The sequence below is a fragment of the Artibeus jamaicensis genome, unplaced genomic scaffold (genome assembly GCF_021234435.1).
Source record: "Artibeus jamaicensis isolate MK-2021 breed Jamaican fruit bat unplaced genomic scaffold, CSHL_Jam_final contig_391, whole genome shotgun sequence".
Taxonomy (NCBI): Eukaryota; Metazoa; Chordata; class Mammalia; order Chiroptera; family Phyllostomidae; genus Artibeus; species Artibeus jamaicensis.
Genome location: NW_026521814.1, coordinates 23,136,380 through 23,208,468, shown reverse-complemented (window position 1 = coordinate 23,208,468; position 72,089 = coordinate 23,136,380). Strand labels below are relative to the sequence as shown.

Sequence of the window (72,089 nt, the reverse complement as noted above, 5' to 3'; positions counted from 1 at the left end):
GGTTGTGGGTTTGGGACCCGGTGGGTCATATACAAGAAGCAACCAATTGATGTTTCTCTTTCACATCGATGTTTCTCTCCATCTCTTTCTCCTTCCCTTCCCCTCTCTCTAAAAATAAATTAAAAAAATTTTTGAGTGCGAGTGATAATGTTTACCTCATGCTCTTTTGTGAATATAATGTGCTTACTATAGTATCTAGTACATGGTAAGTTATAAATAAATATTAGATAACCTCTATAATAGTTATTTATATAATTAAATCACTTTATAAACTTTGTAGTATTATTTAAACAATGCATTTTTATAATTAAATGAATTCAATTAGTACTCAATCTGAGTCCAGTCTCTTCTATGTTTCTTTTACGAACCAGTATTTAGATTTGCAACCAATCTTGCCACTTCCTTTCTCAATATGAGTCTTTCGTCCTGGATCCCTTTCTGGCAAATCCAACTCTGAAATGTCCTTCTCCCCTCTGCTCCTGCTCTGTTCTCAGAACTCATGTTTATAATAAATGTGAGCATATTGCAAGTGTGAGTAGGATATACCAGAATGTACCATTATTTAATGAGCAGAAAAACCTTTAATTTAAATATACCCAACTGAAATGTAATTTGGTTAATATAACATTATATTAAAAACTCAGAAAGAAACACTGAAAATAAACCTCAAAGTAGAATATGACTAGGAAAGGGCTTGTAGAAAATTGTGATTATTTGTGGTAGTTGATAAAAAACTTGTAATTCATATTTCTTATAAGTGTATAACAGTGTGGTAATTGCTGGGGGGAGGTCATTATTTGGGAACTACATGGTAATGGGAAAAATACAATAAACACTAAATTAAAGATTTTATATAAATAGTTGTCATAATTCTTATCATAGTTAGCAATAAAAGCAATGAGTTATTTTGATACATGATTACATATCCAAGCCAATGCTCAAGTATATAACTTCTAAAAAATAATATTTTTTAAAGAGATGGTGAAGCAGATTTAAAAATACATAAACTTTCTTCAATGAGTATAATTTTTGGTTTCTTCGCCTGTCATTTGCAGTATTAAGGACAGAAGGTCTTACTTGTAAACATTTATAACAATTTTAAGATATTTTTATGAATGGAATAATATACTGATATATGAAACAATGAAGTAATTCTCTTCAAAATTGAGTTATCTGAAATCAACACACACATAGCTCTGTGAAACCCCTAAGTGCCGCATATAACACAAAGACTTGTTTTGTTTCTCTAGTTCGCTTATGGAGACCACCAGTCACCTAATGCAGCCATTACTCAAATGACCTTCTTGCGCCTTTTATCCAAAGAAGCCTCCCAGAATATTACTTACATCTGTAAAAACAGTGTTGGTTACATGGATGATCAAGCTAAGAACCTCAAGAAAGCTGTGGTTCTCAAAGGGTCAAATGACTTAGACATCAAAGCAGAAGGAAATGTTAGATTCAGATATATAGTTCTTGAAGATACTTGCTCTGTAAGTACTTTGTTCTGTACTGATCTGTTGAAAGAAAAAAATATTTTTGTTAGGAATACTGTTATGGCACTAGAGGTAGGGACAATTTTGCCCTGTATATAGAATAACATTTTGTCCATAGTTATTTGTCAAGTTGTTCTTTAGGGTAAACTTGAACATGTGTTACTACATGAGCCATGGTAGAGGTGTTTATAAAAGACGATAGAGAAAGTCTGGATCTTTGGGATCTGATCCAGCTCTTCTGCAAAGTCACTTTGGCTCTCCCACAAGTTTATTTATTTAATCTCAGTTTTGTGCTTGAAATTTCTTGATTCTAAAATGTATAAGCAATCTGAGATACTTGACATTTTTTACTCATTTGTATATCTGCTCACTTGCATATCTAGATGTAAAAAATGGAAAATGTTTAATGATGAATTATAGTTTCATTTGTGGAAAGCAAAAAGGCTTTCATAGTGTATTTATCAGTGCCCACTTGGGAAGTTGTGAAAAAACAAAGGGCATTTTCTCAATTTACCGCATGCAAGAAATGCCTTCCAGTCTTGCTAGGACCTCGCCCCATTAGTAGTGCTCTTTTAAGTGGTACTCTAAAAATCATTGCCTTCCCATGGTCAAAACTGGCTTGGAAGGTGATGTCTAATGTCTCTGGAATAATTTTTATATACTATTAACTTGTTACACAATTTAATTCTAGAAACGAAATGGAGATGTGGGCAAGACCATCTTTGAATATAGAACGCAGAATGTGGCACGCTTGCCCATCATAGATCTTGCCCCTGTGGATGTTGGCGGCACAGACCAAGAATTTGGCGTTGAAATTGGGCCAGTTTGTTTTGTGTAAAGCAAGCTGAGATACATCGACAATGAGCAACACCCTCACCATCAACGACCACCACCATTCACAAGAACTTTGACTGTTTAAAGCTGATCCTGAGACTCTTGAAGTAATGGCTGATTCTGCATCAGCATTGTATATATGGTCTTATGTGCCTGGCCTCCTTCTCCTTCAGAATATTTATTTTACTTACAGTCCTCAAGTTTCAATTGATTTAAAATATTTTTCAGTACAGCAGTTTAGGTTTAAGATGACAGTGACAATGACCACCTTTAAAAAAAGTAAACAGATTGAATAAATAAGTCTTCGTTTTCTTCAATTTATTTCAATGTAATGACAAAGTTGCTTAGTATTTATGAGAAAATTCTTCTTCCTGGCAGGTAGCTTAAAGAGTGGGGTATATAAAACAACAACATGTATTTGTTTCACATGTCTGCAATTTGAAAATAGAAAGTAGTGCCCTTTGTGACCTCTCAGACCCAGATTATTAATTAAATATGGGATCAAAATGTTCATCCTTGTGACTGAAGTCCTCATGCATGTCTTAGTATTGTATAACTGTCACAGAGACTTTTTAAAGATAATCTTGAAACAAATAGTTTCTCACTGTTTTAAATGGAATTTTTAAATAATATATATTCAATGGAATTTCTTGAAAACAAAATGATCTTGGATTTTATAAAGGGTGATAAATTTAGACTTTTTTCTTCATTCAAATTTAAAGGTATCTTTCCCTTTTGACTAAGTCTATTAACATAGATAGAAGTTACATGAGTATAACATTGAGTACATTTGCACTTTCTTGTTTAAGAAGACATTGAATGCAAAAAATTACACATAGAACTTTATAAACATGTATGTATGTCCAGGACCCAAAGTTGAAAGTCTTCCATAGGTACACTCTCATCATCTTGAAGCCTATAATGAAGAAAAAGATTTAGAAACTCAGAGTTGTGGAGCTGACTCTAATCAAATGTGATGATTGGAAATAGAACATTTGGCCATTGAACTCTCATAGGAAACATGACCCAACAATTCTTAGCATGAGCTACCTCATCTCTAGAAGCTGGGATGGACTTAACTATTCTTGTTTATATTTTCGATACTAAAAGGTGCTATGCTTCTGTTAATCATTCCAAGACTGGAGATAGGCAGGGCCAAATGTATGATTATTTTTCCTTTAATAATGGTGCTAAAGTTCCTTCTATAAAATTCTTCAAAAATAAAGATGGTTTCATCAACACCACCTGTGAAAGCATAACTGTCAGACTTGCCCGGTTCTGAAAAGGGGAGCACTGCTCCAGTGCCTTGCCCACTGTTCATCTGTCATACTGTATCTGGAGTGCTTTGTAACACATGCATGTTTCTTAGATCAGAACATGTAGGTCCCCTTGTGTCTCAAGGGTTTTTTTCCTTTATTGCATTTTGTTGGCTCCATTTTTATTTTTTCTTTTAAAAATAAACAGCTGGGACCATCCCAAAGGACAAGCCATGCACACAACTTTAGTCATGTATCTCTGCAAAGCATCGAATTAAATGCACGCTTTTGTCATGTCAATGGTTTTTGTTTTGTGGAATTCCTTTGAACATATTAGATCCAATTCATTTCCAGTAGTGAAATTAAGGTACTGTGGTATTCTTTGTTCACCATTTGTTTAAAAGGTAAAACAGCAAATATCTTCCACCGTGTATAGACTGGCTTATATTTAAAAATCAATTTGCAACATCACTCATGAAGAAAACATGACACTAATTATCACTGTCTATGACCTTAAAAATCTCAGGGTAGTGTTATTGATAAAAAGGGAAAAGCAACTGATTTTTTATGGTTGAATAAACTGTGATAATAAAACATGTGTCTCAAAGTGTCCCACATATGAATTTAGCCTATTGTTTTCAGAGTTTTATTTCAATATTTATTTAACATTGTTTTTTTTTCCAAATTGGTTTTGATTTGACCTCTACATCTTGAATTTTGTATTTATACACTTAAAAATGTTTGTGAGTTTTCTTCGCTTTAAAACTTCTTTCAGGTTCAGCCTATACAGGTTGTCAAAGTCAGATAGATGAGCCTAAAATGTGCAGTGAATCTAAGTCAAAAACACTTACAATCTCCAAATATCAAAATTCTAGTTCTTATTTGGAGCTCAGCAGTGTGACACATTAAAGGCTGCCCCAGACAGTTCTAGAGGCCCTGAGTTCTAGATTGGCAGGTCCCATTCTAAGCTAGTAGACTTCTTTACCTTTATATCCAGCAGACGCGTCAGGCTCTACTTGATCAAAAGCAAATTAATCTACATCTGGGAGGATGGCAACATTGATTTCTTACTAATTTATTAAAAAATACAAATGATGCTGGTGTAGCTCAGTGGATTGGATGTAGGCCTGTGAACCAAGGGGTTACCAGTTCAATTCCTAATGAGGGCACATGGCTGGGTTACGGGCCCAGGTCCCCAGTAGGGGGTGCATGATAGGCAACCACACATCGTTGATGTTTCTCTTCCTCTCTTTCGCCCTCCCTTCCCTTCTCTGTAAAAATAAATAAATGAATAAAACCTTTAAAAAATATATGAATGAAAACTCCCAAAAAATCAATGGAAAGGAAGAAAAAGGAGGAACAGAGTAAAGAAAACATAAACTATGCTGAAAAATCCCCAAATTTGTAACACAGAATTTGGGAAATTATGGCCAGGTTCAATATATTTTATTCCAAATTGAAAAGAGATTCAAAGAAATTATCGACAATATACTTTTTTAAGAGAATGGTGCTATATAGCAGAAAGCACGTGCAAAGAACATGGGGAAATTAAATAATTCTAACTACTGTGCTCTGTCCCTATGCCACCATGAATAAAGAACATCACACATCAATTTTTTTCTTTGATATTATGAAGATTTCAGGAGACGAAGAATAATCTGTTAAAAGCCACTTTGGGGTCTGTGGTCAACAGCAGCAAACCAAGGCAACAATGCTCCAATGAAAACCGAAAGCTTGTGGAGCACGGGTCATGCCGGTACGTTGATTTTTTTAAATCAATATGGCTGATTTACTCAAGAGCAGCTTTTTTTCTAAGGCTCCTTTATCAATCAATGCATCATTTCATAGAATATCTAAGTGTGATTCCCCAGGGATCAGTCTTTTTCTCTTTGTCTTCACATTCAATACTCTCTCATCACTGGTCCTTCTCCATGCCGATGGTTTTGATTACTACATATATGACAGTAGCTTGAAATGCATATATACAACCTGAATGTCTTCTTGGAGCTCAAGAAATGCATTGGCAGGGCAGCTTAGTTGGTTAGAGTGTTGTCCTGATAGGCTAGTGTTGCAGGTTCAATCCCTGGTCAGGGCATGTACAAGAATCAATCAATGAATGCATAAATGAGTGGAATGACAAATCAATATTTCTCTCCCTTCATGTCTTCCTCTGTTAAGCCCTGGCAGGACCTGACCCCTGCCTACTTATCATGCTTTATTTTGCAACTATTTGCCTTACAGTCTGTTCCACACACAGTGGATTCCTTTCCATTTCTTAAAAGCATCCTTTCAAAAGCCATCGGCATATGTTTTCTTTTTGTGCAGTTTACTTGAACTCATCTTTTAGTGCCTTGCTCAATGCTACATCCTCATGGAATCTTTCCTAGACTCCACACTCTTCACTACCACCCAGGTTAACATCCTCAGTTGTAAATTTTTTCAGCACCCTGTACTTTTCTTTACCTATGATGCTTTATATAGTTGTATGATTATTTGTCTATCTTCTCTATTAATTATGTATGTTATAAGGGCAGGGCTGTTTATACAAGGATTCAACATACTGGTTGGTATCTGTGTTTGTTCAAAAGACATTTAATGAGTGAATGATAATAAGTTACATACTGTGTAACTAGAAAAGCATGTTTAGAGATTATTTATGCTTGATTTATGTACTAATGTGAAACATCCATTATATTGTATTATTACATTTCTATCAGTGTTATGGATAAATAGTATCATAGATGAAATTATTCTATCCACAATGACAATAGCAACATACAATACTAAGGATGCACCTAACACGAAATTTTTAGAACTTCACTGAAAAATCCATAACAATGAGATAAGTAAAATAATTAAAAATGGGAAGAAATATGCATATTGTCACACAAAAAAGCTTAATATTTGAAAAATTCAATTCTTTTTTTCTACATTAATACATATTGCTTCCTATAGGATCTTAAACAAATGGAACATGACAAAACCACTCTAAAGCTCATTGGAATAAAAAATAGGCAAGAAAAGTGATAAAGGAATCTCCTTCAAAAACAAAACAAAAATGATAAATTAAAAATCTACCTACCATAGAGAAAGAAGAGTATTTAGAAATGAATCACTATATCTTATCTATATTAGAATTTAATATGTAATTAATTCTCATTTATTTAGTAAATGGTATAAAAACTTATAGATGTTTATCATTTTAAAGCTTGTTTCCTATCTTAACCTTTAAAACAAGACATTTCCCAAGTGAACTGAATATTTCAATTGAAAAAACAGTAAATATAATATCATAAAATATTTTGAATAGTTTTGTAATCTTGGAATGGGAATAAAAATATATAAAAATAATGTTAAATGTTGGAAGCCTAGCTTCTAAAATATATTTTAAGTACATATTATAAAACTCTTAATAAGCATCCTTACAATCATGCTCAAACTGGGAAAACTTTTGTAGTAAATACGACAGAAAAAGTTTAATATTCTTTACCTGCAAAAGGGCCTTAGGAACCAGTAAAAAGAAAGCAAAGAAAATGTGTAAACTTCTACATAGATAATTCACAAAAGTCACGATATAACTGCCAATTAACATGTGGAAGATATTTAATATTGTTAGACATAAATGGTGAAACTGAAATAATAAGATTATATCAGAATTTGACAAATACTAAAATATCTGACTGTATTAGGTGTTAAAGAAAATGCAGGAAAGCACTCACATGTAATTTTTGTCTGTTTCCCCACTGGATATGAAAAGCACAGTTAAAGTCACTTTCTCCAATTGGCTTATTCAGCATTCCTATCAATGTGAGATAGTAGTGAGGCCCAGTGTGTGGTGGGGGTAAGATAAATAGAATACGCTGGGCTATCCTCCAGGATCATCAGCTTTACTGGATGGCAATCCATATAATTTGTAAAAATTATAAATATTAAATAGAGTGAAACTTAAAACCCACATCACAATGGTGGCAGATTGATTTAAATTATAGCTTAAGAATCTGTTGTGGGTGTATGTTCTGTGTGTATGTTTTATGTAACGATGTTGATATTTTTTATTGGGAATAAAAAATGATTATCCAGTCAATTCTACAAGAAGTCACTCCATGGTTTAGATGCTGTCTTTAATATTTAGTGGGTAAAACACATCAACTGAATTGAATAAATACATGGTGATAAGTGATGTTAAAGAATTATGCACAGTGAAACCAAAAGATTCAGTCATCTAAACCAGGCTGGGATTTGGAGAGGAGGTAAAGAAAGGAAGACTGCCTGGGAAAGGTTTTTCATAATGAGTCTTAAGGAATAAAGACAGTGTTTTGAGCAATGGAGGCACACCAGACAAAAAGAATAACATTGGTCAAGGCTTGGAGTTCTTAAAAAGACAGGGCTTGTTTGGGCAATCTCAATTTGGCTGCCCATGGCAGTAGCTTACATGCTAGGGGTTGTTCAGAGTCAAATTAGAGATGTACTGGCTGGTGTGGCTCAGCAGATTGAGTGTCAACCTGCAAACCTAAAGGTCGCTGGTTCCATTCCCTGTCAGGTCATATGCCTGCGTTGTGGACAACTGATAAATGTTTCCTTCTCTTTCTCCCTTCCTTCCTGTCTTTCCAAAAAGGAATAAATCTTTAAAATAAAGTGGGAGGAGATAAGATGAAGGGACCTTTATGTCAAGCTAAAAAGATTGAAAGTTATTCTGAAGGATATTTTTTCCTGAAACTACTTTTTGCTTCTCAGCTGGGAGTGTTACCATATCCTCCAGAAGTCTCCTGGAAATGTGTGAGTAGGTGCCTGTGGTTATCATAAAAATTGGGAAGTATTCTAGGCATTTTGAGAATGGGCCAAAAATGTTGAATACCTTATATGTAGGATAATCTCCTTGAACAAAATCTGAACCATCCAAAATATCAATAGGACTTTTACTTCAAAATACTGTTTAAGCAAGTAAGACATGTTGGATTTTCATATTAGACAGAGAACGTTGGCAGCAACCCTTTGAGAATTTCTTTTAATTGTTTTTCTATTACAGTTGTCCCAATTTTCCCCCATTGTTCTCCCCTGCCTCACCCATCCTCCCACTTCCACAATCAATCCCCGCCCTTTTGTCCATGTCCACGGGTCATTTGTACTTGTTTTTTCACTAGGCCTTTCCCCTTCTTTCTTATTGCCTTCCCCCTTTTTCTCCCCTCTGGCCTCTGTCAGTCTGTTCTCTGTTTCCATGGCTCTGCTTCTGTTTTGCTCATTTGTTTGTTTTGTTGATTAGGTTCCACTTATAGGTGAGATCATATGGTATTTGTTTTTCGCTGCTTGGCTTATTTCACTTAGTATAATACTTTCTAGTTCCAACCATGTTGTTGAAAAATGTGAGTTTCTTCTTTCTTTCTGCCGTGTACTGTTCCACTGTGTAAATGTACCACAGTTTTTTGATCCACTTATTTACTGATGGGCACTTGGGCTGTTTCCAGCACTTGGCTGTTGTAGTAACGCTGCTATGAACACAGTGGTACATAGGTTCTTTTGAATTGTTGTTTCAGGATTCTTAGGGTATATTCCCAGCAGTGGAATTGTTGGATCGAAAGGCAGTTCTATTTTTAGTTTTTCGAGGAAAGTTCATACTGTTTTCTACAGTGGCTTCACCAATCTGCATTCCCACCAACTGTGCACTAGGGTTCTCTTTTCTTCACATCTTTACCAGCACTTGTTGTTTGTTGATTTATTAATGATGGCCATTTGACCAGTGTAAAGTGATATTTCATTGTGGCTTAAATTTGCATCTCTCTGATGGCTACTGATGTTGAGCATTTTTTCATATGCCTATGGGCCTTCTGTATGTCCTCCTTGGAGAAGTGTCTCTTCAGGTCATTTGTCCATTTTAAGTTGGATTGTTTGTCTTTCTGATGTTGAGTTGTATTACTTCTTTGTATATTTTGGAAAACAAACTCTTGTCCAAGATATTGTTGGCAAATATGTTTTCCCATATGGTTGGTTCCCTTTTCATTGTGCTGATGTTTTGTTGAACCATGCAGAAGCTTTTTATTTTGATATAGTTTCATTCGTCCATTTGTTTATTCTTTTATTTCCCTTGCCCTAGTAGAGCTGTCCAGACTTGTCACATCTCTGGGCCACACTGGAAGAAAAAGTTGTCTTGGGCCACACATTAAATATATCGTGACACATAATTACAAAAAATCCCATAATGTTTTAAGTAAGCTTATGATTTTGTGTTGGGCCAGGTCACAGCCATCCTGAGCTGCCTGCAGCCCCCAGGCCTCGGGCTGGACACCCCTGCAAGAGGATGTATTCTTGAAAACACTGCTGTGTGGGATGTCTGAAATTTTACTGCCTATGTTCTCCTCTAGGGCATTTATGGTATAACAGCTTATGTTTAAGTCTTTTATTCATTTTTAGTTCATTCTTGTGTATAGTGTAAGTGGGTGGTCTAGTTTCATTTTTTTGCATCTACTATTCCAGTTCTCCCAGTACCATTTATTGGAGAGGCCATTTTTACTCCATTTAATGTTTCTGCCTCCTTCGTTGAATATTGACTATAGAGACTTGGGTAAACACTCAGAATTTTTAAGGTGAGTGAGACAAAAAACAGAGATGAGTTAGAACTATGTTGGAAAAAAAGACATAAGGGAATAAATTAATGCCACTGAAGGTGAAGAAAGAGATAGATTGAAGAGATGTTTTAGAAATAGAAATAACAAAATATGATAAAAGAGTGAGGAAATGAAGTAGCAAGAAATTTAATATCTTAAGTTTCTGGCTTGGGTAGCTGGATGGAAGATGATGGTGTTTACTAAGGTGGAGAGAATAGAGAAGTGGACACACACAGGACATATGGTAAGGGTGTCAAACTCATTTTTACCAACGGCCACATCAGCCTCGTTGTTGCCTTCAAAGGGCTGAATGTAGTTTTAGGACTGTATAAATGTAACTACTCCTTAACTAGGGGCAAGGAGCTTGGCGCTGCTGTCAGGTAGAAACAAGGTACCAAGTGGATAAAACAAGGTGGAGGGCTGGGTTTGGCTTTTGGGCCTTGTGTTTGCCACCTGAGACTTCTGGGATCTGCCAGTGTGGGCCATCACAAAGGTGTGTGAGCCATTACATCAAGGATTTAGAGCTTTGGGTGAGAGTGGAATCACTCAGGATAGACATAAAAGGGAAGTAGTGAGCTAGGACAGATCACCAGGGAACCCTGATGTTTGAGGGGAAAAAGAGGAAAGTTCTATTCTGATTACTAGGGATATTACTTCTTACTTATAGAATCCTGAATTTTGGTTCTTAAAGGTAACCATAAACTTTCAGAAAGAGAAATTGAAGCTACCTTGGATGCTATAATGCAGTTTATATTCTAATTTTTACACTTTCATGATTAAACTAAAAAATACCAATAGAAGAGAATACAAAAAAATGATGAAAATTTTGGTTGAAAAATCAATCTGGGCAAAGACACCCATTATACTGTAGTAATAGAGAACCCTAAAGACAAAATTATACCACTTTAGCATAATCTTATATAATATATACTTATAATTCTCTGTTGAATTTTATTTTGATACCATCAACAAACTCCTCAAATGAGTTTTACTCACAGTCATGTTTAATCATATGACTATGTTATAAGTGAAACAAAACAAAACAAAACAAAACTGCAAGGACTGTGTTTGTTTTTATTAAACAATACAATTCACCCCAATTTAGGGAGCTCATACACACAGCTTATGCATGTAAGCGATTATGGTTAAGTGCCATCAATACTATAAAAAGTTGGTTTGCACATATGTAAAATAAAAAAATGTGTAGATTCAAATGGTAATACATACAGGAAGATGAAACTGCAATGTTAGTATGACAATTTTCCCAGCAGTTGAAACTGTTATGAAAGAGATCTTATAATGAAAGTCAGCTGGAGATACAGAATGATCACAATTGTTAGCCACTTTAATGAAAAAAAATGCAACAGAAATTGAAGACATCTGCAGTCAGAATGTAAGCCCTAAAGATTCAAAAAGGAAGCTGCAGTCCGAGCTCCTCTGAGACATCGACACGTTTCCGTGCACAATGCTGTGCTCTGTGGCTTCTCACAGGCAGTGATTGTCTTCACTCCTTCAAATCTATGCCTTTGCTGACTCCACTGAAGGCAGTCTGCAGGTGGTTTAAATTCAAGACAATATTTGAAAATCAGACCTAAATCTTTTTTTATTAATGGCACTAATGATACCTTCCTTCTGTTCCATTTCCTCTCTGTGCTCACAGCCCTTGAATTAATCACAACCTTAGCCTTAAAAATCAAATCCCCCTTTTTCTTAAACCACTAAAAGCTACGGGATGCCAAGTCAGACTCACAGTGGTGCTTCCTTCACAGCCTCCCCCCCCTCCACATATAAATCATGCTGTCCTTTTCCCCTTTCCTTGGGAAGTTTTGCTCCCTAATGATTTCATCTGGAGCCAGATGATTTCATCGACCATCTGTATGAGAATAATTTCCAAATCTACTTTAACCACCCCTGACCTAGTATTCTCCAATCAGTCACACATTTTCATGTTCAACCACCCTTCCAAATAAATCACTGTAGTGTTGAACTGCCACGTAGAAAGCTGTAAGACTGAACTTGTGTAACTTTCCGCTTGGTCCTTCCTTATTAAACAGAATCCTCTCTTGCATGACTTTTGATGTCCTCCTTTTGCTGTCCTCATTTTCCACTCTTAACCTAATTTTCCCCAGCAACTATGTGTATACTCTGTGACTCTTTCTTTAGTCTTAGGAAAAAAATGTGCTTTGTTTCCTTGCCAGAGTTCTTTAGTCTTATTTCCTCCTTTCCTAAAATGCATATTCACCCTTTTTTCTTTCTGCTATTGGTGTCTTGGTTGCCTGTAAATCTGATCCTGTCTTCTCTCACTTCCCTTGACCTTGAGCTCCCCTGAGCAGCAGTATTCCAGGATGTAAAGCCTTTACATGGCTCTACCGTGAGAAGCAGATTTAAAACAACAACAAAAGGAAAAGACCCTTTTACTTTTGCTATTCCAAGCTCTCTGTACCAGACTATACCTCCAGCCTTATCTTACACTACCACACAAAACTCATGCTCCATCTGAAACTGGAGTAGCAATTATCTTTAAATTGCTAAAGATGGTACATAACTCTTTCCTTACAGTATATTCCATGGACTTTATTCTCTTCCTGAAAATGTTCTATTACTTAAAGTCTGCCTCAGATACTACCTTCCTCATGTAGTCTTTCTTGAGGGCCTCTAAGTGAATGTGATTGTTCCTTCCTTGTGCCTGTTTTGTATCTCATATCTCTCTAATACAACTTATGTTGAGTCTTGTGATACGTTATTTACTACATTTTATGATGTTGCATTCTCCCTGAATTTTCTTGAGTACTTGGTTCTGAGCCTTGCAGTTAATAATGCTCAATAATGTTGCTGAATTGAAATGAATGAGTTCAGGTAGCCTGAACTCTCTGCTCTTCATGGGCATGGAATAGTTATGTCTGCTTCTTTCATCTTGCTCTTGTTTCTTAGTCTGAAATGGCTTCCCTCTTCTCCATCATTTACCTAAATCTTAATGCTTTTTTATTATCAAAATCAGGTCTTATCTTCTTCTAGGAGACTATCCTGGCATTGAAATCATAACTGGCCAATTCTTTTTCTGATCTACTATCTATATCTCTTTTGGTTGGCCAAGCACAATTTAACCCTTAATTGTTCACCATCTTGAATGCTTTCATGCCATTTCATATGGGTTCGACTTATTTATTGTATACAACACATTCCTAAAGGGTGGCAACCATGTATTATATTTCCTTATAGTGTTTAGCATAGAGCTGAGCATAGAGTAGGAGTCTGTAGTAGATAACATGTTGTTCCACCCATATTTTTCTCTTCCAAGCAAATCATTGACCTCTCAGTCTCTGAGAATATCTGTTACTGTGGACTCAGAGTTATGTCCTACATTGAGAGTTGCTTTCAGATTCCAATACTGCCTTACTGACGGTAACTCCCATTTCTTCTAGGTCTGGCCCACATTAACTATAACACCTGAGAGGGATTATCTTAGTTCTGGCCCACTGTGAGTTATAAAACTCTGAAGGGCCATTTCAGTTCCAGAGTTTCTTGCCGAATTGCCTGAAACCTGTGTCATTTGTATGTGGGTCAGTTTCTCTTCTGTACGGCCCTGCCTTTGGGTCACTTCTGAGATGACTTTCCAATTAAGTCTTCTCTACATGTCTCTATCTTCGATTCTGTTTCCAGAGAACCTAATCTAAAACAGAGCTTAAATCTTGTTGTTTTTATTCCCACCTCTTTAATTGTGAAGTGTTTCTTTGGCAAGACTGAATTAAGCATATCATTGCTTTCATAGCATTAATAACTAGCATGAAATATAATAATTCTCATTTATAAATTTTATCAACCACACAGGGTAGCCAGACTTTTGTTAACAAGAATCATGTTGGATATAGTTAAAAGATGCCACATAATTCCATTCATTCTAGTGAATACACTTAGGAATTTTAAAGGGAAATATGTGCTTTGAACAATGTTCAAAGACACAATAAGAAAAAGGAGCAAAAATTTCATCATAGAAAAATTTGTTTAGAAAAATTTTGGCTGTGGGTGATATATTTTTTCTCAGTGACATTGATTTAATGAGTAATTATTTTTCCTTCTTATTGGATTTATTGGGATAACATTAATTAACAAAATTATACAGGATTCAGGTGCACAAATCTATAACACATCATCTGTACACTGTACTGTGTGTTCACCACCCCAAGTTAAGTTTTCTTGCATCAAGTGATTCTTTATAAGATTTCTAAAAACCTTAGGTCTAGCCAACTAGGGAACAGGAAGATTTGGGAAGAGATTTCATGTATGCTCTGTCATATAAAGTGTTTTCAATATTTTTACCAATATTGCATCAAGTTCATTTTGTAAGTCATGACTCAATGGAGAGTTATGTCTGAAAAAAAAACTTTTCGCAGTTTATGTTGCACTTTTAAAAATAAGTGCATTCCTCTAGATAGAACTCAGACAAGTAAATGTTTAATATAAACTTACTTTTAAAAGTAAGTTAGCTTTCTTGGGATTTCTAACTTCGAAGCCATTACTTAAAGAAATGTTTCTGCTATATTTTTCCTTATTATTACCAAAATCAAAAAATACTTCTTACAGGTAAAATAGTATTGTGTTAAATGCAATAAGCAGCATACAAAACTGTATATGTAGTGTTGTCCAAATTATGTTAGAATATACCTAAAGGACTTTAAGGAAATGTCTATTGATGTGAAACATGAATAATCAATTATCCTTCTTATCTGAATTTTCCAAACATAATTTAGATTTATAAAATAAATGTTATTTCAAACAAGTGAAATAATTTTTGTTCAAATGTCAATCTGAAGGTAAAAAGTATCATATTTAATTCTCCATCAAGAGAGATAATGATGTGATGATATGATTATGAATTGGAGAACTGCTTTACATCACTATTTGTCAAGACAAAGGAAGACTCATAGAGTCTTCATTACTTGACCTCCATTTATAAAATGTATAATTAGTGCCCTTGGAATATATCAACTATAAGCTTATTTATCCTCCTAATATACTATAATTCTAAAATTTAAACAACAGACTTTTTTTTTACTTGGCATCTAGGTCATTGCAATTTCTTTGTTTTCTTTTGTTTCTTCTCCATTGCCTTAGATTTTTCCTCCTTATGTCACCAATCTGTGAATATTGCATTATGAAATACCCTGAGAATTCAGTCCTTATTTATTTTCTCCTTTCCCTCAATACTCAATTACTTGATGATCCCATCTACTTCTATGGATGTTAAAGCCATACATGTGCTGAAACTCTTAAATATATTCTTCTGACTTGGACATCCCCTTTTGAACTCCAGATTTGAATCTAACTGCCAACCCAGCAATGACATCAGTAGACGATAGAAATTTTTTAGCTGCACTATAATCTTATGGGTCCACCATCATGTACATGGGAATCATTATGGTACAAATGACTGTATTTGAAAACTTTAGTAGAGGTCTCAGTTAGGTCATAGAATATATGTTTTTAGTTTCATGAAAGGCAGATATAATTTTATGAGTTATCTTCAGTTAAAGTGATGACTAAAGTTGAGGAGCTAGATGAGAATGTCAAGGAGAGACATCAGAGTGACTAACGATGCTCTAGTGATTGGACAGAAAACAATGACAGACATAGAGAAGAAATGGCCTACCAATGGGAGGAAACTCACTAAAAATAAGATATTTTCCCAGTTCTCACTTATTCATTAGATGCTCAATCAGTACCTTATGACTAAGTGGCTTACTAAATAAATGCATACTTACATGAATTATGGGACAAGAATTAGCTATGATTATCCTGAAAGCAAGTAATCAAATCCCAACTCAAGTTTAGAGTAATATTCTTAATTTCTAGGAATTGTGATAATTTGTAATTATTCTTCAATAATTCTCCCCAAGAAATGCGTTTTCTCTCTCCCTAGTGTATCAACATTGGTAATTTGGGTTTCTTTTGGAGAAACAGTAAAATATTTTGGCTACTCACTGTTATAGTATAGCCTATTAGTTCTAAAGTTACATTGTTTGGGCTAAAACCTTAGCCTTTATTCTTACTAGCAAGGTATCCTTGGGCAATTTACCTAACCTCTTTTAATTTTTTTTCTTGGCTAAACAAAGATAATAGTATCTCATAGGATTGAAGTGAGTAATATGTCAATATGTTTATAGTGACTAGAACAATGCTTGGTACACGTTAACTGCTCATTAGTTGTGTTGTTATTGCAGGGGATTTTGTCCAACATTCTGAGCTTCTTCATTCGAAGTCCTGGATCTGGAGTGAAATTCTCATTGCTCATGAGATTGCTTAGTGTGTGTGTATGTGTGTGTGTGTACTAAGTTGTACTTATCTATAGTTATTTATATATATATATATATATATATATATATATATATATATATACAACTGTCACAGCAGCCCATCTAATATGGCCCATCTTATTAGGTGCATTATCAATTAATCAAGACCAGCAACAGTATTTCCAAATTAGGTGTTTTTATTATGTTGTTTTTTGTTTATTGTTTACGTTTATTTTCTGTTTTATTTTTGTTTTGTTTTATTTTGTTTTGTTTTATGTCTTTTACAGTTATTCTCATTTTGTTTCTGGTAGTTTACAGATGCCCTTTGGCCTTTGCTCACTGGAATCCTGTAATCTCTTCTGTAACCAAGAGGCTTATTTCAGCTGGGCCCACTTTCATTGCCAGAGTGAAGACACACTAAAGGGAGTTTTCAAAGGTGCTGGCTCATATTTCACTGTGTATTTTTGAGGCCTCAGTGGTCCAGCCTTGAGAATATACAATAGTTAGAAGATGAATAGTGTGTCATATATGATAAACCACTCCAACATGTCTATCTTCTTAAGCTTTTAAATTACATTCTCTACCCATCAGGAAGTTTTTGATGACTCAAATTCATTTAGTTTGGGCTGCCTCTGAGGCTTGGTTCAGTCAACCAACCATAATAAGTGTAATCTTCCTAGAATTCTCTGATACATGCACAAGTTGATAAACTTGTATAATCTGAATTGCAAAATTCTCATTTGTCTAGCACCCAGGTTTTAGAAAGTGTAAATCAATTTATTCCATTTTTTTATGTGTTAGCCTGAGATTGACCTTTAAATTTTTACCCCCGAGGAACATTCAGGGATCTGATTCTAGTTATAAATCTGGGAACAGTAAACAATGATGGGAGTGAAGTATGAGGAGAACTGTTTTTTTCTTGGAGTCATTTTGCATCCCAAGAAAGGCAGAAATATTACCAGGAAGGAAATAAGGGGTCATATTTTAAATAGCTAGAGAAATTTAATGTGAAATAGAAACATTTGAGGAAAAATATTCTATAAACCCCCCTCAAATTTCTGTGGTAGAGTTACTTTTCAATTACATAACAATCAAGAAGATAATTGAAATATTTATTTAGAGTTATGTTGAAGGTTAGTAATCTGCAGAATTAAATTTGTACTTGCTTTTCAGTTATCTCAAACTTGTGTAAAGAGATGAGTTTGAAAAATTTTAAGTATATTTATGTTTTTATTTAGCTCAGTTAGAGAAGTCATTGCTTTTTTTCTCCTCCTTGAGCCAAGAAGTCAGGGACTTAAACATGTCTTTCTCTTTATGTGCATAACTAGGAAAGGCAGCTAAACCCATACACAGCTCTACAATTTCTCAGGAAATTTAAATATCCTGTTGGGTAGCAGAAACCATTCATGGTCTTAAGCTGTGATTTTAATGTGCAAACGATCCGAGTGGTCACAAATGATGAATCCTATTGCCATGTGATGCCACGTTCTCATCCCTGAATATAAATTGGGTTTTCCTGCCTTTACCCCAACCAGATAGATATTTAACATAATAGTGTCTCTATTTTTCCGAGTTTCTGCTCACTACAATCATTGTTATTAACAATTGTTGGCCTAGTCAAGGTTCTTAGTTGAAAACAATCTGAAACTTTGGATTTTTTTAAAAATTAATTAATTGGGTGATTTAAATAGAAAAGTAATTTGTAGATGTTATCTGAAGTTCAGGAAATTTGGAGAAAACTAAAGTTCTCAGGTTCATAAAATGAATAGAAATGAAAAGAATGCTGATGTTCAGAACAGTCTTCAAAATCACACCCCAGAATCAACCTGGTGGCATCATCATAAATCAGGACACTGGATGCCATTCTGGGCACAATTGGCCAAGCTTCTTTAGAAATATATATCTTTTGCTGTGCTGACTACAGTTGACCACCACCCACATGAATTTTCTATTCTCCTTCCTTCTTTGAGTAGGTATGTACACAGAATAATAGCCTGTAAATACGTTCACACCTTAAGCACAGGAACCTATGAATATGTTAGGTTATATGGCAAGGTAAGGAAGAGCTAAGGTTGTTGATAGGCTTAAGTTTGCTAATCAATTAACCTTGAGGTGGGGAGATTACCCTAAACTATTCAGGTGGGCCCAATATGATCATAAAGTTCTGTACGAGTGGGAGATGGAGGAAGGAGAGCCCATGTCAGTGTGATGCACTGTGAAAAAGCCTTGACCAAATACATCTTGCTTTGAAAACATCTAAAATTAGAACTTTAAGTAATTTAATTTTATAACTTGTCATGCAAATTGGCTTTCTGTCTCTCTGTCTCTGTCTGCATGTCTCTCTGAATGTCTCTCAAAAATTTATATAACATATAATAATGTCTGGGAAGATGCAGAAGAAACTGTTAACATCTGTTGCCTCTCACATGGAGGATAACTGGACTAAGAGTTTTCACATTTGAATGATGAAATTTTTATTTTTGAAAGTGTAATTTTTATAACGCATATACAATGAGAAAATTTCAAACTATAAATTCAAATGTGCAAGATAATACTATTTTTCTTTACAGTAACTAAAAAAAATAAGAGCTTGATGGTAGAGAAGGGGCTGGCTAAACAGGGCAAAGAGGCGGAATGCAAAGGCAATGGAAAAAGTCTGAACTTGCAGTTTTTCTTAATGTCTGTTTTGCAAACTACTTACATCCTTATAAATTACCGGCATCTTCCTCCCTGATTACATCCACATTGGAGGCAATCTGATTTATAATGTTACTGTTTCCAGGGATTGGCTCAAATAGAATGAGTCAATTCCATTTTCCATGTGCCTCGGGGGTTCTACTAAATGTAATCTGAATATCTGCAATATTCCCCACTGGTCATTATCTCTGTTCTGAACATAGGTTATATTAACTTATATTGTGTTTCTGAAGGCCATTGCCTTATTAAACTAGAGAGTTAGAGTTTAATATTCTTTTTTGCAGAACATCACTAACGACCCTCAGTATAAGCATACATTTATTATATTTATGAAAAGTGACAAAAGCCAGAAATGTTTCATCATGACATTTTATTATGGGTGTCTGTAAGGAAAAAAAGATCAACAACCACATACAAGCTTACAAAGTTAAATTTCAATACATTCCCTGTGTTATTGTGACAAATTAGCCCCATAGTTTGTTTTTTTGTTGTTGTTGTTGACTTTTACACGATGAAGGACAGTCCTCTGAAGTGACATGCCAGTAAATCTTTCTGAGAGGAGACATGTACAGATGGTGTGCATTTGGTGTTTTGAATGAAAGGCAACAGTTCTGACCTAGACTCTTAAAAGTGAAAGTATATTAGCACCATAACATGTGTCTTTAAAGTCTTCCCCAAAATTGGTGATCTTGACAATTTTAGCAATGACAAGAAAAGAGAAAAGCACCTTTAAAAGCAGTTGATATCCAAGATTAAAATAATTGTGATTTTAAACTATTTCTTTAAATTTTTTCACTACACTCTACTTTTTTAAAACAAATATTTTAGGAAATAAATTGATGAAATTCATAAGTTTTACCGATTTATACAATTTTTTTATCTTCTGAAACTTAGAGAATTCATCTGTGTTTCTGACCAGGTTGAGGTAGTTGAAACAGGGAGGTCTTTTTAAATCTCATGTTTGACTGTTTCAGAAAGAAAGGTTGTCTTTTAATGGTAAGCATAGTCATTGCTCTGCAAATGGGCTGGGATTCAAAGAATGTAACTCAGTGTAATCGTAAGAGTGTTGAAGTTTATTTATTATAGCACCATTGAGACATTTTGAAATTGAAATTTTTAAAAAAAATAGAACAAAAAGCATTTGAATTGTATTCGGTGTAACAGCAAAAATTTAAAAAAAGTATCCTTTTTGTCAAATTACACTTTTTCCAAAAATTTTGGAAATAAATAACTGGAATTTAGTTGGTCACTTGTACTGGTTGACAAGATTAGAACAAGAGGAACACATATGGAGTGTGAAATTTTTGCTGAGATTTTAGATAGAGGTTGGTTTATAAGAAGCAAACAGGGCCAATGTCCACGCCGAATTCTTGATCAGGACCACCAACATCATATGGCGCGATATCTACAATAGGTAGTCTCACAGCCTTGCGTGTTCGATATTCAAAGACTGTTTTGCCCCATTCCCCAGTGTGTTTCTGTAAAAAAGAGTAAAAATATGTAAGTGATCATGACATTACAATTACATTCATATGCTGCTTAACAAAGGGGATACCTTCTAAGAAGTACGTCCTTAGGTGATTTCATTGTGTGGACATCATAGTATGCACTTACACCAACCGAGATGGGGTAGCCTACTACACACCGAGGCGACATGGTATAGTCTATTGCTCCTAGGCTACAAGCCTGTACAACATGCTACTGTACAAAACAACATGAAGTTAAACCAAGCACAAGGGAATACCATACAACCAACAGATGCAGTAAACAGGGGATGTATGAGGTTGCTGCCAGAATAGATAGCATACTATTTTAACAGCAAACTTTTTTTTAAGTAGAAAGAGTACACTCCAAAATAACAATAAGAAGTAAGGTAAATATATAAGCCAGTAACACAGTCATTTATTATCATTGTCAAGTAGTAAGTACTGACTTTACATTACTGTACATAGCATACTTTTCTAGAACTGGCAGCGCAGTATGTTTATTTATATACCAGCATCACCACAAACATGTTAGTAATGCATTGGGCTTTGACCTTATGATGGCTACCACGTCGCTAGGTGATAGAAGTTTTTGGCTCCATTATAATCTTATGGAACACTGCCATATATGTGGTCCATCATTGCCCCAAATGTCATTATGTGATACATGACTGTGCTTAGACATTGCTGTGATGGACCACATTTTTCATTTTTAATTTGCTTGAAGGAAGTTACCAGCTTTGCCATGCTATCTTCCATACACATGAGGTCTATTCCCCTTCATAGCTATATCCTCCCTGTGGATAATCCGTATTTTTTATGAAAAGCCTTGTAGGTCTTCCAGGTAATCTCAGCAGGGAGTCTGCCATAGGCCAATGCATTCTCAGAGGCCTTAGTTCTGGTCATTGTTAATAGTGCATAGCTCATTTACCAAGAAGTAGAAGATCTTTCACTACAGAATTTGCTAATATTAGAAGTGAATCTCCCTCCACTCACAAATGATAGTAACACAGAATGCATTTAAAGTTAACCTTTAAAATTAAAAAGAAAGCAGCCCTGGCTGGCGTAGCTCAGTGGATTGAGTGTGGGCCTGTGAACCAGAGTATCGCGGTTCGATTCCCAGTCAGGGCACATGCGTGGGTTGCAGGCCAGTTCCCAGCAGGGAGCTCATGAGAGGCAACCATACATTGGTATTTCTCTCCCACTCTTTCTCCTTCCCTTCCCCTCTCTCAAAAAAATAAATAAATAAATAAATTAAATAAAAAATTAAAAAGAAAGCAGGGACTTTAGATTGTGTCCATATGATGGCTATTATATAAAATGTATAGTAACCATGGAGATTATCTGATAACATTTATAGTATGGATTCAAATTTCAATTGTTTTCATTTTAACTGCTTTTTATCTTGTGTTTGACCACATTTATTTATTTTTGTGACAACATTTCCTTCAGTGAATCAGTAGATTTTCTAAAACTCACACCAAATGCCTTCATTTGTTCATCCACATTATTTTTATTTCTTCTTTTTAAAATAGTGTGATTAAACTAGACATGCTGAGCTCATTGTGATTCATGCATATAAAACTGTTGTTACTTACAGTGCAACCATCCTCCAGAACTGTGTATGTAAATTTGCTGTTTCCTTCAGCCTTGAATTCACCTTCATTGGACCCCATCAGCCTCAGGGCTTTCTTCACATTCCCACTGGCATGGTCCATGTAGGCAATGCTATTCTTGCAGTGATATGTGATGTTCTGGGAGGCCCGACTGGAGAGAAGCCGGAGGAATGCCAGCTGGACATCGAGGATATCTTCAGGGAGTTCAGGATTGCCATAGCTAAACTGTAATAGGAACCAAATAAAACTGATCAAGCATTTTGGTTGTAATTCTATGTAAGGAATTCACGCAGTATACTTCAGTCATCATAATGTAGGTGTTCATATATTTTATGTGTGAAGTTTTTATTATGGTTGACATACCCTATAATGTTAATTTCAAATGTATAACATAGTGATTTTATATTTGTATACCTCACGATGTGATCACCCAGGTAAGTTAATTAACCACCCGTCACTGTATGAACATGTTTTTATTGCATGTATAACATAAAATGTTAGAGTAAAAAGGTCTTTGAGACTTGAAAGAAAGGTGGTCGCATGAATAATTCAATCTAGTTTAGCTCTTCAGAGACAAGTTATGAAAGTTAAAAGTAGTCATCTGAATATAGAAAACCATGTGAGCTCTTTCATGGATTAACTAACTTTGCTGTGTGATGGACAGACAGCTGAAACCAAGAAAGTCACGAGATAAGGATGATTTAGTTAAAAAAATTGGTATACTCTTTCGTACCTGAAAACCACCATCCATAGTTTCACCAAACCAAACATGTTTCTTCTCAGCACCAGAATCCGTCCACCAGTTCTTACGTGGAACACTCAAAGGACTGGCATTTATGCATGTTTCTCCAGTTTCCATATTACAGAATACTTTAATAGCATCCAACTTGCAACCTTGGTTAGGATCAACCCAATATTCTCCTGAATAATCACAAAAAAGGATAATGGAAATTGGTTATAAAATCCTGTAATGAAATCTGGACCAGAATGATTTTGTTTGTCTGGTAAGACATTCGTAATGTTGATGACTAGTGTATTTGTATGTTATCGTATAGTATAATAGAGATACTTTTAGATTGAAATTATTGAGGTAAAACAGTTAGATACAACAATTAGAAAGCACTGAGGTACAAAGTAGCATCTTGATATTGAACAGTGAAGATATATTAAGCCAACAACTTTTAATTAGGTATTGTATCTACTGAAATCTCCCCCTTTTAAAAAATATGACTACCTATTTAATGTGGTTTTTCTTAATGTAAGCTCTTTGTCTAATGTAGGTTTATGTCAATAAGTCTAAATTTAGAGTCCTCGTAATTGATGATTGTCTTTTTTTTTTAAGTAACTTTCAGAAATGACTCCAAGGCAATGTTCCATGTTAACATATTTAAGAGCTTGGAATAATTTTGCTTTTCAGAAAGAATTAACCCATATATGCAAAACCCTACACTCTTACAATGTTAAATTTAGTCCCATATAATACTCTGAAATTATTTAATCATTTTTAATTTTAAAAATTTAATAATTTGATTCATTACACAAATTAAATGGTAATAAATGAATATTTCAATAAATAAATTGCAAACTTTGCATTAAATTACATACATTTGTTCCTGAGAACACAGTAATAAACGTTGCTTTCTCACTGAAATAAATTTGTGATAATATGCAGAAACATACCAAACTATGAATTGCATAAAAGTTTCTACAAAACTGTCTTTAAATGTAGGAACATTTAGAATATTTTCAAGTTATTCATGTTACATTTTAAGAACACCTGCAAAGTTTATGTTTTCTTCTCATGTGTCATGTGGTTTCTATACACCTAACATTCTTTAGGTACTATTTCTGCTATAAAATATTTTCTATTCACAGTAATATTTTCCTTTTCCCTAAATACTGATAGAAGCATCTTTCTCTGTAGTCCTGTTGCCACAAGTCTGAACTATTCACCAACATACCGCTCCTGAGTTCAGGATGGCAGAATTTCAGGTCTCGGCAGTTCCGAGCAGGGTTTTTACGAGACCCATCAGGGCTGATGAGGCTCTCGACTTGTCCACTGACTGATTTGAGTGAAGTCATAATCTCTTCGGTGTTGATTTTGAGATCCAGTGGGTCATCTCCATAATATGAACCAGCTTTTTCACCTCCAATGCCAGAGATGGCAGCAGCCCCACCACCACAGCATGGACCAGGGGCACCAGGTGGTCCTGGAGGGCCTGGGTGTCCTGGGTGTCCTGGGGAGCCCTGCGAAGGGGAAGAACAAACATCACTGAGGTGCACTTGTTTGGTATCTACTGAAAGAATATGTTGCTAGTCCAAGAAAATATATTAAAGACAACTAGTACCTTGTGACATCATAATTATTTTAATAGAGGATTATTTGAGCTGTTTGGTGATCAAATGATAACAAACTCATAATGACTACAATTCATTCTCATGAAATTCATCGTTAGACTCTGTAAGAATCAGTGGTGTCAGAGCATGTAATTTACTCCATCATGCCTCCTGTGTAAATGAGATCAGTATTATAACACCGCGGATTCTTATGCTAACAGAATTCTCATGTTAGCATAAGAATTCTGGTTCCAGATGTGTCATTAATTTTGTATCTTTGGGGTGATCATTTAACTTATTAGTGTGTTAATTGCCGCATGTGTGACTTGTTTGGGGTGATCGTTTTTATTCCATGAACCCCAAAGATGTGGAATAGAAAGGTATTTGGAATGAAGGTATCAGTGGCATTCCTTCATGATCCCGTGAAGGAATCATGGAAGCTATTTGAGAAGTAGGATATACTACATCCCAGGTGGAAGAAAGTTGGAGTACAGTTGTGAGAATGCAACACACAGAGTTAATAAAGCTATTGTATAATCCTTACCTGAATCATATGAACAACTGTAAACCTACTTTTACCCATCCTTGTATTTGCAAATCACTATGTTTCTCATGGTTGTGAGACTCCAGTGTGGGATCAACACGGACAGAGTTTGGTTAAATGGGTTTATGTCTTTATTTTAATATAACTGCTACCTTATCAAACTATAAAAAAAGGGTTTTTCCTTCCTGTTGTGTGGGGCATTGGAGAAAGTCTTACTGTGGTGGAGAACGTCTTCAAGTCGTTGTTCATATTCTAAATCAACTTGGGTGATTGCATTACATTTATCTCACTCTTTGTTTTAGAATATTGCAAAGTGTTTTTAAAAATGTGGAGATTATAGCAAATTAAATCCATCTATTTCTAAGTGATGTTTTACCTCAGATCCTCTTTCGCCTCTGTTCCCTCGAGGCCCTGGTGGTCCAATGGGGCCTGGATGTCCACTGGTTCCATCTTTGCCTGGGGGCCCACTAGGTCCAACGGGTCCCTAAAAATCATCACGATGTCACATAGAACACCTTCTTCCAGTGCGAGCAGTAAAAAAGTGTGGACCTTCCTATATCTGTCTGTGGTACTTACTCTGGGGCCTGCAGGTCCTGGACTACCAACTGCACCTTGTTGACCAGCTGCACCCTGAAAGCACAGGAAGGGGAATATGAGTGAAGATTTTGAGAAGATTGGGGAACTATACATTTAAGACCAGGTCAGGAAGCATGGGGATCATGACAAAATATAATTTCCTTTTTCTTTAATCTCCCTTTATCTCATGCCAGCTACTATTTCAAATAAGTCCTTGAATCCATTTCTCATCTCTTTTATCACACACTTTTAGAAATGAATGTTTTATACAATTGGTGTTTAAAATTTGCCCATTTCATCTGTTCAGATGCATTGGAGGGGTTATTCTAACAGAACGGGTGCACTTACTGGAGAACCGGGGGCACCTGGGCTGCCAGGGAAGCCTCGGTGTCCTTTGATGCCCATGGAGCCGCGTTCCCCTGCTTCACCTTTGTCACCACGTGGGCCTTGGGGACCCTTTACAAAAACATGTTTCAAAGTAAGGTCATAACCACACATACACATTGGAAAAACAAAATAGAATTGATACCAATTAAGTTCATTTTTTGACATTCTATTAGATAGAAATTTCATCAACAGATACTATGTACATGGAACAATAAAACATTGTTCTTGTGGTTGTTTTCATTCTGGGATGATAACTGCATGAAACCCCAATAATCCATGTGTATATCCTTGGCTTCAAAGAACTTTTGGGTCCTGAATTGCTTTCTATGTAATTGAAGGAAAGTTTAAATTCTGTTCTAGTTATGTATTTTGTCATTCCCTTTTCTCAAACATGCCAGAAAATAGAATACACTGTATTCTACATATTTTCTACACTGTAGAATGAGTTTTAAAAAAAGGCCCTGGCCAGTATGGCTCAGTTCATTGGGTGACATTCTGCAAACTGAAAGGTCATGGGTTCGACTTCCAGTCAGGGTACATGCTGGGGTTGGGGGTTTGGTCCCCAGCTAGGGCACTTGTGAGAAGAAACCAATCAATATTTCTCTCTGTCTCTTTCTCCCTCCTTTCCTCTCTCTCAGGAATCAATAAGAGGAAAAAAAACCCAACTTACAGCAGGACCCCGGGCACCAGCAGGACCTGGAGCACCAGAAGGGCCAGCAGGACCCTAAAACAAAAATAAACAAACATACAAGGAATTGTTAATTTATTGATATAGCTTTGTTTGATTTAAAAGTTAATAATTTCACTGTAAGGGAATAATAATATGCCTATTAGTACTAGTACTGAACGTTAGTATTATTTTCTCCTTCAACATCCTTTCCAAAGACATGTTTATATCTTTGCCAGGGGCTCTAAACAGACAAGCTCAGAATGTCCTATTAATTTGGCCTTACATGTACCCAGTGAATATACACTTGGTCTGATTAATTCCTTTTTGAATTTGCCTAATGAATTCTTCATTGATGACTGCTAGAGACTTCTCATATAGCTTTATTACCACAGTTGCCTATGGAATGACTAGTGTAAAAACTGTGAAACAAGTGGTAGTAGACCTTTAGGTTGGCAGCTATGACATTCTATCTTCTACCTACTAATCTCTTTATTGAGGAAAGTGGACAAGTAAAGAAAGATAGTGCTTATTAGAACTCACACTTTCTCCTCGATCACCATTCTTTCCTGCCGGACCGACAGGACCAGGGGGGCCTGGATGGCCAGGAGCACCAGGGGCCCCAGGAGAGCCATTTTCACCACGATCACCCTGTGGGAAAATTCACAGATCCAAAATAAATACAATCAGCAGCTATCATTTTAATTGCATAAGCCTACTGTACCCGTGTTTCTTATACCTTGGTACCCGGAGTTCCATCACGGCCTGGCAGACCATCAGATCCAGGGTTTCCCTGATTGAAGGAAGAAAAGGAGGAACAATATCAACGTCTTTGGATGTACTCAGTTACCATCCGAGCCGTGATCTCTCAGTGGGGACAGTGTCACCCTAAAGAGGATAAGAATTAGTTCTTGGGAATAAAAAATCATGGATACTACAATGGGAGTGGCCCTTCAAAGGGTGACAATGACTAAATGCAGTGTATCTGTGGTACTCGACTTTCACAGGGTGAGAAAGGGAGACATTATTTTTTTAAATGTCTAAGAGGGATCTTTATGGGAGATATAATAAATTAAAGCTTTGCTAAAATTAATTCAAGCTCATAATAAAAACCTACAATTTAAGGAAAGACTAATCACAGATAACATGTAGTGTATTTTCACCTAGAAGGAATGCTGTGAACTGGGGCTCTCCCCAGGCCCAACTTGTTACTTTATCTAGCCAGGGATCATATTCTTCTCCATGAATGATCATTCATTGGGAAATATTAATGAACATGAATATTTACAGTTATTCTACAGTTATAACAAAAAAGAAAATCTGTTAGAAAAAGGAGAACTTTGGCATATAGCAATATTTATACTCTTAACCATTAAGGCCCGATTTGGCTCTTGCTTAAATAAGTAATCAGATCCTGTTTGGCCAATTAGATAGTTTCCAAGAACTAGTACTTACATCTCTTCCAGGTTCACCAGCTGTACCAGACAGACCAGGAAGACCCTGAGGTCCAGGAGGACCACGTTCTCCATTTTGCCCGCTAGGGCCTGGTTTGCCACTTTCACCCTACGTAAAAAATAAAAGACATTTTTTTAAAGAACTTAAGACCAAGGAAAAGCCTTGTTTAAATCAATTTTTATTGAATTTGTTCCTAAAATTCTCCCCACCAGAGGGAAAAAGTTTTGCACAAGCAAGCTTCTTGGGTTTTGTAACTTGTCCAGAGACTCTGGACAGGAAAGGGCTGAGTAATTCCACTGGTTATCTTATTCAGAATGCATTCTAACATGAGATGGAGAAACAGACATGGCTGTCACAAGAAAAAAATGACAATGAGCCATCATGAAACTATAGACTTATGGTGACCACTGCAATCTTCCCCAAAATGTGACACTGTCAAGAATTTTCATTTATTACAGAAAAACTGGTTCACTACGTACTTGCTGTAGCTAAGTGATCTTCCAAGGCTATCCGAAGAAACAAGAGTGCAGGGATATAAAGACGGCTGCACTCACCTTGATGCCCTGTGGGCCAGGACTGCCTCTAGGACCTGGCATGCCTGGTGGTCCTGCCAGACCCCGTGCTCCGGTGATTCCTGCAATTCCAAGTGGGCCTGGAGCTCCCTGTTGTGACAGATAATGAAGCCTCAGTTCTTCTTTATGCGAGTATATTTTCCTTTATTGAATTTACGATGAAAAATAAAATGGCATCATCAATTATTAGAGAAACAAATCTACTCACCGGAGGGCCCTGGGAACCAGGTGATCCCTTCTCACCTGGTGGACCAGCATCACCTTTTGGTCCAGAACTCCCAGGGCTTCCAGGAGCACCATTGCTACCAGGCGGGCCTGGGGGTCCGTCCTTGCCTGGAGCACCACTGACACCAGGGGGGCCTGGGTTACCCTATAAAACATGTTTGAAATTTGAGTAAGTTATAATAAAGGTAGTAAATCTTTCTTGCCTGCTTTACTTGCATTCAGATAACTTTATATAAGATTTAATAAATAAAATATAGCAATGGGTAGTTTCTTATCCTATGCATACAGGAATGCTCTTTTTGGAATGTGGTGAAAAAATTTCTTTAAAAAGTACTTACACTACTACCAGGAGGACCAGGAAGCCCACGGCCACCAGGGAAGCCTGCTGCACCCTGTGAAATGAAAACATATTTTTGAGTTTCAAAAATTAAGTAGAACAAAGAACCACTAGAAACAAGTATAAAGTACAAAAAATGTAGTAGCATCTGCCTTCTACTCTGAGTCACTTGTGCTTTAATTTTTTTCTTGGACTTTACATAAACTCATATATGAGTAAGCAATTATAATTTTTATACTCTATTTAGGGATCTAGTGCTCCAACACAGTTGTTATACATATTCATATTAATTAATGCTTTTCAATAATAGTTAATTAAGAGGATTAGTACTTACAGGACCACCAGGACTGCCACGTTCACCTTTGACACCTGGGGGACCAGGAGGACCCTATGTGGAGTGGAGGTGAAAAGGATTTATAAGAATAGCACCAAAGTTATATTTTTGGCAAAACATTTATTTGGCCTTTGTAGAACAGTAACTCAGCTTATTGTGATAATTATTTTGCAATAATCACAGATATCAAATAATTCTGTTGTGCACCTTAAACTTGTACAGTAGTGTGTATCAAATATATATCAATAAAACTAGGAGAAAAAACTACAGTGCAAGTGAGAACATCTACCAAAATCATCTCCCCAAACAAAAAAGTGGAGTAACTCTATGAAGAGTTGATGAACATGATATTTAGATCATTTGAACCAAGCTTCAAAATCAGAGCAATATTCTCACAAAGACTGTACTTGTCACCATGTCAAGCTCCCACAGTATGACATATTAAATTCTTGCTAAACTCAACGCCTTTTACCTGAAGCCTTTGAGAAAGAGAGAACACTTACAGCAGGCCCAGAACCTCCAGCAGGTCCTACGGGTCCAGGAGGGCCTCCTTCACCTTTTTCACCAGGACCGCCTCTCTCACCTTTAGCACCAGGCTCACCATTCTGTCCCTGCATCCAGAAACAACAGCCTGTGAGCTGATATCTTACACAATGTACTGGCTTATCATTGCTTACATTCAGAAAATAAAATTATTCCGGGAGAGAGATGCTGAAATAAAATCAGAAAAGAAGGCTCTTAGAAGACATGGCCAAACAAAGTCATTCAAAATATTTCCCTGGTAAAAGAATATTATCAATGGTAATGGAAAAATATGAAAATATATAATAAAGATTATATTAAAAAGGATATTATCAAGAAAGCATAAGTGTGTTTATTATTTGTTGTAAGGGAGAACATACCTCTGAGGATGTGTGGAAAGTGAGCACCAGTAATATCATTTGAGAAGGATAGAGTTTAGAGCTAAATTGAAATGGTACCATTTTATAATGAAGGAACTTTTAGAATTTCAGAGTGCTTTTAGATCTGTGGTATCATGTTAGCCTCATTAATCTAGCATAAAGGCAGGGCAAGTATTTTTTATATGCATCTTTTAAAGAGTAAGAAGAGAGATAAAGGGAAAAAAGGTTGGGGGGAGGGGTTCTAAAATAACCAGATAGGGAATGAGTGGCTGAGGCAGGACACTATCTATACTTAATTTATACTTCTGCCATTTTTCAGCAAGATAGTGATTCTGAGCTGGACACATATATTTTAAAATTACAGTTTACACTTAATATTGTTTTGTATTAGTTTCAGGTGTTCAGCATAGTGGTTAGACTGTCATATGCTTTACAAAGTGTTCTGCCTGATAGTTTAATTGTCCACCTATCACCATAGAGTTATTATAATGTTGTTGACTGTATTCTCTATGGTGTACTTTACATTTCTGAGACTGTTTTGTGACTACCGATTTGGAGATCTCAATCCCTTCAACTTATTCACCTGATGTTCATACTTACGGGAGTACCAGGGAAGCCAGCGGGTCCTGGGGGCCCAGGTTCACCTCTATCACCCTGAAGAGGAAAATATCCTTGTTAGGCACAGGGAAGACATCTCGCGGGGACCACACATCATCCTCTACATCATCTTGTCTTTTTTTAAGAAGGAAGTGTACAAAAGTAACTAACATGGTTTGCCATGTGAAGACTTTTCCGTTTCTGAACAAAGGTAGTAGTGAACAACACCAGAACTATTGATTCCTTCTGCCTCTGACTATGATATCATTTGCTTGAGAATTCTGGTGTATGGAACACATTTAATTGTATAACTTCTAAAATATGTAAGGATTTAAAAATATAGTAAAAGGGCTGAGAAATCAATAACTCAATAAAATTACTTAAAAACATTTACTATACATCTCTCCTGAGTCACAGACCCTGAAGGTGGAGAACTTCAGATCTACAAGAAGCCTCAGGCAAAGATTCTATAGATTTAGAACACTCATTTACCAATCTATATTACTTGAGCACGTTTTATATTTTTTCCAAAATTATTTAACAAAGAAGCCATGATTTAACATTTTTCTTGTGAATTTTGGATTTGAAAACTTTAACTCTTGTTGCATGTCAGGTGATCTCTAAAGACAGTATCCCACCATTGAGACTCAGGGCTACCAGGTAGAACTGCTAAATGTGAGTAGTTGGTGTCTCTGTGGGGTTGAAAAGTGTGTTGAAAGTGTCTTTAACACTTACAGGGCCACCTCGAGGACCAGCCACACCTGGAGGTCCAGGGGAACCACCTTCACCCTTTAAAAATAGAAATAAGAAATAATATTCCCATCATCCAAAAAGACGAAGACATTTTGTTTTTGTTTCTAAATAGTGTGAAGTGTTACCTTATCTCCAGGTGGGCCACTTGGACCAGGGGCACCAATGGGACCTGTAAGACCCTAAAGAGAACAGAAATATATTTTTAATTTTGAAGATAAAAAGCATTATTTTTCTATTAATCAGATAGAGAGCATACAGACATATTATTTATCTAATAAACTACATCATATGATTTCTTTTATGGCTTGAATGATACTTCAGTGTACTTAATACTTCAGAGCTTAGTAAATATAAGATTCTGTGGAATGACTCTAAAAGGGTGTAAGATTCAGTGAAAATTTATTGATGCATTCTTCTTTCTATTACAGAAGGTAAATAAGACATGATGTAAGATCTTACTATCATAACTTAAAAATTAAAATACATTGCCTTATTCAACTGCTTAATAATTCACATACAAAGTTTTGAAATTGACATTTTCAAGTATTAAAGTTTTGCTTATTTAATAAATAAAAGATTGCTTATTTTTTTAAAAAATTAGATAATGGCTTAGTCATCTAGTCTGTCAAATATGAAATATTTATAAATTTTTTCAAGGCAACTCCAGTAAATATATCATCTATGTAATGGCTTAAATTGTCATGTTTATTTAACATGCTTATTATGTAGATATGACTACATCTAGTACAGGGATGTCACACTCATTTTCACTGGGGGCCACATCAGCCTCCCCATTGCCTTCAAAGGGCTGAAAGTAATTTTATGACGAAATAAATGTAACTGCTCCTTAACAGTTAAGCGAGAGCTCAGTGCGGCCTCTGGGTAGAAAGAAGGTGCCAGGTGGGATAAAAGAAGGTGGAGGGCCAGATTCAGCCCATGGGCCTTGTGTTTGCCACCTGTGATCTAGATGTTGTTTGCTAATGTGAATAGAATTGATTATAATGTTTGTTTTTTCCTAACATTTACTTTTAAATAGTTACAGATTCATAGAAGTTTTCAAAGAAACATGCAGGGAAATCCTGTGCACCTTTCTCCCAGCTTTCCCACAATGTTATACCTTACACAACTGCAGTGCAACATCAAAACCAAGAAAGTGACACTGCTCCAGTCCATAGCACTTAGGTTTCTCCAGTTATACATGCACTCATTTGTGTATGTATCTCTATAGAATGTTATCACATGTAGCCCTCATGCCCACCACAATAATCAAGATACTCAAAAGGTACAATCATCATGTGACTCCCTCCTGTCACCTAACTACAGCTACAGCCAACTCCTGGCAACCATAAAGCCGTTCTACATCTCTGTGTTATGTTAGTTCACAATGTTACCTGAATGGGAGCATGCAGTAAGTGTATTTTTCATTTGACTTTTCTCCACTCCAGCATGGTGCCCCTGAGGTCTGTATAAATGGCTGCAGGTATCGATAGTTCTTTCTTTTTCATTGCTAAGTAGTGCTTCACAATATGACTTTATCAAAGAATTGCAATGTTTTTTAAAATCAAAAAGTTCCTTCATGAGCAGTATTGATTATCTGGGATTTTAGGGACTCATTATGATTTTAGCTTGTAACCTTTGTCATACTTTGGGGATTTTCCATTCTCAGGTCACGGTTGAATTGTCAAGTAGTAAGAGATATAAGTCAGAAATTTTAACTATCAAATCATTAGGTCTTTTTAATGGTCAGAAGGTAGCAAAGTATGGTCTAATGTACCATGAGAAGTTTGGGGAACAAATGGAAGTTGAGGTGAGGAAACTATTGTATGTCACATACATAAAAGTCATGTTTCCCCCCAAAATGAGTACTCACTCTTGGACCATCTTTCCCGGGAGCACCATCAGCACCTGCACTGCCTGGGTCACCCTGTCAAACAAAAGCCAATGTCATCAGCTTAAAAGTATCCTCAGTGAAAATCTGCCAAGAAGAGGAGCAACTTTCAAGATTTGCTGTGATATGTGCAATACATTAGATGTTCTGATTAATAGTTGCTTGAGGAACACATAAAATTTTTACTTACTATAAAATAACACCAATTTGGAAAGGAGATTGCTCTCCAGTGGCGGTATTTCCCTGTAGTCTACAAAGCCTGTTTTGTCACATAATTAACAAAAGGTAAGTCAGTACCTTGTCACCCTTTGGGCCAGCAACTCCAGGGCCTCCTCTTTCTCCAGGCATCCCTTGCAGACCAGAACTACCAGGAGGACCAGCTGGCCCAATAGCACCAGGAGGGCCCTACAATTAAAAGAGAAATAGTAAATCACAAGAAGGAAATGCAATGTATTTTGCATCGTAAAATCTAGGTGAATTGAATTATGTGGCATTTTACCTTTCCTCCTGCAGGACCAGGAGAGCCATTTGCACCTTTAGCTCCAGTGGCCCCTGGTGGTCCAGGAGCTCCTCGTTCACCAGGGGCACCAGGATCACCCTGGAGGAGGAAAGTGTAATGTTCCTGTTAGAAAACCCAATGCTAAAAATAAAACCCAAACACCCTAAATTGTATTGTTTTGATGAAGACCACCAGGTTCTCAAATGAAATTTTTGAACCATTTGGAAAATTTTTATAAAAGAGATTTGATCATCTGAGTGGTAATTGAAAATGCAGAATTAGTCTAAACAAGGAAACTTTGACACCTGACCTGATTAATTATCTTTGAAACTATTATAATGATTTTTTTCACAAAAGCACATTTTTAAGGTTCTTCTACCAAAACAGGTTGGTTTAAAAAATATAGAATCAATGCGCTGGGAAGATTTTTCTTTGAAATTTCAGGCCCATAGTTGATTCTATATTGTTTATTAATGTCAGAGAACTTGATTTTCCTGATGAAGCAAATTTAATGTATTCAAAATGTCTTCAGTTACCCTAAGTGTATTCACCAAACATTTACAATATTGTTACTCTTAAAAAGAGCATTTTGATGTGATATACTAAAAATGTGCCACTAATCAATTGTTCTATAACTTGCCAAAACATTAGACAATACATTAAAATATTTACCTTGCCTCCTGGAGTTCCAGGTCCACCAGCTTCACCCTTTGGACCCTAGGAGATTGACATGCTATGATTAGACCTATATCAGAATATATGTTATATAAATATAAGAAATACACATTTGTCTTATTTTCATAATGTACAATTTGTCAAATCTCAAGCCATGTACTCTTTCTTTAGTTACTTTTATTCTATGGTAAAATTCAAACAATATAATTGTTATGATTGAATAATTTTTGTTTTGTTAATGAATATTTCACAACTAGATGTTAAAATTCGGACACCATGGCATGAGAAAATTAAAAATTTCATAATTAATAAACAATTACAGTTTGTTCTTTTGGTTTAGGAATTATAAAAAAGTGACATGCAACTTACTGGTTCACCAGGTTTACCATTTTCTCCTGGAGGGCCATTGGTTCCAGGTAAGCCCTACAAAGAATCATATGTGTAGTGTGCAGTTTACTTCAAACATTGCTTCCAAAAGAACTCTCATTCGTCTCTTCAAAGTATTAAAAAATGGTTTCAGTGATCTTTTTTGAGGTAAAAAAACTTGTGACTCTCAAAATCCAATGACAGAGATGTGATAATTACATCTAACAAACCAGTGTCCATTTTCTTCTAATTTTTCTTTTTGCAAAATGAATTGATGATGATGGTAAGATGGATTTAGCTGTATATTTAAATTCCAGTGAAAATATGTGTAAACATATAGAATTATATAAACTTTACTTTTTAGTTATTCATTATGCCTGTCTATTCACATTGTCTATCATTTTATTTTGAGGTAGAACACAGAGCCAGAAATTTAAAGTTTAAGATGAATAGTAATCTATTAGTGTCACAACAAATTAACAAATACAGCTACCAAAGGGAAGTACTTAATTGTCTGGTAGAAGCAGATGCTCAATGACAATTTAAATGACACATCCTTACTTGTGGTCCTGGTGGACCAGGAGGTCCTGCATCTCCTTTGTCACCACTTGGCCCCTAGGTAGAAAAATGTAATGAGTTCCTCCATTATAAGATAGCTTTCATACTTAGTTTGCACAGTTTTCATTTCAGCAGGCCAATGGTTTAATTTAAAAATTAACATGTGAAAGAAGGGTAGAGTTTGGCCTGTGGAAGTGATGCAAGGGAAACACATACAACATAAACTATACCTAACGTCAGCATTTAGCTAGTTAACTAAATAAGCAAACATAATAATTATTTTGATGAATTAATATGATATAGTATCAGAGATTATGTAATTACTCCCATCCACCTCCATGTGCAATTTATGTAAGTTAACCTACAGGAGGTCCAGCGGATCCCGGAGGTCCACCTTCACCATTCTTTCCAGGAGGACCCTAAACAGAAAAGCAGTTAAGAAAGTAGAGAAAAGTCATAGGGTTGGAGAAAAGTGCCTGTATTTTAAGGTTGGAAAGAAGTTGATGAAAACTCATACCGGAACACCAGGACCTCCAGGGCTACCCCGTTCTCCATTTTTGCCAGGAGCACCCTAAAAACACAGCCAGTATTTACTAATTCTCAAAGGGATATACCTGCCTCTTACACACACACACACACACACACACACACACACACACACACACACACATACACACTCATAACCAAAAACTACTTTCTATAACTAGGTTTCCATGAATATTGCCACTTTTTCCCAAGAACTCTACCAAAAAATTTTTTAACTCCCTTCTCCCATAGTGTTTTGATTTTCACATGTTCTGTGCTTTGAAGCAGAGGTCAAATTTTGACCATTTCGGTACTCCCATTTGGAAAGTAAAAGGCCTTCTGTCAAATAGTTATTGAAGAATTAAAGGCAGAAACTCACATCATTTCCTTTAGGACCAGGGAAACCCATGACACCAGGCTGACCCCGGGGACCAGATGGGCCTGGAGGACCGGCACGACCAGATTCTCCTGGACTTCCCTAATGAGAAAAAAATTACATTAATAGAGGTTTGATAAAATATGATCAAAATATATAACATGCATATCAAGGCTATAAAATGTACATCAAGGGGAGGTCCAACCATGCATGCCATTATTCACTGGGCTTGTAAGATGAGATGTTAAGAGTGTACATACGGCAGGCCCTGGTTTTCCATCGCCGCCTGGTCCTCCTGGGCTTCCAGGCACACCCTAAATTGAAAGAGTCATTCAGGTATTTGGAAAAGAATTTTAAAAACATCCATCCATCCATGGGGGGTGGTCTGGGAAGGGAGTAAAAGGCAGAAAACTACTCGAAAAATAATTAAATAAAAAAATAAAAAAATACATCCATCTATAAAACTTTGAGATTTCCATTTACATATGAAGTCACGTATATGCACATTGTTTTTCTTCTAGTAAAGTACTTTAGTTAAGTGTTCTATTTTATGTTCTTGTAAAATCTATACTAGCTTCAGTTTTCTTAAAACTTTTTTGTTTTGTAGTGAGCCTATAAAAGTTGTAGTCTGATTAAGATGACTTTGAACCTTCTTAATGTGCTCGTTTTCCCCTTAATAAGTAGCAGTGTTTCTCTTTACCCTCATTCCTTGAGGTCCAGGGGCACCATCTCGGCCAGGCTCGCCAGCAGCTCCTCTGGGCCCTGCAGGGCCTGGACCACCACGCTCCCCAGCAGGACCCTACATAGTGAAAGGAATCAACAAATACGTAAAAGAGCCTTTGCTGACCTAAATATTAACAATATTTCTGTTTCAACTAGAGAACTCCATTTGGTTTTAAAAAGAGGTAGCCAGCCCTAGTTGGCTCAGTGGACTGAGTGCTGGCCTGTGAACTAAAAGATCGCCAGTTCAATTTCCAGTCAGTGCTCGCACCTGGATTGCAGGCCAGGTCCCCAGTGGGGGGGGGGGGCGTGTGAAAGGCCACTAGTTGATATATCTCTCACTCACCCATGTTTCTCACCCTCTTTTTCTCCCTCCCTTCCCATCTCTCTAAAAATAAATAAATAAAACCTTTAAAAATAAAGAGCAGATGTGTTGCTGACATGTTCAGTATAAAATCACTATTAACTATGAGTTGGATTGTTATATTTGAAATATTTTGAGACAACTTTGGTAAACATCATATATTAAAAAACAATATTTACTGGCTTAACAATATATTTCTATGAATATAAAAATATCTTTGATGGTATGAAATCATATTTGCATAGCAATATGCAAATATGCTACACAGAGTGCTCAAAGAACTTTTAGGCATGAGGCTGAGATAAATAGTTCCCAATTTACTGGTAAGTTAAAGGATTCTTATAGAAATTAAGTGACTTTAGTTACAAAGGTAGAAAGATGGCTTGTCAAGGGTTGAAATCATTGTTTTATACTGAAAATTAATTTTTTTGAAAACTCTATTATATTTCCCGGAGATACTTAGGTTTTAATTATGAAAAATTATATAGAAGAATATGACTATTTGTAGTACTAGTATTTATGAAAATAGAAACTCAAATTTTCTACCTTTTCTCCTGGAGGGCCATTTGGTCCAGCAGGTCCTCGAAATCCAGGTGGACCCTGGAAATTGTGAAAGGCAAATATTTCAGTCCAAAGCATTAAAACTTTTCATAATTCTTGAATGACAATAGAGATATTTTCATGTTATAAAATGCTGCAAAACAATATATGGGATTGGGTACTCATTGTAAGGAAAATCATAGTTGCTTCACCCTGAAGGTGAACTTCTATATGGGTGATAGTGATGTTGTTTGCCTTTTAGTTGCCCATGGAAAACATACCCTTTCTCCTGCAGCTCCCGGACTTCCATTTGTACCAGGTTCTCCAGGTGAACCATCTTTGCCATCTTCACCCTTAGTTCCTGGAGTACCTGGGGTACCAGCTTCACCCTGAGGAGGCATGCCAACAAGGAATGATGACTGAATTAGACTGCAAATTCTTACCTGTTTACTTTCTAATTATGTTTTATTTTTCTAAAAGATAGTCAAACCTTTTAGGGCAATACTTACACGTTCCCCACGTTGTCCTGGCTCTCCTTTGGCACCATTCTTACCGGGTTCACCCTAAATTAAATAAAATCTTGGTTTAAAAAACAGGGAGCATAGACTAACAAAATCACCACCAGTAGCATTCAATTATAAAATGAGAGTGAAATCAACATAAACTCAACTGAACAAGAGTAAAGAGCTTGTTGTTTATGTGTTTATTGTTAAAGTAAAGCCATACTTTTCAGGTGACAAAGGGAAAATAGGTAACTTACTGGAGAACCTCGCTGTCCAGGAATGCCGTTGGTACCAGCCGGTCCTGGAGGCCCCCGAGCTCCTGACAGTCCAGGAGCTCCAGGAATACCAGCTGGACCCTAAAACCAACACCAAAAGACAAGCCTTAGCCAAAAAAGAACTCTCTTTTCTGAATAGCTAGCTTAAGCATTGCAAATGTATTGTCATGCAAAATCAAGGAAGTCAAAACATGTGTGTGGTGAGATGAGGGTGAGGGGTGGGGCATCTTACCATTTCACCTTTACCACCAGGACTGCCATTACTCCCAGGAGGGCCCTAAAGAGGAAATGATGCATATTGATAATGCAAATGGTGCGTATGTATTAGAAGTTGTTTATATATTTGCAAAATAAATTTACTGATAGGTGTTATGTTTTATAGGAGATTCCTCCAATTATAGTGCAACAGATAAAATGTAGGCAAAAATGTTATAATTATCTGAATAAATAGAGATCATGTGAATTTTTTTGAATTATTAAATAAATAAATGGAAGAGGTTTAGTCTGGTTTCTTCTCTGATTTTTTTATTGGTGATTAGTTTGAGGCATATACTTTTAAGTGTCAAAGAACTATCTTTTAATTCTTTCTGTATCTTATAAATATTAAATTTGTAGATTCAAGAAGAGTGCAAACCTCAAAAACTACCATTTTCAGTACCAACCAAATCAGTATTTGTCACATTAAAGTCATTGCAGAGCACTAAGCAAGTTTTTTTTCAAAAAAGCAATTTCAATTAAGAGCAATATTAGAACATATGCTTTCATGATATGAGCGTAGCAACATTCTTCTTGTCAATAGCTATGTTTGCTACTCACGGGAGGACCTGGGGCACCAGCATGTCCCTGAGGTCCAGGTTCTCCTCGTTGTCCAGGGGAGCCATTTGTACCAGGAGATCCTGCAGGTCCAACTTCACCCTAAGGGATAAGCCCTAAATAGTCAATTACCTTTGCCATTCTAATTTCTTAGCCAAATTACTTTTCAGTCTTATTTAAGCCCATTTCTCACAGGCTGAAATAGAATGACTATACATGCTCTATCTAAGGAATGTCTATGTATACTCTGTGAGTCATTAATAATAAAGGCAGAGAAAAACAGTAACTGTGTGTGTGACTGTGTGGTCTGTGTGTTCCAGAAATGACTGGGCGAAGGGAAACAGCATCAGAAGAGATATCAGGAGAGCCCAGCGCCTGGTACAAGACACCTTGGAATCCAGAAAAAGGGCACAAACACAAAGCAACAAAAGGAGACTGGGATTTTAGTGGTGAGCACACAATAAAGTATACAAATGTCATATTATAAAGTTGAACATCTGAAATTTACATGTAATTAATCAATATTATTGCCAATAAGTTTAATTTAAGAAAAAGAATAGGACTCTAAAGATCTGTATAGATAGATATCCACTTGACTGGTAAAAAAAATTATCTTCAAGAAGCCACCCAATAATTTGGTTGTCTCCAATGTGTATTTTATATTCTTCTACAGAAATACATGCTTACCTTAGCACCAGGAGAACCGGGGAATCCGGCAGTTCCAGGGGGACCGGGTGGGCCCTAAAAACATTAAATATCGTTTCAAGACCTCTGAATCAAGTATACAAAAGCTAACACTACTAGTGAATAATAAACATACACAATATGGAAGATAATTATGCATGTGAAAATAGTATTTCTCACTTGTAAATGAATATTATATGGAGAATCCATGTGGTGATATAAAAAGGGAATAAAACCTAAAGTTAGAAAACTTGGATCTCGCCCCGATCTGGACCTCTGCCCCAAATCTTATGACCGTAGGCAGGTCACTTCACCCTGAGCTCTCGTTTATGAAGTGGGGTGAACACAGACGCTGCAAACACCACACAGATGTTAGCAATTGGCCAAGTATAGGAGTATCAGAAGTTTGCTTATGTGATTAGCATTTCTAATAAACTGATTCTAGATTTTTTACATATGGGTTTAGTGTCATTTTGAATCATCTATTTATGAACAATGCTGAGTTTGGGCTCTCTAATCCATATTATTCCAATATTCCATAATCCAGGGTAATCGCTCATTACCCTAAAGCAAATCAGAGTTAGATAAAAGGTTACTTACAGGTTGTCCATCACTTCCTCGAGCACCATCATTCCCTCGAGCCCCCTAAGAAGAGAATTTTGTCTTAGATATCTTCTAAATTCTGAGAGACTAGTGACAAGTAATACTTTGATTAAAATTAACTCAATTGAGATGCCAATTGAGTTAATTTTCCTTGAATATATTAAAACCTGCTTACTGATTACATATGTTTAAGAGTCAAACAGTTAAAACCCATACATAAAACAAAGATCTAACAGAAGTATTGCATTTTGTATTTTGCAAACTGTGAATTAATGTCTCTGTAACATATACAAAGTTCATACTTCAAAAATATCCTCAACAAGGACAATAACTATAAAGCATTTGTTTCCTTATAATTAGTACTAAAATTTTATGGAGGCAACTTTAAGTGTGATACTGAAGAAAAGCAGTTTTTCAGCAGATTGTCGCAGCCCGTAAAACTGGCTGAGACACTTTGTGACTCTGGGTTGTGACAGCTGTGCTGCAAGCAACACTCACTGCGGCTCCGGGAAGTCCTGGCCGTCCTCTCTCACCAGGAGCCCCTCGTGGACCCTACAGAACACAATTGAAAATATGGTTATACACTAAACTTGAGATGTTGAAGAACAGTTTCTGAGAGAGCAAAGCAACTTTGGAGTTCGACGGAGACTAAGAGTAAGACAGAATTAGGTAGGGAACATAATTACCATGGGTCCGGGAGCTCCATTTTCACCAGGAAGACCATTTTCACCCTAGAAACATAAAATGTGTTAGCACTGTGTGTAACAGGAAGAACATTTTTAGTTTTTTAAGCATGGCATGTTATGAAAAATATGGAACCTAAGAAAAAGAGGTACATTTTAACAATATTAAATCTTTGTAGCATTGTTTACTTACCAGAAATCTCAGTTTCTGTGTTTTAAAAACTTGTGCATTAAACGGAAGTAATTAATGAGGAACTCAGAGATGCTCATTCACTTTTAATATAAACAGTTCAAGTTATCAACTTTCACAGAAGCTTCAATAGAACATCTCAATTAGTCACTACTGTGTAGTTCTTGTAATGCAAAGTTCAGGTAAATTTCAGAAAAAGTTAAATCCTAAAATATAAACCTTAAATTTAGCTATAACATTTAAATAAATTTACTACTTATGACAATAGGATATTGTTGCAATTTACCTTTAATCCGGGAGCACCTGTTTCACCCTTTTCTCCATCTCGTCCATCAAAGCCCTATGAAATAATAAAAATAGTAAACATATTAAAAATCTACTAATACTACATGATGCTTGAAAACTTTACATTGAGTTTTTTGTTACTAGTTTTTCACAGAACAATATTTTCAACACTAACTTAAATAATGTAAAACTCCTTTAATTGCATTGAAGACATTTAACATTGATTTTAGAGTAAAAAACCCAACCTAATTAGAAATTATCATTTAGTCCAATTAAGATGTTGCCTTAACTGCAAATATCAGTTTCATAGATTTTTATTTATATTAAGTTGATAGATTTTTGGTTCAGTTGGTTGAATCTACCTAATATTTTTTATAGAATAAAACTGCTGAATTCTACCTGTAAATCATATTGAATGAGTCAATGATACACATAATTAATACATTCTTATATTTTTTCTGACAATCGTGATAAGAAAATTAAATTATTTTTCCTAAGTTTTTTATGCATTTAAAATCAGCTTACTTACTTTGTATAAAATAACTAGTTTGTTGTTTGAATCAATCATTTTTGCAACATACTCAATGATCAATAAAGAGTATTGGTTAGGCAAGTACATGTTGCCAAATGAAACAGCTTATAGTTAATTTAGAAACTCTACTTACTCTATGTCCTTTCATACCCGGGAAACCAGGCATACCAGCTGGACCTTTCATACCCTAAAATTAATGAATAAAAAAGATTTTAATGAAGTGTCAAAGAGAATCACAATCCAGTACTAAAATGCCTTCTATTTTAGAGTTTAGTACAATTTAATTATGTAATAATTTCCAAGCTAAGGCCATTGTGATTACTGCAACTAATTCAGTGGATGCTGAAGACTTACTGGAGGTCCAGGCAGTCCTCGTTCTCCAGTTCGCCCGGGTCTTCCCGATTCGCCCTATTCAGAGAAAGAAACAAAACATCGTGTTTGTATAAGTGAAAACACATTATAGCTAATTAACAAACTGATTAATTTGCACTATTCTCATCAAGATCTTGTGAAAATGAGCTAGGGTAAACATAACTGTGAGATTAGCTTTCTTAACAGAAGGAATAAGGAGCCTTTTCCCACCTTAGTGTAAACTTATGAATAGTGGAGGCATCTTTCATCACTGAATTAATATGACCCTCTCTCAATCTACTGAGAAGAATTTGCAGTTGAAACTTAAATGTGATGGTGATTGTGGGGGAGCGAGATGTAAGGGGGGACAAAGGATAATGGGAAAAATACAATAAAAATAAATTTAGGAAATTAAAATTAAGAAAATTAAATGGGAAAGAAAAGGAGCACAATGTTAAATAAAGGTATTTATAGGTTTTGAAATTCAAAAAGCACTGATTTTAATTTCTGCATTACAAGAGGCAAAGAGAAGAAAGTTTTATCTTCTCCCATTAAGTGGTATAGTCACTGGATGTTCTTGACGGAGTCAAGAAGTACTTTTGTGGATTCTGTTAGTTTGGAACTTAAATGGTGTATGTAGTTATGCAAATACTATATATGAGCTAAAATGCCATTAAGGTATTAACAACTTTTGAGTAAGGGTTTTCTCTCTGAAACTGTGGCGTATGGTATATGCTGTTTAGAATATTCTAAGTTGAATCTTACTGAATCCCCATTCAATCCTTAAAAACTTACATCTTTTCCAGCAGGACCAACTGGACCCATAGCACCAGCAGGTCCAGGAGGGCCCTGAAAACAAGGAAATAAAAACTAAATTAATCTGCAGATTTTCCTGTTATGGTCAATCTGTTATTACACATTATATGTATTACTGGAAGCAGCCTCCTTTTAGAAAATATTTCTCAGTATTTCTCATCAAGAAAATAACACATTGAGTTAGTATGTACTTATATTATATCATGTTTTTACTGTTTGCTAAAATTTTTAAATGGAAATTAAAAACATCATGCATCTATGTTTTCTATTATATGTGTGTATTTATAAACTTAGATGCACTTCTACATTTTTGAGATATTGAATTTTTAATTATAGAAGTATTTTCTAATATTTTTGAAATATTAAAAGAACTTTTATTTGCTTATTTACACAGCATGTTTTCTTGGAGAAGCCTATTAAATTATGTTCATTACTACTAAATGAAGTTTTAAAAATTATATATCAGAAGATTAGATAAAAAAGTGAACTGAGTGGCTATAGGAAAATTAAATCTATATTAAGAGACAGAGGATTTGTAGCCACACTAGTAAGTGGACTATTTTGATAGTTAATTAGCTAAAGATTTCCTAGAGTAAATAGTGTCTTCAAGATATTTAAACCATTAAAAGAATACAAAAGACCTGTGAAACACATTCAACTATCATTAAAATACCATTTATTATTATAAATTGAAAGCATAAACTTAATCTATACCTTGTAGAACCTATAGTTATATTTTAAAAAATGAAGGTGGTTTCTATAGAGAATTTTCAATTTATTAAATATAGATATAATTGTTACTTACTGCAGGACCTGCTTGTCCAGGTTCACCAGGGGGACCTTGGTATCCTGGAGAACCCTAGTGGATAAAATAATATGTAAATATTTTTAAGGTAACTTAACCTTCATATAATTCATTTACTTTTTTTAAATTTTATTTATTTATTTAGTTGTTGTTCAGGTATAGTTTTCTGTCTTTTACTCCCATCCCAGCTCATCCCCCCAGTGCTCCCCACCTCCCCCCCATTTCCACCTTCCTTAGTTGTTGTCCATGTGTCCTTTATACTAGTTCCTGTAAGTCCTTCCCCTTTTTCCCCTGAAATTCCCTCCCCTCTCCTCTCTGGTCACTAATTCATTTACATTTTAAAGACAGTATGAAATCAGTATATTTAGATGTAGTAAGCAAAGTTTATTCCAGTTTATAATGATTAAAATCAAAATTTTTCAGATCAGAATAAAGTTAATTTCATTTCATCCACTTTATTCCATTGAAACTGAATTGTTTCAAAGTTAGTCATGTTACCTGCAAATGAAACATGTGATTTAATTTTATCAAAGTTTTAATTTCTAATAGTTGTTGGTGGAAAGGAATTACGTATGAAATTCCAACATCTTTGCAGGAATGAGTTTCCTGGTTGTGACTTCTGTACTCGGTTGGGATTGCGCATGATGAAATGGCTAAATCATGGCAGGCTTTGTATTAGCTTGATTCATACAATATGTGTGAAGAAGAAAACACCACTGATGGCTATACTTACAGGGGAGCCAGGATGACCAGATGCACCAGGGGGGCCAGGAGGGCCTGGGGGGCCCTGGAATGCAAATTTGAAGAACAAATACAAAGTAAATGCATCTGAAATACTCTTTATTGGAGCATTGAAGAGAGGTCTTTGTTTAGGAAAGATACTAATACCTTTAAAAATGTGAACAATCTACCTTATGATGTAGTAACTCTTCATGGCTATTTTATTATAGTCATTTTATTATATTCTATTATACTTATTTACAATAAAGGTATTACCAAAATGTCACTCTAAATGAAATTCCCACACAATCAACAAAAATTATTCACAAATATTATAAAATGTTGGCCTGAACCCCCCAAATGGGCATTGAAAACCTGAAAAAACACATGCAAAATGTTATGAAAATCCTTTCAATGTTAGGATACTGGTAGAAGTGGAGAAGCATTTTTTCTCTTTGGCCTGGTAATCCAACACATTGTGGAAAAATAGTTATCTGCGTACTACACAACCTAGTTTCTAAAAATAATGGTGTAAATCAACCCCCAAATTCTTAATTACGTAATTAAGTTATGTAGACATAAAGATTTAGATGGGCATATGAGAATCATCAACATGATGAATTGCAATTATAATCAATTGACATTTTTCAGAACCATAAACTAGGAAACAGGTTCAGTGTCTTCGCCTACTTTTTAAACACTGTTAATAAATTTATAAAACCAAGTTGTAGTTAAATTTTCTCTTGTAACTACTTTTATGGAATGTTAATTAGTGGCTTTTTAGGGGGGGTTGGTAAAGATTTTATTTATTTATTTTTAGAGAGAGGGAAAGGGAAGAAGAAAGAGAGAGAGAAACATTGGTGTGGGGTTGCCTCTCGTGTACCCGCTACCTGGGACCTGGCCTGCAACTCAGGCATATGCCCTGACTAGGAATTGAACTGATGACCCTTTGGTTCACAGGCCAGCACTCAATCCACTAAGCCAAATCAAACATGGTGGCTTTTTGGGTTTTTTAAAGTAAAAACTGTGTATCTGATTTAATAAGATCCATAATACGAATATAGCTGAGTAAGACCAGATGCTAACAGAGTTAATATAATTCTTCTTCTGGCTTTGAAAGATACCCCCCCAAAAAATCACAGCCCCTAAAACTTTAGAGACTGGTACAATTCTTTGCAGTTTACTTTATGTGAATTTTATTGTCTATCTTTAACTGCTCATTTGGATATATTAGTTAAAATTTGTCCTTTCTTATTTTAGAAGTCACAAATATGGGGTCCAGTGATCAGAGCAACAATCCTCCATAATCCCTGGGAAGACTACATCATGTTTTGTTTATACTTAGGTACCTTTTCCTGGAATTGAAATGATAACCTTTCCTGGCGCTGTTCCTCCTGAGAGGCTGTCTACAACAGGGTCATTTATATGGGACGCCATGCATCACATCCCTGTGTCCAGATTTCATTGATTTTTGCTGTTTTCTTCTAAAAACCCTTTGGGTACAATGGGAAGAGCTATTATTATGGTAGATGAACTTAAAGATTTGATGAACTCTGGAAGTAATTGTATTTGATTCCAGTATTTAAAGTGAGACAGACTATGTGTTATTGGTCATTCATCACTAGTTAATGAAAAGCCATTGAAAGAAGATTCTTAAAAAGTTAGGTGAGAAAGAGAAAAAGAGGAAGTAAAAACAAGAGTTGGTTAAAATTAAGAGCATATGGGTGTGGGATCATAAGCATGAAGGCAGGGGGCCTCACGAGTGTGGGTGGTTGTACAAGGAAGAAACGAGTGAGCGAACGGGGTGAAATGAGAGGTGGGAGGGGTAGAAGACAATTGGGATAGAAGGGTCATGATAACCCTACCACTTTCTTCTCCAGACTTAATAGAGTACAAACTGTTTTCTACAATTGTGTTATATGCTATATCACTAGAACAACCATTTGAGATTTAACCAAGTGGAAGAGTAAATAATGCTCTAAAATGTTGAGAAATGCTTGTACATACAGCTGGCCCGGGAAAGCCTGCGATTCCTGCTCCTCCTACTCCAGACTTGACATCGTAGGATTCGAACTGGGGAGAATAGTTCTGTAGCAAAAAGACCAAACAGACACAATCATTTTGATATGTAAATCATGTTTTTTTTACACAAGCATTTAGAAGTGAACGCAACACCTACTATTCAGTGAGAACTTTCTGCATGGCAGAGGATGTGATATGTATTATTAATTATCTTGCTTATCCTGTTTCTCTGTAGCTTTAGATATTCTACAGAAATAGTTGCTTTGTATTCCACAAACCATTTAACTTACTACATGCAATATTAATCTCAAATAATTGGTTTCTATATGCTCTTATGCAAAATATTATTTCTAAGCTATATCCACAGCATTAGAAACATAAGATCATAGACTGTTTGAGGCTGAAAGAGGTTTCAGAGTAGGTATAATCTGACCTCATTTTGAGCAGAAAAATAGAGTCATATTATATTCCTGACAGTTAATAACTAAAATTTATATTCCCTGGCTTATGGTTAGTGTGCCAAACATATTCACCCCAAAACAAACATCTACGTAGAATATAAGCAGATGAATAAGAGAAAGGCTCATGTGTTTATTGGATTCCCTTGGAGAGATTGTCCTATTTTGAGTTTTAGGTTTAACAATGGGTTCTGTTGATATCAGGATAAGAATAAGTTAGATGATATCCTTTGCTTCCTATTGAGTTGATATTTGAAATTTTTTAAAAACATAGTAATTTCTTTGTGTGTTTTTAAATTTCTCCTTACTCTAGCACAATGGACATTTTGTTTCATTTATTTGTTTGGTTATTTGTTTTACATGAAGAGTTAGTTCATTGCCATGCTTTTCAAGAAGGGCAGGTTGAGCTGTGAAGGCTTGAAAAGAGTCAATGCACAGTGCGAAAAATCCCATTGATTTGAAGTCAATAAGGAGTGTTCACAGCTCTTCAACTGCTTTTTGCTCAAAGTTTAAGATGCTTTACTGTTGGGATTATAAGGGAAATAGGCACAGTTCCAGCAGTTCCTAACTTCTCTAGGTTAATTCTTTCAGAAGTTGATGGTTCATTTTTCAAACATGGTGCATATGTTATATGACTGCTAAGAAGTTGGGAAGTTTTGTGAGGATATTGTAGCAATAACATTGGCATTATAAGAGTAAATATTTACAAGATGCTTAGAACAGTGCCCAATGCTTAAAAACACTAAATAAGAATTTGTTAAATATATGAAATCAGAAAATAGAGATAAGAAACTCACAAAAACGAGATGTAAAGAGGCTAAAGAAAAGGAAATAAGTGGGTATTTTAACATAAGAAAAATTTTTGTCCAGGAATTTATTACCTGACCAACGTTAGGGCACGATTCACAGATTCCAGGGGGGCCAGGAGAACCAGGGGAACCTGGGTGTCCTGGAATACCAGGATCACCATTTCTGCCAGGAATACCAGGAGGACCCTAAAAATATTATAGAGAAAAATTAATGAAACAGTGAAAAGTCCTAGTGTCTCAGAATCATTATCAGACTGTAGCTTCTCTGCTTTGTAATATGAGGAATCAATATAAGTAATGCATTTTCTTGGGAATATATACCTTTTAAACCAAATCATATGAAAACTTTCACTGTCATTTATGTCATTGTTATTGACCTTTATTTTAATTTTCAAACTGATAATGGAGATGAAGACATGTAGAGTTTGGGAAACTTGAATCTTTATGGGTGCAATCATGGCTTATTAGTTTATTTTGCATCATTATTTAAATATGTTCTGCCAAAGGAAATGTATACATAATGAAAGTTCAAATATAAAACAGCTATCAGGGAAAAAAAGCAAACCACTTAAGAAACTAATTTCATTCCACTGAAAAATGTTTACTTACTGGATCTCCTTTGGGGCCTTGAAGTATATGACCATTAGGAGGGCGAGTAGGCTAATGGATGGAAAAAATACAGATTAAAAAGACATAGAGACAGCTTTTCCATGCAGTGTGTTCCAATTTGCACATTTATTTTTTTTATCCTAAATTGCATCCAATCTCTAGTTTTAAAACAGAACATACACCTTTTATTTGTCGTATAATAGGATTTTTTGACAAACATTACTTTCACTTCTTTTTAGACCTTTACAATACAGGAACCAGTCATATATATAAATATAAATATTGAGAGTCTCTATATTTTCTGTACACTCACAGCTGTTGGAGGCTGAGGGCAAACTGCACAACATTCTCCAAATGGGATCTCTGGGTTGGGACAGTCTAGTTCCTGGTCGTCACATATTATGTCATCGCAGAGAACAGATCCTGAGTCACAGACGCATATTTGGCATGGCTCTGGCTTCCAGACATCTCTGTCCGCATAAGCCTGACCGAGATGGGAACATCCTCCGTCAATAACTGGAAAATAAGCAAGATGGTATTGTATTTTCTCATGTTTGACTGAAATTTGATTTTCATAATGCTGTCATGACTGTTTCCAATAGGCAAAGTGAAGATAATTTGAAACACATAATATATTCTTTTCATTGAACTAATGTGTATCTTCTTATGAATATGCTTATGCAAAACAAATCCACGAATTAAATGACCAAGAATATCATATTCTTCCTACATAATTTGTTAAGTAGTAAGAGACTGTTTGAAATACCAAATCTGTTTATTAACATCACATTGGCACACCTTAGTAAATTTTTCTTAAGGCAGAAAGTATTTTAATTTCATTCATAGTTAAGAATTTAACAACAATGCAAATCATACTAACAAACATTTATTTATTAATTGTGCAATTGAGCCTTTTGACTCAATTGTTATTCTTTGCTTTAACAGTAGATGGGAGCATTAAACTATAAGATAATTTTGTTACTATCTCTTTGGAGTTTCTGGACTTTATTAATCTAGTTGAGAAATTCAGAAGAAAACTCAGCTGCTCTTGGCAACATAACACTCTTCCAGGATCCTGGGAAAGTGTTAACAAAGCTCATTGTATATACTGAGTATTGCTGTCAGGTCTTTTGGGCTTTTAGGTCAACATGATATAACATAACATACTGGATATCCCGTATGGATGCAAAAAGATTTCCAAATTACAAAAAGGAGGTGTCTTTTAAAAGCTAATATTGGTAAGAAATAAGTAAAAATAACAGGAAAAATATGAATCACGACCATGTATTTGAAGCTTAAAATGGTCAAAAATTTGCTTCAACCATAATTTTAGATGGTTTCAGCAGCTATTATCAATGAATCAGCTTAGGGGTTGCCAAAACAGAACCTGGTCTCAATTCTTAAAGCATTAGTTGCGGTTGTGGTTCAGTACAACTTTAGTTCTTGAGGATTACTATGATAGCTTGCCAGCATTGAGTAAATAAGTAAGAAGTTCCTTAATATCTGCAAAAATTTTTGCCAACAACGAAGGATGTACTTACTGCTGAGCATCTGTATTTTTGTAAAAAGTGAACTTTCATTTTATTTTTTCAGAGCCAAGATCTTAAAATGTCTGCTGAAAGAGGCCTCCCTGGAGGAGGCAAGTAGTTAACAACCACACTCTGCTGCCTTGTCCCAAGAGGCCTTTGAGTGGGTCCTGAGATTTTTATATCTGAATATTACATACAGTCACATATGCACATATCACCTTTTTAAGTTCCTGTGTCCCCTCCATATCTGAACTAACCAATTTAAGTTTATGCTAAAATACTTTGGATTTACAGGTGTAGCTAGTTTGTTAAAAGTTCACAGAAAAGAATATTTTCAAAACCTGTGGACTCTGCAGCCTCCTAAAATTGCCTCCACTCCTGTTTCCATTTATGAGTGCAGATTCAGCTTTAATGATCTTGTGCAATACCCTTGATGGATTCAAGAAGTTTAAAAATTCTTTCTTTGTGTTACAATTATCCAATGTGGTCTACAGCTAATATAAGAAAGCGTGATTGCTTTATTGCAATTTTGACTAGAAAAAGTTATTCTAGTTTCTCTTTTGTGTTTGAAACAGATATATGGGAATATTAGAAAGAAATATTGCCTAAGCTTTTAAAGGATCGTTCCCCTTTACTCAGTGAGCATAAAAGCTGAATTCTAAATACTTACCTAATGCAAATGAAGTGGGCCTATTTAAATAGTGTTAAGAAAGATAGGCTTAAGAGAGGTACAAACACAAGTTTTCATATTATTATGAACAGTAATAAGAGGGTCTAAGCACTAAACCCACTTTTCTCTAAACATAGCCGACATTTTAAGAACTAAGTTCACTGTATTTCCAGAAAAGAGCTAAGGGTTTTAATGAGATGGAAGCCTTTTAAAAAAAATTGCATGAAATACTTTCTTTGATCTTTGCATTTGCTTTTTTTTCTTAAAATGAATCATTTAAAAATTTTCTCTAAATTAACTTTATGAAATGTTCCAATAGATTAGTTTTGCTCAATCTTCTTCCCCATTAATAATGTGGGTTTCACGCTTTCCTTCCCCTCGAGAAGACCTACTAGAACACAGAATGTTGACTATTGGCAATAATACTGTATTTATACTTAAAATCTGCCAAGAGACTAGATCTTAAGTGTTTTCACAATACATTCAAACAAAAGTGACTACGTGGTGATGGATGCATTCTATAAGTTGATTGTGATAATCATTTCACAACGTATATGTATATCAAATCATCACATTGTACTCTTTACATATATACAACTTTATGTCAGTAATACTTCAGTAAAGCTGGGGAAAATAATACTGATTTAGACTAATAATTCTTTCAGCTGTTTGTCTCTGGATCAGGAATATAACACAGGACTTCTTATAAAAATTGGTCATTGAATGCCAATGACATTAAAGATAAATGAGGATAATAGTTTACAGTTGGATCAAGTAGCTCATATTTTAAATATCTTTTCTTCTTGTGTTCTTAAAGTGCCTTAAAATTGACATAATTTTTCTATTTCATACTTATCCTCCCGTGTTTATGCCCCACTGAAGTACAACTAGACACATCACTAGAAAGTGTCTTCCATTTGCTCTGAAAACTACTAAACAAATGAACACCATGATCAACTTATTAAAATTGTCAACAAATTTATTAGAACTGGTTTAAACCCAATGTTATATAAACAAAAACTGTTATTTAACCTCTTGCTTCCAAATTTTATTAGAAAACATGTACATGATGTTTTTTTTAAAACACAGAGGTCTCAATATAAAAGTTAAGTTATTTTAAAGTATATATATTTTAAAAAGTGATGCTGGTCTAAGTAATAAAAGAAAGCTGGAGTGCTTTAAAATTAATAATTAATGCAGTTTTACATATTGCCATAAGTTATTTCACAGACATTTGAAAGAAATTTGGCTTTCCTGAAGAGTTAGTTCCTGCAGAAACTTGTGGCTGAAAGTCAGACTTTTCTCTATTGCATTACCTCAGTTACTTTTTTTAAAGAATGGCGAGTTTTTTGCAGTTTCCTCTAATTTCTTGTTCTGTTCATGACAAAATATGGTTGGCAATATGTCCTCCCGGAAGCTAAAACTCTCACACAGATGTCTCCTGGCCCTCAGTTTTAGTCTTGTAGCTTAGCAATTACATGGGGAAACCATAGCAGTTAAGGGGAAAAAATGTTTTGTTTTTAAGAGGAATAAAATGATCCAGGGAGACACTTGCATGTAGAAATGGTGAATAGAAAATTGAATCTATAAAGAATAGTCGTCTCATAGCATTCCCTTCTTTTCTGAGACATCTAAACTCAGAGCTACTTTGATTTAAAAAAATTAACTACTTTTTCAAAAATGTTAAGTAAACAATCAAATAATCCCATCTTCACTGCTGGACAAGCAATAGTTTTTCCAGTTACTTTCCTTATTGTAACTGCTTAAGCTAATTCTACTTGTTCCAAATTGTAATTAATTTTTAACTCCACCTCTCATGTTACTTGGTGTCTCTGGTTCCTGTTACCAAATACAGCCCTAAAATTTATTCATGGTCACATGAGCAGTTCATTAGTCTAAATCATCTTCTTACTGGGATTTAAATGACAAAACAAAATGAAGCTAATATATGACATAATTCACTCGTACCTTCTTTTATTTCTTAGCTCTCTGTTTTGGAACTTTGGAGAAAAATAAAACCAAGTAACATAATCTAATATTTTTAGATATACTTAAAGCTTTCCTTTTTGTTTTCATTCTTCAAATGTTAATTTATGCTGATCTTATTGTTGTGACTGAAAAAAATGTAAATTGTTTGTCAAAATTCCATTTTTCTGGTAAAATAATATTTCCTAAAAGCACACGGATTGTTAATTTAGTTTGATTGACAAGTTTAATATTTCGTCTTCTCTTTTTACTGATAGATATGGTATGTCAGTTATCATAACATGTTTTTCTGTTACTTTAGAAGGTTGAACATTCTGTAAGTAAATATGTGGCATTCACATCATTTCCAACTGAAATGTTTGGCTTTTAACTGACACTAATGTTTGGAGAACATATATTTTATTAGACATGTTTCTGCTGCTTATATTTTTGTTGGACTATTTTTAAATATGTGAGTTAACAAAAAGGGCTTTGAAGGAAAAATTTATAGAGCTGTATAAATGAATAATTTTAATCTTAAAATGTTTGCATGAACAAGGTAGATTCTGCTTATTCTTGTTCCCACCAAAAAAACTTAGGAAACTTTATGAATCATCATTCCTAGATATTTTCTCATTTTATTTTTTAAATATATGATTTTTATATCTCCAATTAGAAATTTCCTTTTAGGTGACTAATATTTTGTCCTGCAAAAAATAAGAATAATTAGAGAATTAAAATGCAAAGCATCATATATCTAACAATCAGCAATGGTATTGCAATGTAATTAGATTAGTGATAAACTGTACAATTCTTTATAAAATATATACTCCTTTTTTATCATAGTTTGCAAATATCTTTAAATGTTATATTTGATAACCAAATCTTATATCTTACCTTTATTATCACTAATCACTAAGTGCTTTAATTTCTTCCTTACAGTAATTTTATTTTCCAGTGTTAGTAAAACATGTTAGACAGAGCTTATATAGAATCTATGTTGTAGCCAGTATTCTGAGAGTCTTGCCTATCTGTTTACCTACTCTTCCCAAAGGCCCTAAGATAAAATGCTATTGTAATCCTCATTTTACAGATGAAGAATCTGAGACACAGAGACATTAAGTAATTTTCCCAGCATTATACAGTTAGGGGTAGAGCTGGGCTTTGAATCCAGGAAAGCTGTCTCTAACTTTGATACTCTCAGCTACCAAGTTCCATTCCCTCTCTGCAGGTTCCAGGGCAGGAGAGGCTTAACCGCGCCAACTTCAAAGCTCTGTCCCTTTATCATTTCTAAACCCTGCAAGCTTAAATCAGAGTCTAAAAAGGGTAGTTTTTTTTTTTTTTTTTTAACAAAGGGATACCAGTTTTCTGCAGAATATCTTTCCTATCTAGTCTCAAACCAAAAAAAGCTTACATTTGGAGTCAAATTCTGTTGTTTATTTTCTCCTGACCTTATGAAAAAGAATTATATCTCCAAGGCCACCCTAATCACATCCAGACCACCACCAAGATTAACATGTGACTGGATAACCCAGCATATATGTTACTATATACAGAAAAGTAGGATTCCAACAGCAACAACAAACTGATAGTAATACTTCTGTATCCAATGCCAAAAATATTATTAGAATGTCATGCTAAGCCTTTAATTCTCAGAAAATTATTAATAATTCATATTAATAGACTTCTAACCTCCTCATATGCTTCCCTTCTGAATTGGACATTATGAACTGAAGACGTAGCTCCAAAGAGAATTTTTCTCATTCTCATTAACTTGAGAAACCCAATCTGTTTGCCATTCTCCACACCAAATACTACAGAAAACAAAGTCTCTGAAAAATAAATGCTATTTTACTGAAGCAGCTATTTCTCAATGTGAGTTTTAAAAAAGCAATTTGAATTTTTAAGTTTCTGGATCTTTTATCTTTGATTTTTACATCTCTTGAGCATTTTAATTTTGCCCTCTTGCTTGAACTTTTCCTTTTGTTCATTAAGATTACATTTTAAATGGCAGTTCTTGACCTCAGTTATGGAAAGTACAAGGGATTTGTTAGTTAATCTGAAAGGAATCCACTTCTGCTGTGTTTTCATTAAGCACAGACAGACATTCTAGTGGTTAATGTAACTCCCCAAACTGCAGTTAACAAATGATTTGTGTAAGAATAGCTATCTCATTTTTTCCGTTGTCATCTTGACATGAAACAGGCAAAGTTTTCCTTTTCAAAACTCTGGATTTTTTTAACACTATACCTCTCCCTCTGCCCCCCACATTTTGAATTTGGAAAACCGTGGGACTGAACTATTTCCAGGGAAAACTGTTTTACAAGAAACAGTCCACTGAGACCGTTCCAGAAAGTTACTGTAGACCTGAAAACTTTACAAATGTGCTTCATGTCCAGTAAAGGCAATAACATCTTTCATGTTTAAACTATAACTCTTAAGCAATCCACTCTAATCACTTCAAGACTATGATATCTTTTGATGTTGCAGAATGAAAGAACTGGGCTATAAAAGCTCTGGAACTCTGCACCAAAGAGGACTCATCATGCACAAGGAAAACCACCGGGTTTCAATAGATGGCACTCTTCTCTCTGCGTGACAATTCCAGGTCTAGCATGCAGCTCTGCTGTGGAACAGGGGCTATTCTGGGGAGCTAGCTGAAGTCTCAGCTTTACTGGGAAAAAGAGCTAATGGTTCTAGATTTTTAAAAATAAGCCTGTAGATGAGATATTGATCCCAGAATCTTCACTAGTTAAAAGGCACATAATAATCACACTCATCTTTCCCAGAATTTTTCCAGTGGATGTGCTGGCTCTTGCAATACTGAGAAGTTTAATTCCAGAATTTAATCAGAATCTCTATTTACCTCCAGGTCTTTAGATCATCTGATACTGAATACTTTGGAGGTGATAAGGAAAGGCAAGTTGTCATAAATGAAAAACACGATATTTTGTATTAATACTTTATTTTCTTAGAATTTATATTACAGAACTGAATATTTACTGGTTAAGTTATAAGCAAGTCTGTTGTTTAAAAAATAGATTTGTCAATCCAAAGTGGAGTGCTTAACAACAACAAAAAATCTACCTTTTTTTGTTACCTTTAGAAATGCATTAGCTTACATATTTTCTAGGAACGGTGCTTGATCTGTTACAAGGTCTCTTTTTCTTAGTACAGGTTAAAAAGTTCTATTCTCTAAGAATCTTCTAACCTGTAGTAAGAAACTGATGCTCTGACTCCATTTACGGGTTTGTAATTCTAAAACAATTGAGGGCCCACAGTCCATTTTCACAGTGGGATTATAAGAATATCAAAATATAAGCTCAAAAGTTAGAACATTTTAAATTAAAATATAGTTTATCTCCCTGCTCTAATGTGGAATTTTGAAAACAGCCATGATATTAAACTCATTTCCCAATAGTTTTTAAATATTGTTACTATTGTGTGTAAGTATATGTATTTGTCAATATGTTATCAGTAATACATTTATATTCTTGGGAAAGTAGTGTTTAGTATTTAAAATGTATACATGTAATATTTTAAAATCTCATTATAAAATAAGAAATCCAGCTGTGTGTAACATTTATGTTGTCATTGGTTATGCAAATCTGCCTGTCAGCCACTAGGTGGTGACTCTTTGTGCTTAAAATTTGGCGTGTTTATAAAGGACAGGAAATATAAAACAGACCACATTTCTCCATTGGTGGGATGAAATACACGAGTTAAATAGAACTTTCACAAATTTGTAAAAATATTACAATTCTTTGTGAGGACATGTTTTATGCTCCAGGAAATTCATGTCAGTAGACTAGAAGTCAGTGTCCATCAGGGTGGTGCCATTTCTTTCTGAGATTCTCAGGGCATACTGGGGAACCCACACCCCAGAACTAGGTATGAGTGTTCCTTGTATGCTGTGTATTCAGCTACCTCCTGTAACCTCCCCAAAGCTAGTCCACCAGCAGAATTTTCTTGTAAAACCTATAAGGAATATCAGATGCCCTATCTTAAAATACCTAAGCTTTTTGCATGGCAAACAAAAACAATAAGCTGAACAAAATTCCTTTAAACTTCTTTTGAACTTAAAAGCATACAAATGTGTCAGCAAAATTTTATAGTTGTTATTTTCTGCAGCTAAAGAGAAGAGGGAAAATCATGCGATGTAAACATAATGTAGGTATCAAACATTTTTTCCTCCCTAAGTTTGGATTTAGAAGAACAGCCATAGTGCTTATAAAAATTGTAACTACTAGGCAATTACAAACATTTTGTCTAGTCTTTGAACTTAACACCAAAGGTTTGCACACTTTTCAATAAATGGGAACTCTATGATTTTTTTTTTTTGCAGAAATCAGAAAAACTTAAGAGCATGAAAAAGATAAAAGTCTTTATTGAGATGGCAGTGTGGTAATGGTCACTGGGTAATCTAGCCAAGCACTGGGAGTTGTAGCATCTTCTGGGAGAGAAAGAATGGGGAAGAAAAGAGTAATAAGAGAAGATGGTGGATTGGGGATTCTAGAAAAGGAGGAGGAGGCCAGAGGAGAGGAGGAAAGAGATGGAGGGGTAGGGAGGACACGTGATGATGGGGGCGGGGCGGTGGTGGCAGGGGAAGAGAAAAGAGAGGAGGAGAGGTGAGGAGAGACGGGCTTGCCTAGGAAGTGGGTGGGGTGATGAGTGAAACAATTAAAAGAGGAAGTGCAAAGGAGCCAGAAGGGGTGGAGAGATAAGAAGGAGGGGAAGAAGGGAGGAGAGGAAAAAGGGGGGTGAGAGGATGAAAGGAGCAAGAAATAATGGGTGTTTCTTTTCTTTTGTGACCATAGACTGACTATAACTGAAGACATGGCATTGGGTGTTCCCCCTATCTACATATATGACCTGTGAAGACATAAAAAATATTTGATACTTTTTTTAGAAACAAAGGAAACCATTTTCAGATACCATGTTTGCAAAAACTATAGGTTTAAATGTACCCATTTTTGATTATGTGCAAATAGAAATTGATGTGTGATGCCCTCCTCTCTCCAGCACCTTCAGATATGACATTTAAGTATTTATTTCTATTTAAGTTTATATTCCAATATGCTCAGTATTTTCATGACTAAGGGAAACATGAATTAAAAGGACTATTCAAAATAATCAAATAATGAGACAAATGTGGTTTTGGGGAAATTGAAACATAAAAATCATTGTACTTATTAGAAAATACAACAAATTAATCTTTTTGAAGTCAAACAGTACTAATGTCTTTACCTTGTTTGCAGAAGTCAAACATTTCTGTGGCAGATACGATGTGAAATATTCTCTTTATTAATGTGAATGTAGGTAAAAATGTAGAACTTACATAAAACACTAGATCTTTAACAAAAACTATTAGAAAATAGGTATTAATCAACCATGTAAGTGCTTGAAAAAGAATAAAGATAGGAACCATGAAAGATTTTGAGCAGTTTGAACTCATTTAAAGGTTTGCGATATTATTATCTTGTTGCCATTTTACAGAAATCTATTCAGTAATTCTAATAATGTGTAGTATTTTCTTTTAGACCATTCTTAATGCATGCTATTTTTAAATGCATTATCTTAGTGGAAAAACAATGCTCAATATTCTGTCCTTACAAAGAGCCCAGCATACAAAGGAAAACATAAACGTATTGCAGGAGACCAATAACTTCCAGACTGCCTAGGGAAGCATTCCAAGACATTAACAATACAAGAGGGGAACTTTTCAAGGCCATTTTAAGAGTTTCCAGTGCCATTAACATGAAAACGCATTAGTACAAAAACATCTTTATCTTAAACAACCAGCGAACTTTTAAATACAAAAATGACAATATACTGTCTGAGCAAATGTAATAAAAAAGTACTATCATGGTCAGTCCTATGCTTCACAATTGGGAACTTAGAGAAGAAATTATCATTTAGGAGACTAATTTCTCCTTGATAACTTTTTTGCAAGCAGAAGTAAAGAAAAAAGCCCATAAAGTTTTTTTTTTTCCAATCAGTATCTACTCACCTTCCGGGAGCTGTTGTGCCAAAATAACAGTGGAATGAAGCAGAGTGAGAAGTAACCAGGTCCCCTTTTGCACAAAGCTCATCATGTCTAAATATCAGACATGAGACTCTTTGTGCAAAAAGGAGAAAAGAAAAGCAGTTCAAAGTAGCACCATCAGTTGTTCCCTGCCCTTCAGCACCGGGCCCGTCATAAAAGTCAGCCACTGAGATTCCTTTGCTTTGGCCTTAAATAGGAAAAAGTTTGGCTTCCCTCACTTTCCAGCCCCTTTCTGAAATATGAGAGCAGCACCCATCCCCTTAGCAGAAAGAGAAATGATTAATATGTCTTTTTCCCTTATAGAAGACACAACCCACAAAGAAAAATAGCACATCTGGAGCTTGTGTGTATCTGTTTACATATACGTTCCTTACATATATGTTTATGTAACTTAAGAATATATATCAAAATGCTGCTCCTTGCATTTTAGTAAAAATAATTAAATGTATGTATTTTTTTATTTTCCCTTGTGACATTACCTGCATAACTTTGGGAAAATGCTTGGTGCCCTTTGCTTTCATATAGCTAATTTGCAAATCTTACCTTCTTAGGAGTTCTTTTATATATGTGTGTGTGAATATATATATGTGGATTTTGCCAGATTCCTCTCTAACTCGGTGTAAAGAGGAAAATGTAAACGATTAACTGAAAGAAAAGCCTGTTGTTCCTTTTACTCACCCACCTACCCTGGGGACTGGAAGTTTAATTTCAGGCAAATGTCAAAAGATAAGTATCTGAGCTATGTTTGAATGGCATTTTAAGAGTCAAAGACTTATCTATTGCAGTTTCTATTTCTCACACATTTCTTTAGCCAGCCAAAGGGTGATTTCTTGTGAGAGAGCAAATTTTTATGCTGCTTATGAAAGCCAGAACAGAATTTTCTAGAGAAAAAGTTAGCTTTTTCATGTCTTGATTTTTTTTAAGAAATAGGAAAAGAAAGAGCTTATCAGATTAAATATCAAGAGTACCAGAAGAAGTTGTCATTTCATCTGAATTCATATAAAGATAAGTATTTCCAAATTTAGAGTTTCATATGTACGAAGTTCGGGTCACATTAGCACAGATTTTCAATGTATTTCTGGATCTAAGGAGTAATTCTGGAACATATTTGAAAAAGGGGCGTATGCCATTTGTAGTCCTTTAGTACATCTTTGCAAGAAAGTTATGCTGTCCAAAATATCAAAAATATTTCTAGTAATCAATATATTTCTAATAAGCAAGATATTTCTTGACACCCTAGTCTTCAGTTCATAATTCCTTCCTTCATCTCCATATTCTGCACAGGGTTTTCCATTCCAGTCAAGGTCACCTTCATTAATTTTTTCCCATGTTGACTTTAACCAGGCTGACATCCATGCACATATGTGTACCTAAAATGCTCCTTGCATCACACCAATATGCTGAAGTCACTTCTTTAAGACCCAGCTCAAAGCTTTTTCCCTTTAATCTTATTTTCATCTTTCTCTTTCTCCCAATTCATGTTACTTAATCTTTCCTCAGTTCACATGTTTATGTATCGTCCCAGGTAAGCATCTATTCTACAGGCACGGACAGTGGAGCAGTGGCTTCTCTACAGACCCAGTTACAAAAAGCACAAAGATGTCCCAATGTAGATGATATCATTTGATGACAGAAAAAGAGAATTGCTTGGACCAATCATTCTGCATCTGCTGGTTTTAGATTGGAGAGTCACTACTTGAGGGGGGAAGCGTAACTATTGAGTGGTCATGAAAAGAGGCTTTTCTTCTGGATCAGACTGAAGATATTGAGGAAAAGGACTGTTACATCTTCCTATCTTCCAATCATCTTCATTTTATACTTTAAAATTTTCCTTGTGTTCAAGACAATTTGGAAACATGATTTATTTTTCTCCTGGTGTGTTTGGCACTTGCATAAAAATTCATGTATGTACATTTATTAGCTTATTGTTTTTGATAGCCAATAAAGTTGAAATTTATTGAATTTCTTTATTAGAATTATTTTCTGCTGTGAAAAATAGATATTTTAAAAATAATGCTTTTTATGCTTTATTTCAGGCATTGTGTGTATAATTTCTATTCTATTTTTGTTTTTAGCTATTCAAATAAAAGTTTTATACTTACTTATAAGAAAAATTCATGACTGATGCCTTCATTTAAGCAATGTTAGATGATATTTTGCATGTAACAGTGTTTTGTGTCTTAAGGCATACATGGGAGATCCAGAAATAAGAACTCTCACCCTCCAGATTTTCTGATTGAACACTCTTCAATGCCTCAAGCATATCTGGAGGTCCTGCACCAGGACCCTTTGTGTCCTGCATCCCAGGTCCTCGTCTTCTTCCTCATGTCAATGTGTTTTCGAATACGGTGTCGAGATGGGTGTGGATCTGAGCTGACACGGTGGTGAGTCTAGACACATTTCTTTCTATACATCCCTAGCTTCACTGATATTAACCAGCTGACACAAACATTTCATTTTGCTCTCTGGATTACATTTCGAGTTTTAACACAATTCTAAACACCTGCACCAGCTAAAGCTCTGATTAATCAGGCTCTCTTCTAACAAAGAAAGTGACTAGAGAGATGAGGCAAAGCAAGGGTGTGGTGAATTATCAACCAAAAATTCAAATCTTTTCCAGTTCAGTAAAAAACAGAGCTTGGGAGAGATGCATAAAGCGCAGCTGTGATGAACTCACTGGGCCAGTGAATGTCAGCAGTGCTCTCTACAATAGCAATAGAAAATCAATCACCTCCACCATGGAAAACACATGGAAGAAAATTCCCTCCCTTTCTCCCTCCCTCTCTCTCTCATTGTACTGCTTTATGTGTGGTTTTCTTTCATTAGCCAAGGAGAGGCATTATTATTATATGCTTTTAAATAACCACAAGCCCCTTTAAAATGCATTTATGTTAAGATACACTTTAAAATAAACTAAATCCAGAGCAGAACAGCGACCTAAACTAGGATAACTTACAAAACAATTGTAGAATAGAATGCAAATTTTTTTTCACTATTTCTAGAGAGGTGGATCAATTCACTTAGTTTACATGGGTAAAATCACATTTGGAGAATTGTGTTTCCTTTAAAGAATTTGAACAAATGCCAATATGTGTGTTAGTAGAGCCAGAAATATTGTTGTAAGATGTCGTGCAGCAGTTGAAGGACTTAGGCATATCAGACCATAGATACCCAAGATGGAGAAAATGACATTGATAGTGGGATGTGGTAGGCAAATGTTTGAGTGATTACTTCTTCAAGACCTTTCTTTAACTTCCTCTTAGTTCCCAAGTGTTGGCAACCACTCTGTCTGGTTTCAGAAGTTGTAACTATCCTTTATGGGTAGGGCTGAGTGAGCGACCTCTGAAATGCGAGCCACTAAGAAGACAAAGCTTGTCCCCTGCCCCCAAGGCTTGGTCAGTTAGTCTGTGACTGGTACAACCCCTCAGAGGAGGGGCAACCTAAGCCAGACACTATCACTTGGGAGTCCATCATGGAAGGACTCGGGGGGCTGCAACAAAGAGGGAGTGATGGACCCCTGCCCCCTTCCCCCCTGCTATTCTGGCATAGCCCGAGTCCCCAAGTCCCCATTTCCATCTGGGAGAAGCACTTCCTGGCTCTAATCCACTTAAGCCTAAAAACCTATGATGGGGAAGGTGGTGCTGCCCTTTGCCGGCTAGAGAGGAATCGGGGTGATCAGGCATAAGAAAGAATTTATAAAATCATGTGAAACTTGCTTTGTTTAGAATGCTCTCATTTAAGTCATAAGGGTCCAAGCAAGAAGTTTGTTCCTCAGAGTTTTATGGCTCTTTAGCTATCTGACCCTGACTGAGAATAAGCCCTCATAGTTCTTTGAGGGCTATCTATTGTTTGATCCTTACCTGCATTCTTGTACAAATGAACCCAATAAAGCCCCTTGAGGAAGGGGCTCTTGGTCCTCCCCCTTTGCGGGACTGGCCACCTTTCCTCCCTAAGCAGATCACCTCTTGGTAGTTTCACTTTTGTCCATGGTAGACAGGGGGGACTTTGTGGGCAAAGTTGCCCCCACACCCAGGTAGGGTTAATTAATTGCCCCCCCATTGCTATAAAACTATATTGATAACCATTGCCCTTTAGCTTAGAAATTTTACTTTGGACAAGACTCAAATTTCCTTGATATTTAATAAAATGAAGCATGGTATGATGTAATCATTTTGGAAACATGAAATATCTCTTTTACTATATATACATATATATTTTATATTTTAAATAGTTTGCTGTTAAGCCTGAAGCTTTGCATTTCTTTCCTGGTATTTTTCAGCTAAAAATTACCCCAAGAATAAACAGAAAGTTCAAAGAGATTATAGGACTCTCAAAATTACTCACTGGGATTGGAACTAAATAGCACACTTCCCAAAATTTTTTCACCATGTTTTTCACTTAGATTAGTCACTGATTGCTGTAACAATATTTTTATACAATTAAGGAATTGTGTGAATACAAATCGACACTTAATCTTGTATTCTTTTCTAATAGAGGATTGTGAAGGATATAAAGAATAAAAAGGGTAAAATTACAGTTAATGGCCAATTTTAAAAAACACTATTCATCTGATCTGGCTTTGGCTTATCATTAATTTTTAAGTAATTTCCAGCACTGCTTAAATTTTTTAAAAATTGGGTAAATACTCATTAACTTATACTGACTGATAAAGTCCATTCTTAAGGGAAGCAAGAGAATTTACATATGTGTTTGTGTGCATTTATATGTGTGTTTCTATGCATATTTATATAGATACATAAATATATATTATGTGTAATATACACATATACTTTTAAAGGTTGACACAATTTGAGCCAGTAAAAGTTCCCACAAATTACCTTAATGTACATGTTGGAATTGTTAAAGTTTTTGATGTATTGCAATTATGTCCTCCTGAATGAAGTCTTTATATATTTATGTTTTAATGATAATGCTTTTCCATCATAATTATCACTGTAATCATATTTGAAAATTCATAGAAAGTTGGAATTCATCTCATTACCTAACATACTGACTCATCCAAAAAGAGGGTAATTAGTTTATAAATTTTACCACCAAGGTGACTCAGAGGCTGGCATGCATTTTATAGAAGTTTAGGAGTTGCTTGTTGGGCTTTCGGTTAACTTAATCATTCTCACGATTAAGCTCCACTCTGCACATCCCACTAGACTCTCTATCAAATACAATTTGTCATCTGAGTCATACATAGGAATTTTCAGCAGTATCCAACACAGCTGCAATAGCTTTTCAAATGTAGCCAATTCTGTCTGAAGATAAAAAGAAGGCCCAAATTGCAATCTTCTGATAGGAGCATGAGATAAGCCAAAGCCAGACTTACCGGATTTGCATGCTTTAGATGAATTCTGGTTTTACTTCCTATTAATATTTTTAATATTCATATACTCAGTGGGGGTCCAGAATTATTTTAGTACAAGTAATTCTCAAGGACACAGAGGTTTAGAGCCCCTCTCTCCCCCCAAAAATGGAAGTGAGGCTTTTCCATGTTTTACTTATCATGACTATTAATCTATATGACTAACTCCTCTTTAGATCAGCATTATGCTCATGTAAAAAATATTCTACTGAATTGTCCGAAGATTTTATGTTTGTCTAGATGCTAAATCATGTTTAAAGAAGCTCTTTATCTATGTACCCTGTTGGTCTAAGGAAGTACACCAACATTAGGTTTGGGGAAGAAGGAAGCTATGGGAAATAGGTTCTTTTTGTTCCTGAGGATTTAAGTGTTGCCCTCTGGAGTCTTACTTTTCATACAGCGATGTCCATTTTAGCAGCTGTGCTTTATATTTGTTTATATTAGTCCTTCTTATATGCCATTCTTACTTTTTACACCAAGCTCCTTTTTAAAATCATACACAGTAGCAAGCATAGTCTCTTGTACATAATACATATTAATAAATGTGACAAAAAATGAGTGGATTGAAATGGAGTATTTAAAATATTAGGTGTTCTCTTTCTGCCACCTTGGGGCCTGTGGAAACCTGCTGGAAACAGGGCTTGAGACATGGCAGACATGTCTGGAGGGCTGTGGTCCACAGTCATTTTTACTGGCTTAAGTAGCATCTCTAAAACGAAAGGAACACACAGTTCTTCTTAAACTTGAATATGCTTACGCTTGAATTGTATGTGAGCAAGGAATGTGTTTATATGCACAAAGCGAAAAACAACAGAGTGACTTCTGGTGGCAAACCGAATAAAACCAGAGTAATTTAGAGAAAGGTAACTAACTTGTGCCCGTAGAAACAGAGGCATGGTTCATGCCAAATTCTGAATCAATCTTCCTGCTGAGGCCTTTGGACACAGAATCCATGTGATTATGTATGCTTCACAGCTTTCAACTTATTAAAAAGCAAATAAATAAAATCGTGGGGGGAAATTAGGTGTTTAATAATATAGGCATTTCTTAAAATTTACAAGACCCAGACCAGGAATCTGCCTCTACCCTTCACCATTTTACAGATGTTAGCTACATTTCACAAAATGATTAAGTCTGACTAATGAAAACAAACCATTCCAAGTAGGAAATTTCCACATAGACATTATGCCATCTTAACTATTCAAAGTGTTCGTCTTTGAGTGATATTGAATAGATTACTATTACTTTATTTCTATTCTTCCATGTCCAGCCATACTCTCTATTTTCTACCCTCACCCCAACAAGAAACTCTTTTAAATAATTTCTGATATGCAATTGATCCTGTTTTAGGTACTACCTGCTTAATAAATTGAGTGGCTCCCTTTTCCCAATGCCTAGCACATTTGTTTGTTTCCATGCCTTTGCTTATGCTGATTCAGTATCTGAAACTATCTTTGCTCACCTCCACATGCTCAAATCCTGTGTGGTTTTCAGGACTCAGCCCAAAGATCACCTATTACAGGAGAGATCTGGTAGATCCTCCCTTTTGAGATCATTCTCCTCTCCTTCTAGTCTCCTTCCCCTTTCTTGTGCCTTTTATTTTCTTTTCACTTACAGCTTTTTATCTCCTTTACTAGACTGAAAACGACTTGAGGGCAACATTTAAGTTCGTTCTTCATTTTATATCCTGTAGTTGCTATTACATGGCCTTGCAAATAGTAGACAATTTGTAAATACCAAAGGGCACGTGATTTAAAATATGAAACACCTAATCCAGCAAAATATGAAAGAGTAATCTATTTCTTTTGTATCCTTTAGAACTCATGTAATTTTCAATAAGTTAATTACTTCCAGTGTTTCCATCATTCTGAATAAAGGGAGGTCACTCTCTCCAGCATAGGAAGTCTTTGGATTTATGATGGATTTTTAAAACTTCCAGATGTTATGAATTTATTTCTAAAATAGAAAAAATAAACAATAGAACTGGTTAGCAAACAAATTGAAAGCAGTCAAACTCTGTGTTTACCACAAGTATCACAAATAAAGGATTACACAAAAATATTATACAATGGAAAGACACAGGTATTTTACCAAGGATTGTAAGAGAGAATAACAGAAAAGTCAAAAATTAATTTCAAAATAAGTATAAATAACTAAAATAGAAATGCATCACAATTTTAGTCTGTTTTATTTGAGGTAAAAATAAAGTGTAAAGTTAATGAGAATCATGAGAACAAAATGCTTCCAAGAGAAGTTCTTACCCTTTGTGTTCAAACTTATTTGATTCCGTTTCCTTGCAGTTGGACTTTTACAAAAGAAAAAATATAGTATCAAATCAAAATACTGAGATTTCCCTTCCCTTCCACAAATATAAATACCACATAGATAATGTAGGACAAATGTTTAAAGCTTTGTTTTGCATTGCTTGATTTTGGGGTTTAAATTCCCTGGACATTTGTGGAAACTTCTGTCTGTTTAGTCAAGTATGTCAATGCATATATAAAAGTCAAGATATACTGACAGACCCCCCTGCATGTAAAATTGGGATCCTCTTTTTTTGCTTGTTGGGGGCAAGGTTAACTGCAAAGTGGGCAGCCACACTGACCTAGATTCAGCATCATTGTTGTTTCACTCTTGATTGCTGCCTGGTGTGAGCTGAAACAGTCACTCCTAAAATTTCAGTTAGGGTGTGACCGACAGTGGGAGGCCAACAGCTAAATGTTAGTGGCTGGAGGCAGCACTGATAGACTGGGTGGGATAGTGTGAGAATCCCCTGACCTCCCCTGTTTCCCAGCAATATGCTGTTATGGTGGGGAAGGGGAGGAAAAACAAAGAACCGTGTTTGCTACTTACTAGTTATAATGACTAATTAAGAGGAAATTCATAGCTAAAATAAGGCTCTTGGATTATTTGAGCATATAAAAATTACTATTTCTTATTTAAAATATAATTAAAAACTGATGGATTCTGAAATCATATTGATTTAGTGGGAGGAGAGGAGAGGGGATACATCTTGGGAGAGGTCACTGAAATCAATCTCACACTGAAGAAGGAAATTTTATATCCACACTTTTTGCTATAGCCAACACCAGGGCAGAATATGGCCAGACAGTCAATTGGGACAGCATGACACACCATTGGAAAAAATGATGTGGAGTTGAGTGCAAAGTTACAAGAAAAGTAAAGTCATTGTTGAAGCCACGTTAGCAGACCCTGCTCATAATTATATCGGATTCTCTAGACACTTCTTTTGGAAGATTCCCCAAAACAAAAGCAGAGAAATTACATAAATGGTTTTCCAGTCCAGCCTTTCTGATTTAGTATGTCGTAAGTTGCTTGCAGTATTTCTCCAAGTAGGGGATCCAGGAAAATTTCTAGGGTTTGTAGATTTTGGAATTTCACCAAATTTTTAATGATTGCAACCATACTTGTTAGTAAAATCCTTCCTAGCTGTTAATAAAATGGAAGCTTGACAAGTGAACTAGAGGAGACAAGTGAACTAAAGAGGCAAGTGAAGGAGAGGAAGCAATAGCAGTAATGATGGCCAATCAACACCCTCAGAGCCTCCGTGTACCCATCCTGGTGCTAGCTTTCTTCCTTGTTGTTCTCCCCAGCACTACATAGTGTAAATTTTCTCCCCTTTGCCTGAAAAGAAATAAAAAAAATACTTCTCGTTTCTTCTTCTGAACAGCTTAGAATTTAGGGGAAATGGGCTTTAAGAAGTTGGGACAAGAGGAACTCTTAATTCACAGGATTTTAAAACACTTAAAAGGAATGCCTAACAATATTAAATGGCCACATTCCAAAGAAGCTTACTTTATTTTCTGGCAGTTACTTATTTATCTATTATAATCATTTACTTGATTACTCAAAGTTATCACTCTATATTTCCTGCAAGATTTTAAAACCCATGGGGAGAGGGTTGTGCTTGCTGCAGCTGCTGTTGCTCCAGTACCTGGCATGTGAGTCCCAAAGAGCAGGCACTCAGTAAGGACCTATTTGCTGATGGGATGTTGAAAATCTGGTCCAATACCAATGATTCTAAGCTTTCTAGTGATTTCATTATTTTTCAGTCTAATCTATACAATTAAATTAAATTAAAGGCCTCTGAATTCTCAACTTTGGTGATGGTTTTATAAGAAAATTCTCGCTTTAGAATAAAAATATTGATGTGTAAAGTCCTGTGAAACCCTTTTCTTAGTTCCTTATATTTTTTAAATCTCAAAATAAAGTCCCTGCCAAGTGAAAGAAATGCAATGAAATTTAAATAATTTGCCAGAGGCAAATTTATTAACATTTTCCCAAAGCATATCTTGTTGGACTTGTTTATTTTGGATCACTATGCCAGAGATAATTTTTTTAAGTTTATAAGAAAAAAATGGCCTTTAAATGCTAGTTTGCATAGATAAAGGCAAGGAATTGGGTTGAGTAAGAAAGAGACACAGAATCTCCCCCAATTAAAATATTCTCAGAAATTGGTTTTGATTATGCCATTTGAGCACTCAGCCCCATAGAGCGTTACGCAGAAAACCTCAGTCATCCCAAAATACAATCTGAGCAATATTAAATATCTAATGCCTGATGGAGTTCTTGGCACATAAGGTGGTCAGTAAATGTCTGTTTAGTGAATGAATTATGAGGTAGGTTTACATGTTTTGGTTGTATTCGTATGAAGAAGGTTATTGTCATGGAAAAATAATTGTGGATGATTGTCCATAATATAATAAACAAAGCCTTTCAATAATAATAATAATAATAATAATAATAATAGTAATTCTTATGTACTACTTCTATGTGTCAGCTCAAGTCCAAGCTTTATAAATACAATAATTATGTGTGCATTTAATATAATATATAAAATAAATACATAAAATACAATACATATACCTCATGTAATACTCACTACAACCCTATGAGCATGTATTATTTTATACCTGTTTTACCAATGAGTAAAATTACTTCCAAAAATCCCTTGTTAGTGGACTGGCAAAGCAAATATTCAAATCTAGGGAGTTTCTGAAATCCGTTTTTTTAATTCCCTTATGATGTCGAATATAGTAGCCCTAAATACTTTAAAACAGATCAGAACTTTATATTCAAATGAGTCTTTTCTTCTTCAATGAAAAAATTGGGGTTAGTATTTTCAGTTTTTTTCTCAATTACATATTTGTTCAAGGCATATTACTTTGAATGTTTCCATTGGTAGATTCATTGAGGATAGGTTTAATATTTTTAAACTATCAAAAATAATTTATTACAGTGTCTGGTGAATAAATAGAATTAAACAAGTGTGACATTGCATAAATAAAACCCAAATTATAAATCCAAGATAATGATTCTAATTTTTTTGTAATCTCTTATTTAAAGACAATTGTATGGAATGGATCTAAATGTGTTTTTTGAAAATGCAAGGATTTAACCAAGGATGCTTTTATCTGTTGTGTTCGTAAAAAGAAAAGAATGGAAAAGAAAAACCTCAGAACTCTATAGAATTTAAAAGTCAGTGGAAGGGTTCTTTAAATCTATTGTCTTGAATTAAGAATGTGAGGCCCATTGGAAGACCGAGGTCTGTGTGAGTAGAATCTCATTTTTATAAATTATATTTTTAATCCTAGTTTTGTTTTTCTCAGAATCTGTTAGGACAATCCAAGTTTAACTGTAGTCAGTGTTAAGCAAGGATCAGCCAAGCAACCAGAAAGTGAAAAATTAGGCTGTTCCTCCCTCGGGGAACCTGTCCACGTTATAAACTGTACAAAATGATCCCATCCTGACAGTGCAGAAATGAACACAGTTTCCAACAAAACTTACATATGTGGCAGGGAGCTGTCCCAAAATGACAGACTTAGACAAATATTTCCAAAAGGATCATAGGCTTTTCTTTACAACATTATTCCCTAGATTTTCCAACATTTCTCATCTTGGCTTGATATTAATCATTTTCTCTTTTTACCACTTTTTTTTCAAAAGAGAGCTAGATTAATTTTCAATTTGAAAGAAAAATTTTTCTTCAAACATTTTCATTTTCATGTACATTCTTAGTCAGTGCCAAAAAAACAATCAAAGAACATGAAAAACAGTTGGATTGGGAGACATTGCGGATTATTAACAGTTAAATTTAAGCAGCTAACCCAATTCCAATTGTTATTTAATTAAAATTTTTTACTTTAATTATTTGATAAAAGTCCTCATTTGTTCTCACTTTATAGATTTTGATTTTCAAGGACAATTATACACTTTCTTTTTTAAAAAAAATTTATTTATTTATTTTTAGAGAGGAAGGAGAGAGGGAGAGAAACATCACTGTGTGGTTGCCTCTAGTGTGTCCCCTGCTGGGAACTGGCCTGCAGGGAACTGGCCTGCAACCCAGGCATGTGCCCTGACTGGGAACTGAACCACGATCCTCTGGTTTGCAAACCTGCACTCAATCCACTGAGCTACACCAGCCAGGGCGACAATATACACTTTCTATACTTCTTTGGCTCCAAATTACTTTCCAACAATTCATATAAATGTCTTTAGGTGAATAATGGTATCTAATTGATAGTTAAAATAGTTTTCACTCAATTAATTCATTATGCTATTTAAATACTTACTGTGTATAAAGTAATGTATGAACCAAAAAGTATTGCACAACTCCTTGCTCTAAAAATAATATTTATTTACTATTGAACCATGCATTTGGCCACTGGCATAAATTTATTTATGAAATGATAAAGTTAAACATCATTTGCTTATGCTTTATTTTGGTTAGAACATTCAACAATTTTCTGAAAAATCATATAGCAAGCCTTCCCCCCCGTTAAAATTTCAAGTATGTTTTCAATTTTGTTTATCTCATCTATGATGTATTTTATATTTATTGACAAGTTTCTGTTTTCCAA

At 35.3% G+C, this 72,089-nt stretch overlaps 2 protein-coding genes across 2 annotated transcripts in view; one reads left to right on the top strand and one right to left on the bottom strand.

The window, feature by feature from the left end:
* Nucleotides 1-4,206, top strand: part of COL5A2 (collagen type V alpha 2 chain) — a 143,716-nt gene extending 139,510 nt beyond the window's left edge. Inside the window, exons 53-54 of the mRNA XM_037162971.2 lie at nt 1,251-1,490; nt 2,185-4,206. Coding sequence (XP_037018866.2) covers nt 1,251-1,490; nt 2,185-2,331 — 387 coding nt within the window. The 3' untranslated portion in view covers nt 2,332-4,206. The remainder of the gene's footprint in view (nt 1-1,250; nt 1,491-2,184) is intronic.
* Nucleotides 4,207-19,522: 15,316 nt separating this feature from the next.
* Nucleotides 19,523-60,019, bottom strand: COL3A1 (collagen type III alpha 1 chain). The gene is made up of 51 exons (XM_037162958.2): nt 59,799-60,019; nt 49,938-50,140; nt 49,625-49,675; nt 49,088-49,201; nt 47,734-47,814; nt 45,740-45,793; nt 45,007-45,060; nt 44,181-44,234; nt 43,389-43,442; nt 43,168-43,221; nt 42,504-42,557; nt 42,031-42,075; nt 41,843-41,896; nt 41,342-41,386; nt 40,745-40,798; nt 40,061-40,159; nt 39,477-39,521; nt 39,227-39,325; nt 38,976-39,029; nt 38,748-38,855; nt 38,473-38,526; nt 37,543-37,641; nt 37,103-37,156; nt 36,846-36,944; nt 36,459-36,512; nt 36,307-36,360; nt 35,945-35,998; nt 35,387-35,440; nt 35,015-35,059; nt 34,343-34,441; nt 34,141-34,248; nt 33,826-33,879; nt 32,081-32,134; nt 31,938-31,991; nt 31,206-31,259; nt 30,207-30,314; nt 29,704-29,757; nt 29,371-29,424; nt 29,016-29,177; nt 28,790-28,897; nt 28,236-28,343; nt 27,520-27,573; nt 27,324-27,431; nt 26,784-26,837; nt 26,075-26,182; nt 25,727-25,780; nt 25,527-25,634; nt 24,231-24,516; nt 23,003-23,190; nt 22,252-22,494; nt 19,523-20,647 (listed from the first exon to the last, which is right to left on the bottom strand). Exons 1-51 carry the CDS (start codon nt 59,881-59,883, stop codon nt 20,501-20,503), a joined length of 4,395 nt encoding a protein of 1,464 aa, XP_037018853.2. The 5' UTR covers nt 59,884-60,019; the 3' UTR covers nt 19,523-20,500.
* Between the last annotated feature and the right edge of the window lie 12,070 nt (nt 60,020-72,089).

Excerpts from the sequence above, each read along its gene's own strand:
- COL3A1 (XM_037162958.2), bottom strand. The coding sequence starts at position 59,883 with ATGATGAGCTTTGTGCAAAAGGGGACCTGGTTACTTCTCACTCTGCTT. Across the intron at positions 43,222-43,388 it reads GAGGACTGCCTGGACCTCCA|GGTATGAAAGGTCCAGCTGG; the intron begins GTAAGTCTTCAG and ends CATTAATTTTAG. Across the intron at positions 33,880-34,140 it reads CTGGCCCAAAGGGTGACAAG|GGTGACCCAGGCAGTGCAGG; the intron begins GTACTGACTTAC and ends TTTGTTTGACAG.